General features: G+C 35.8%; 1 protein-coding gene across 1 annotated transcript; it reads left to right on the top strand.

Moving 5' to 3' along the window:
* The first annotated feature begins 27,713 nt into the window (after positions 1-27,713).
* EIF3E (eukaryotic translation initiation factor 3 subunit E) lies at positions 27,714-71,727 on the top strand. The gene is made up of 13 exons (XM_058564790.1): positions 27,714-27,820; positions 32,717-32,831; positions 34,484-34,601; positions 37,096-37,138; positions 38,530-38,634; positions 43,957-44,082; positions 44,771-44,895; positions 55,827-55,953; positions 56,808-56,909; positions 58,242-58,351; positions 69,669-69,771; positions 70,075-70,209; positions 71,542-71,727. The coding sequence occupies exons 1-13, from the start codon at positions 27,731-27,733 to the stop codon at positions 71,578-71,580; spliced, it is 1,338 nt and encodes a 445-aa protein (XP_058420773.1). The 5' UTR covers positions 27,714-27,730; the 3' UTR covers positions 71,581-71,727.
* The last annotated feature ends 362 nt before the right edge of the window (positions 71,728-72,089 follow it).

Raw genomic sequence — 72,089 nt, 5'->3', positions numbered from 1 at the left:
TTTGATTCTCATAGTGTATACTGTTGAGATACTTATTTTACAAAATATACAGGTAATAGTTAAGGGTCTGGTGAGCATTTGTATAGAACACCGCTAACTTTGGGTTAGATTTTAATGAGAAAGGCATATGTTTTAAGTGAGCTGTCTGGAAATATGCTTTTACAAAACACGGAATGGGCTAGGCAAGAGCTATCTAAAATAGATTTACTTTTACTTAAGGGATCCATTAGTGGATGGATATAGTATTATCTAGTCAAATCAAAAGGATTTCCCCTCTTATTTTCTACGTAATTTCTGGAGAGTGTTCTGAAAATGCCACTATTTTGGTAGCAACTGGGTAAATTTAAATTCTCAGTCTTTGTCCTGTGACATGAAAGTGCATAGTCACTGAAGATGGTCACTTCTACTTAAGAGGTCATGTTTTGGGAAAGCTGAAATACCCTAAACAGCAAACTAAAGCTTCACCATACTGCCTGCATGTCATCACCCATACATTCCCATGTGAGATTTGTATTTTAATTTTCTTTCTATAAGCATCTTTAAGAGCTTGGCTTTACATTTATTATTTCGTTTTTACAGATCAGGAAGTTCTTACTTAGAGAAGTTAAATATATGGAACGTCACAGCTTGATTGGGACAGAGATGTACTAGAAACCCTGTCTGCTGACTCTAGAAACATGCTCATAAGGCCTACACTGTATTCCTGAAATAAATAAAAATATTTTTTTTTCCTTAAGGGCAACTCATCTTCTAGGTAGAAAACAAGAATTGCCATGCCAAATCAAGAGGAGGCTAACTCTGTCTGCCATTCTTTCATCTACCCATCCTTAGAAATTCCATGTACTCCAATGACTTCAATCCTCCCATTTATTCATCCTGCAACTCCTACCTTAACTTCTCTTTTGAATCAGATTCCAAACCCACATTGCAAACTTCTGGCTAGATGTCTCCTCTTGAATGTTCCACCATGACAGAGACTCAGTATGATCAAACTGAATGCTCCTTTTTCTGAAATAATTTTCCCTTCTAAACTGTCCCAAAATTACTCTCAATTTTTATTCTTCTCCCACATCCTGTCAGTTACATAATCCCATTAGTTGGTTAATTTATTCAATTCTTAAGTATTTCCTGAGTGCACACTGTGCCCCCAAGCCCAGGCCTGGAAGCTAAGAATATCAAGGTAAGTCCTTGCTCTCTAGGCTCACAGTGAATGGATTTCAGATTCTCATTTAACTTCTTTCACATCCATTACTTTCTTTCCATTCCCACTGCCAATATTTTAATCCAATTTATATTCTTGTCAGGATAAGACCCTTGCCTGAGTTTCCTAGCTGGTGGTCTGTCTGCTTCTATTCTCCCTGTTCATCCCCAGCCTGAGCCCCTATCCCTTATGCTCTATATAACCATGCTATTCGTTACCAACAGAAGAATCTTCCTGAATCCTGCTTTGCAATGTTGCTTCTTTACTCATATGCCTTCAAATGGCTGCTATTGCTAGCAGAATGCTGTTCAAACGTGTTAGTCTGTTTTTCAAGGATTTCTATAACCTGCTTGGCTTGTTCAGCCTTATTTCCTGCCACAAAATTGTTTCTGAAAGCTTGATCTTCAGATTCCCTCAATCAGAATCACATAGGCATCTTATTAGAAATACAGATTTCTTATCTGCCAGTGAATCAGTTTCTTACACTTCATTTGAAAAACTGAAAAGCGGTCCCTAATGTCTGGGAGCTGGCCTGGCACTCACAGTTAGGCCATGGTGTTCTCCTGTTGAACACAAGCAATTTCATAGAACACCAACATCAGACAAGGCCACACAGTGACCATGATGACCAATCTGTAATCAAGTATAAGCACAGAGAAAAACAGGAACATTGTCCAAACCACAAAAACGGCCAAATATCCCCAGTCCTAGATGGTATGATTGATTGCTGCTTCTTTACTAATTACAGTTATAGCATTGCTTGGTTCTTTCTATCTTCTAGGTAAGAATTATTAGGATACCAAATTCTAGAATTACCCCTGCTTCCCGACAGCATCTAATCCAGAGCAAAGCTCTGCTTCCTTGGACCCTCCCCAAAGTCAGTAGTACAAACCCAAATATTATAATAACTCTTTTTAACACTTACTGAGATACCCTATGGTTCTGCATGGTGTGTGGTCTCCCTCTTTGCAATGAATCGACAAACCCAACCTTCTTCAACTACAGGTGTTTTCCTCATGGTCTCTGGCTGGAGGGTATTAACAGATTGCATGAATCCTCATTTTATTGAGCTCCTCAAGAGAATCCAAAGTTGAGGTTGAAAACTACTGCTACAATCAAGCTATTCTCTATGTTTTACTGTAAACAAGTCACTTATCTAAATTCTTTCTATCCTTCAAAGCTAATTTATGTTCCCCTTCACCACTGAGGGCCCCTGACTCTGCTATCGCACATCATTTCCTCCTTCACTGAACTCATACCAGTGACACCCATTTGGAACCAAGTACAAGACACCGCGTTGCTCCTCATCCCTTAGCATTGCATGGCCTTTCTCTCCCTAAAAGATGTAGATATTCAACATCAGACTCTCCAGAGAAAAACCAATTCCAATTGCTCTCAAACAGAAGAATCTTCCTGAACCCTGCTTTGCCATGTTGCTCTCTTGCTCATATACATTTAATGGCTGCTATTGCTGGCAAAATTAAGTTCAAGTATTTCAGCCTGTTATGAATGAATAAGCTGGGGCCGTTCAATATCAGACCCTTCAAAGCAAAAGATAGAAAAGTGAGCAAGTTCCAGGAATGTCAGGTCTCTGCCAGGGCCAAACCTATGAAGAGGCCCTCAGGAAGCCTCCAGAGGCCAAACAGGAGAGGTAGAATCTCACATCACTGAGTATGCAGGAGGAAGGTGAATAAATGAAGAATTAATAAAAAATAATTATTGTGCTCCTAGCAAAATTATTTATCAGCAGAAGTGCTTGAATGGCCCTACATGTTGATTTCATTTCTTTCCAAGTTTTCTCTTTTTAAAGAAATTATATATATGATAACTGGTCTTTTTTTTTTTTTTAATCCTCTTTACCTCCATGTATTTATTCCTTTATTCACTACAAAAATATTTTGGGGGTACTTTCCATGTGTGAGGCGCTGAGTTAGAGACTGGCAGCACAAAATTAATCAAGAAAGACGGGTCCCTGCTCTCATTAAAAGCCCATTATTGGATGGAAATGGACAATTAAATATTAAATTAGTCTATATTATGCTAGATACAGAACAAGGGGGACCGGCCCCATGGCGGAGCGGTTAAGTGTGCGTGCTCTGCTGCCGGTGGCCCCGGTTCGGATCCCGGTGCACACTGACGCACTGCTTCTCAGGCCATGCTGTGGCGGCGTCCCACATAAAGTGAAGGAAGATCCGCATGGATGTTAGCTCAGGGCCGGTCTTCCTCAGCAAAAAGAGGAAGATTGGCAGATGTTAGCTCAGGGCTGATCTTCCTCACAAAAAAATAAATAAATAAATAAGAACAAGGGACTATTGGACTACCTGGGAGGGATTCTTGGAGGAAACAACTTTAAATGGACACCTAACAGATTAAAAGGAGTTAGTAATTTTATAGAATTGTAGTGAATCATTTAATATATGTGTTAAGGTCTTTTTATTTTTATTTTATTTTTGTGAGGAAGATCAGCCCTGAACTAACATCTGATGCCAATCCACTTCTTTTTTTGCTGAGGAAGATCGGCCCTGAGCTAACATCTGTGCCCATCTTCCTCCACTTTATATGGGATGCCTTCATAGCATGGCCTGACAAGCGGTGCGTCAGGTGTGCTCCAGGGATCCGAACCTGCGAACCCCAGGTGGCGGAAGCCGAGCGAGCGCACTTAACCACTTGCAACGCCGGGCGCCCTCCAAGGTCCTTTTAAAATACAGTTTATATCCACTTGCTCAAATGCAAATTTTTAGACACCAAAGTTTAAGAAGTTCTTTTCTTTTTTTTTTTTTTTGTGAAGAAGATTAGCCCTGAGCTAACATCCGATGCCAATCCTTCTCTGTTTTTCTGAGGAAGATTGGCCCTGGGCTAACATCCATGCCCATCTTCCTCCACTTTATATGGGACGCCGCCACAGCATGGCTTGACAAGCGGTGCATCGGTGAGCACCCAGGATCCGAACCTGCGAACCCCGGACCACCAAAGTGGAGTGCGTACACTTACCCACTATGCCACGGGGCCAGCCCCAGAAGTTATTTTCTAAGGCTTTACTTCCCTTCAGTATGCTCTGACAATTACTAGCTGCCTGCTTTTAAGATATATACTTCATTTTTCTGTCTCTCCAACATTTGTGTTCTTTGTATCCTTTTATGTGAGTGCACCTTTCTGTCCTGAAAAGAGTTCTGTGTGGGGAGATCTTATGAAGCCTTCTTTGGTAAGAAATATCACTTGCTGATTAGTGTCAGATCAAAATATGGATCGTCCATTGGGGAATATTATGACACATCACAGGTACTGCCTTCAAATATTCCCAGGAGCTGCTGCAGTTTAAGTGTATTACTGTTCAATTACATTTTTCCTAATATTGTACAGGCTACAACGGTAGCAAATGACAAGAAGGCAGGGTCCATGTCTATCTTATCTATAGCAGTATGTCCTCCCAACACATAGCATATTTCTTGCACCAAATCATAATGCCCATAATATAAAGAAAATGATAACATACCTTTGCAAAAATTGGAAAGAATGTAACTAATAGTATAGACAGGCAGAAGAGAGTAGAAACAAATAACCCAGAGGGCTTTGAATCTCACTAGAATCAAGATGGTGGCAGCTTGAAATGATTCATGTATAGTGATCCAAAATTCTTGTGGTTTCAGAGAAGGTATACAGAAATAAGTCCACATATACTCAGATTTCAAATAAGAAGAACTTTTGGTTAGAGGAGGATTATTGAATGAGACATGAGCTTTTCCTTAAGCAGCCTACAGATTAGCTGAAGAGACAAGGCTAATGAACAAGAAAAAACCTGGTAGCAATTAACTGCTAGGCATGAGGTGCTGAGAGCCTGGGCTATGATGGAGGCAGAGACAATGATGAGGAGAAAGAGGAACATGCATTTAGAATTTAGAGTTACACCCTTTCACATGCTTGTCCATGTCAGTTTGCCCATTGAAAAATACTGATACCTAGAGGGTAGCAACCATGGCTATTTAAGTGACTGGACTATATAACTAGGACAACTTCCACATCAAATGTCTTACAGTCTCCCAATCTGTGAGGTAATTCTAGTTTCTCTGTAGCTGCCTCCATTAAGGTCAAATTCACCTGCATCTTCTACTGACCTTTGGGGTTAGACTCTTAGGGACCAACTTTTCCAAAGAGTATCAATTTTGCTGGCTGTCAGATCCTCCAGCCTTAATATGCTGACTAGCGAGAGTGAGACCTTTGGCATATACTTGCTTCTCTTTGCCTAAACTGACTTACTTAAATGTAATATATTTCTGTCTAGTCCTCTTGCTGAAAGGAATTCCTGGCCCTGCTCTTTGTAGGCTAGACTGCCATCTGATACTCTTGCCCCCTTGTATTAGTTATCTATTGTCGCACAACAAATTACCCCAAAATTTAGTGGATTAAAACAATGAACATTTATTATCTTACACAGTTTCTTAGGATCAGGAATCTGAGAGCAGCTTAGCTGGATGGTTCTGGTTCGGTCTCTCATGAGGCTGCAGTCAAACTGTCAGCTGGGGCTATAGTCACCCAAAGGCTTGAAACGGACTAGAGGATCCACTTTCAAGCTCACTCACATGGCTGTTAAGCAAGAGGCCTCAGTTCCTTGCTACATGAGCCTCACCATAGGGTTGCTCATGACAAGGCCCCTGGCTTCTCCCAGAATGAATGATCTGAGAGAGAGAGAGAGAGAGAGTGAGAGAGACCATACTGCCTTATATGACATAACATCGTTAGTCCCTATTCTGTTCATTAAAAATGAGTCACTGAGTCTGGTCCACACTCAACGGGAAGGGATTACACAAGGATGAGAATACCAAGAGGCAGGGACCAATGGGGGCTGTTACAGAGCCTGCGTACTACACTCCTTTATAAGGTGACTTCTCAGTTCTTCATTTGAAGTAGTTACCTTAGTTTGCTCATATATTTATTAACTCCCTCATGAAGTTAAAGTGAATTCTAATCTGTTTGCCTGTGAAGCTATATGAAGTTAATATTTTGTACTTTAGCCTCAAAATAAGAGTTCCTCTTCCTCCTACTGACAGATTTTACCTTTTTGAGAACAAAAATATACTTGTCTTTTTACCCGATTGTCTTCCACTGAAAACTGTAGGTTACTCTTTCTTGCTTATTTTGATTTGTAAGGTAAGTCTGTCAGGATAACAGCACAAATCACTCCTTAAACTCACAATGTCAAGAAGCAAATGGAGAATTCTTTCTTCTCCTTACTGCCGACTGAAAATTTTCACATCCAAATCCTTTGCCACTCAGTCAACAAGCCAAACCCAATTCACTATAAAAGTGAACATTTGCCAAACGTTTTCTTAGTTTACGTATATCAAATAAATAAAGGACTGTATTAATGTGAGAGCACTGGTTTATTTCATAAATAATTGAAATAATTCAGGGCTTCAGTCTTCAGTGTTTGGAGGAAGCAAAAATTCAGCAACTAAAACATAACCTACTATTACCGTGGCTTGACTCTGGGCAGGATTCTTTGCCAAGTGTAAATTGGAAATTGGAAGTCAAAGTCATGGCTTCTGCCATTCAGGAGTTTACAGTTGGTGAACATGTTAGAGTTTGGTTCCTAAAACCATACCTATTGTCACTAAGAAAGCAAAGACTGGCCTAATAACCCCTTCTTGCCTTTAAGAAGTCAGCAGAGATTTTGTCCTTTACTTTGATGGCACTGAAAGGATTGTCTGAAGAAGGGGTGATGCTAAAATACCCACAATGGCAGATACCTGTTCATGCAGAACACTCTCACATTTATAGATGTGGACATAGATGCTCGGTCAATATCTGAACAGAACAGAGACAGGACTGTGTTTCAGTCTCAGTTCCACCACAGCTGTGTTAGCTTCAGCAGCATCTCTGAGCTTAATTTCCTTAAACGTGAAATGGGAATAATAAATACAGATTTGTGTTGATGAGTAAAGTGTGTTAAAATACTAGTAAAGGGGCTGGCACATAGTAGGCATTCATAAAATGTTGATTCGTTTTCTTTTTGTGTCTCATCAAAATGTGCTGGAAGTAACTCTGCCAGGGAGATTTTCATATCTGTTGCTGTATTTTCTGGCTCTGATGGCAAATCTGGCTGCGGAGGGAAGCTTTTCTACCTTTTCCAAGCAGGACATTATATTGTTAACTGTATTCTGCATATTTAAGAGATAATTGAACTGAATATTTAAGTACTCCCTGAAGTCAATGCACAATTTAGAAAATTATGTATATTAGAATGTTATGCTGCAATATGATACATTGAGTCCCAATGAAGCTGTGGTTCCTAATTCGGACTGTATTCAGTTTCTCTGCTTAAATTTTATTACAGTGTAGATCATCGATATCAAGTGAATCAAGCCAACTATGAAAGCATCACTAATAAGAGAAAAACATTTTAATGTGTCAAGAAATCACTCTATTAAATTTTACACAAAATATACCACTTATTTCAGAGACATTTGCTGGAAAGTTGCTAATGTTGAGATTTATATTAATTTATGTTTACCAAATGCTTTGCTATCACCTTTATTTCCCATCTCCAAAGACTTTTGACAGTGGATCAAATCAAACCACCAACTTGGAGAAGCAATTTTGCTGAGGTAGAAGGCACCATTACACCACACTCCTATTGAAAATTTAGGATAATTTGGTCTACAATATCTTGTAGTACCCCTTCTACTGTCAAGATAGCCAAGCTGTAGTCTTGAATTTTTTCTCAAAAACTCTTTCTGTCTCCCATTAATTGAAAATTATATTATCTCCCAAACTTCTTGCACTTTACCCACAGAGCCGGAAGAAGAGTCAGCACAGTGCACCTTCTACTCCTTCCAAGCCATTCATTGTTCCACTAGAAACTTTCACTCAACTGCTTTTCTTACTAGAACTTAATGTAATCCTCTTCTTGTCATACCATATTGGTTTCTTTGTCTTATCCATGCTTGATATATTTTTAAACCATATTCCAACCATGCTCTGTATTCTTCATCTCACACTACCCACATTCACAAAGGACTGATATGTAAACTATGGTTCAATTTTTAAATTTACAATGATAAATATGACTATGAAGAAAACAATTACTCATGTTGAAAATGAGTCCATTTTATCCTTGTAGACCAATTAATGAGGAAACCTCAGTAGAATCAGAAGACGATTTGGTGAATATGGAAGCAGAGTAGATAAAGTTAATTAGATGATATTCCTAGTTAGTGTCTTGAAGCCATAATTGCCTGATCCCCCTTTTCACTAAAGACTGTGCTGCTAAACAGAGTAGATATTTGACCAATTCATAGGAGACAATGCTTTGTAACTATATTGAAGGCACACAAAACTTCGATAGTACTTTTTGCCTTCCTCTGAATAGGCCCCACGGAGACTTAAAAACATGGGATATATTCTTTAGCTATAGCTTATCTTTTCTTTACTCAAACAAAATATGATTGATTAGACTTAGGTATTCTCACTTGGTAAATCTTGGATATTCCTATACCACCTTAACCATCCATTTACAAGTAACTACATTTATTGAATGTTATGCCATGTTAATTTTTCCAAAATTCATCATGAGAGGGTGTTTAGACACCTCTTACACCCCACCTCACATTCTCTTAATGTACTTCTAGCCCAGGTGTAGCTATGACAAGCAGCTGTGCACAAGTATAACTAATGTGACAGCACTTTGCCCCTACTGCAATTTCTCGCTTTCTGCATCAGGGAATTTTTGCTGTAGTTCCTGTGGAACCCGCTCAGCTATTTTGACTCACACAGAAGCCTAGAAGTATAAGGGAGTTAACACAACATAGGACGAGAATTGGTAGAGGAATTCTCCCCTCTTCCTTCTGTTGAGCGGACAATTCTGAGGTGTGTTCCACACAGCTATTCAGGCTGTTCCCATATGATAAAATCACATTGGTTGATATGCCATATTTCTTAAAAGCAATGTATTGTTTTTTCTCTTGAAAAAGGTAGGACTTAGGGATATTTTTGTTATGCCTGTTTTTACATTGGCAAGTAGACATGCCATCATGACTTTCATAAGTATTTTATCAGCTCCCAAATCAATATGCATATTTTCCAGAATATTTCAACCAACTGAATATATTTGGACAATTTTTAAAATAAACATAGCATGAGAAAAATTTTAATGAGAAAAATAAGTAAATCAAATGTTAAATTGTCTACATGATTCTCTTCTGTTCAATGTTTTAGCATAAAAAAGTGAAAATCTGGAGATGTGCCCTTAGAAATTAAATATTTTTCTCATTTTAATTGGTGGAAATATGTTATGGAAACTAGTCACAAAATAAAATTACTGCATTATAAATATAAAAAATATAAAAGCCCTAGTACATAACATGGTCTTTGAATTTGCCTCAAGATGATTTCCCATTTAATACCTTCCCTAAAATATTTATACAAAATCAGACGTCGGCCAAACATATTGGCAATGCTACATAATAGTTTAAATGCAGCATGCAAACACTTATTTTTGTTTCTAATCTTAATTCAGAGAAGATGGAAAATACAAGTATTCAGTCCCCAAAGAAATATTAACTCCTCAAACTGGGCTGCTCTGGAATAAAAAATCCTACATGTGTGCCCTGTGAACTTAGTTAACATGAGTACTGTAATTTCTGCATTTCCTGATTTGTACTAAAATTGCAAGTATATTAGTTTAATATTTTATAGGGGTTTTGGAAGACTGCTGTTGAAATTTTCAAGGTATAGAGTTGTCATTTCTCTGGAAGGAAAAATCTAGCATCTGACAATAATTCTCTGCAATCTTTTACTTGGAGGAAGGCATTGATTGGTTATAGTCATGGCTTTTCCTCACACACAAATTGAACAATTTCACAAGTAAAGAGGTTTACTTTTTTCTCTTTTGTTCAAAATAACAACAACTATACATCATACCCTCCCTTTGTCTCTGTCCTAGATTCACTAAAGCATTAGGTCTAATCAGCCAGGCACGCTGATTAGTTACCCAGTCACTAAAGTTACTTTTAGAAAGAGGGAGTTGTTATCTGAACGCTCAGATTGTGCTTAATGCTTTGCAACAGTGCCATTAACCTTAAACTTTGTTGCGTCTGCTGATGTTTTTATCTCTCTGTTTTTGTGGCCCTACACATCCACACGGCACTCTGTTATTGACTATTGACAAAAATCTACTCAAATAATAAAGTTTCTCATAATTCCAAATTATTTTGTGGAAATAGGTTTATACTTAGTTGTATAGACCAGCCTACATAAACACTTCCCTCCAAAAAAGTGCATGTAATTTTATTTTCACATGATCAAAAAAACCAGTAAACTTCTTTTTTATTATTTTTCACAGCAACATTCATGGACATCTGAAATTTTGGGTATATAATGACATTACCTGGAAACTTGCTAAAAATAAAAAATTCAAGAAAGGCATATGACTTTATAATTATCAAGGTCTGATTTTAAAAGTAGTACAAAATAATCAGAATAGTTAGCATTTACTGAGCACTTCTTGTTAGGTATCTATGACAAAGAATAATTAGACCTCCTCAATCGTTCCTTCTCTATTGGGTCATTTCCATCAACATACTATAATGTTTGCCTCCTTAAAAAAATCTTTTTTGCTTTTTCCCTCAAGCTACTTCTTTTGTTGTTCTTCTCATTTATAGAAAAATATCCTAAAAGCATGTATACTCATTATCTTCCCTTTCTTTTCTCCTATTTTTAACCCCCTCTAATCAGGCTTTCATTCCTCCAATCCACTGAAAATACACTCTTCAAGGTCACTAATTCTTGCTGAATCCAATGGTCTATCCTCAGTCTTCATCTTACTGTACCTTTTCCAGAGCAGCATTTGACAGTAATTGATCAAACCTATTTCTTGAGAAACTTGCTTCTTTTGGCTTCAGTGGCGTCACACACTTGTTTTCCCTCCTACGTAGCTGGCTATTTCCTTTTTTCTAGATCTCCTTACTCTTCCGGGCCTCTAAATTTTCAAGTGTCCCAAACATTGATCTTTACTGAAATTTTAAGGTTTCTTTGTTACTGCTTGCATAGAACTCTGGGCTCTGTGAGTAGAGATCCCGACTCCCAAAGGGAGAACATTTCTGCTAGGGGACACAGCAAGAGTCCAATTGAACTACAAACTATAGCTGTTTCCTGGGCATGTCTGGCTCCTTGTGTACAGGGACCAGTTAGCAAGATAAAGAGTCATAATATTTGCAGGGGAAATTGACCCTGATCATCAAGAGGTAGGGCTGGTTGGAATATGTGCATTCCGCATGAAATATCGTGATTCACTTGGGTGACCCTTGCTACTCTCTTGCCCAATTCTGATAGTATATTGACAAGTGCAGTAAATCTGCCCAGAGAAGGGCATGGTGCTCAGATATCTCAGAGAGAAGGGTCTGGGTCATGCCACCAGGTAAAACATACAGACCAGCAGAGATGACAGCTGAGGGTGAGGGGATCTAGAATGCATAGTAGAGGAGGGAGATAGCCAGTATTAGTTGTAGCCCTGTGATCAGTGTAGCAGTGGGAACTCCAGGTTGTCCCACTAAACTTTCTTTTCCAAATTTCCCTCAGGAAGAAAGGCTTATGGGGAGCTGCTTGTGGAAACTATGCAAAGATTGAGGGGCACAAGTGGTGGATTATGAAAGAAATTGTGAGTTATTTCCCCAGCTTCTGGGAATGCTGCTGGAAGATGACCCTCAGCTGTCAGCCTTCTATAGGGATTTCTCCGGCTGATGAAAACTGCCTTGTCCAAGGTCATGCCTCCTTTTCAGGACAGCTAGTATCCAATGACCAATCAGCATGGGAGTATAAAAGTCCAATCCCAGTGCCCCAACTCACAACAGCTCTAAAGGACTGTCCTGGCTGCACAGTTACACATGGGGTCAGCTGAAGCTTTGTTGGGACTGCAATGCAGCTCAACTCCTACCCCTGCCCAATCTCACATCATTCTCCTCTCTTCAACAAGTGTTGATCCTGAAAGCACTCCTCAATAAATTTGCTACACCCTAATCTCCTTCTCAAGGTCTGCTTCTGAGGAAACACAATTGGAGACAACAGTATATTTTAATATTTTTGATTGAAGGTGACCACTCTCTTCACAGTGCAAGGGTGGAATTGATATTCTTGTATTATTTGTTCTAGGATCCATTCCTCACCCTTCCCCTACTCTGTTCTGTATAGCAGAAAGGTGGCTCCTGAGACTACATTTCCTTGGCTCCCTTTCCAGTTGACTTCCAGTTAGGTTTGCCAATGGGAGGCAGTGGTGGGAGGTTGGATGGCAGGAAGAAGGGAGTCAGGGTATTTTGACCCCTCTCTCTGCATCTCTGGTGGTCCCTACATGTCCTTTGTTTCCCTGGACAGCCTCTATCTCAGTAGTCACACTCCTACTAGACAACCTCTGCTCTGTTTCTAGCTCCCACTGATTATACCCAACTCCTGAACTCACAACATGATTGTAACCCAGGAATATGACTAATTACAATTCCTGAACACACCAAATGGCTTTGTGTGTGCTTAGTACATATTCTCTCTGCCTAGAATACCCAGCCTGTTTTTATCAGATCAACTCACATTCACCCTCCAAGACTCAGTTCAGGTTTCAGCACCTCCTTTAAGCCTCCTCTAACCCCACTCCCATTCCTCATGTCTTCCTTCAGAAGCTGTGCTTCCCTCTATTGCATTGCTTACTGTATTAATTTGTAATTATATATGTACTTGCCTGAGTGAAACTGAAATGTCCTTAAGGGCAAGATTGGTATGGTCTTTCATCTTTGTATTCTAACGCTAATATAGGGTATCTGTTATTGTAGGCAATCAATAAATGTTTTTTAGATGAATGAATGGCATAGAGATAGGCTTCCGTATGTCAAAGGCAAATGTTTCTGTGACATAGATTGGAAAATACAGATTTTGGAGTCAGAATGTGCTGGAATAGAGACTAAGCTCTATATTTAATAAGAGCTTTGTGAAATGATCTTGAGCAAATTGCTTAACCACTCCAAGCTTCATTTACCTTAGTTATAAAATGGAAATGATGGGGACAGCCCCGGGGCATAGCGGTTAAGTGCGCGCGCTCCACTGCTGCAGCCCGAAGTTCGGATCCCGGGCGCGCACCGACGCAGCGCTTGTCAAGTCTTGCTGTGGCGGCATCCCACATAAAGTGGAGGAAGATGGGCACAGATGTTAGCTCAGGGCCAGTCTTCCTCAGCAGAAAAAGAGGAGGATTGGCAGATGTTAGCACAGGGCTGACCTTCCTCACACACACACACACAAAAAATATATATATATAGGGTACTAATATCCAGAATATATAAATAACTCCTGCAACTCAACAACAAAAAAACCAATTAAAAAATGCACAAAGGACTTGACTAGACATTTCTCCAAAGATGATATACAAATGACCAACAAGCTTATGAAAAGATGCTCAACATTACTAATCATTAGAGAAATGAAAATCAAAACCACAATGCAAATCTCACACCCATTAGAATGTTTACTATCAAAAAAACAAAACAGAAAATAACAAACGTTGGCAAGAATGTGGAGAAACTGGAATCTTTGTGCACCATTGGTGGGAATGTAAAATGATGCAGCTGCCATGGAAGTTCCTCAAAATATTAAAAATAGAATTACTATATGAGCCAGCAGTCCAACTTCTGAATCTATATCCAAAACAAGTGAAAGCAGGATCTCAAAGAGGTATTTGCACAGCCATGTTTATAGCAGCTTTATTCACAATAGCCAAAAGGTGAAAGCAGGCCATATGTAAGTGACAGATGAATGAATAAACAAAATGGGGTACATACATACAATGGAATATTATTTGGCCTTAAAAAAGAGGGAAATCTTCTCATATGCTCTAGCCTGAACAAACTTGAAGACATTACGCTATGTGAAATAAGCCAGCCACAAAAAGACAAACACTGAATGATTCCATTTATATGAGGAAACTAAAGTAGTCAAATTCATAGAAACAGAAAGTAGAATGGTGGCTGCCAAGGGCTGGGGAGAAGAGGAAACGGGGAAATGTTGTCTAATGGGTATAGAGTTCCAATTTTGCTACACAAAAAGTTCTGGAGATCCATGGCACAACAATGTTAACATAGTGAACACTACTGAACTGTACACTTAAAAATAGTTAAGATGGTTAAAAAAAAACTTATCAAATCGTATATTTTAAATATGTGCAGTTTATTGTATATCAATTATACCTTATTAAAGCTGTTTAAAAAGTATATTGGTGGGGCTGGCCCAGTGGCGTAGCAGTTAAGTGCGCACGCTCCACTTTGGTGGCCCGGGGTTTGCAGGTTCCGATCCCAGGTGCGCACTGATGCACCGCTTGTTGAGCCATGCTATGGCAGGGTCCCATATAAAGTAGAGGAAGATGGGCACGGATGTTAGCCCAGGGCCAATCTTCCTCAGCAAAAAGAGGAGGATTGGCAACCAATGTTAGGTCAGGGCTCATATTCCTCACACACACACACACACACAAAGTATATTGGTAAGTGTAATTTTAGCAAGTGACTAAGAATACAGATTCCAAAATCAGACTGCCTGGCCTCAAATCCCAGCTCTGCCACCTACTAGTGGTGTGACCTTGGGCAAGTAATTTAATAACTCTGTTCCTCAGCTTTCTCTTCTGTGAAAGGGTTTATAATAGTACCACCTTATACAATTGTTCTTTGAATTAGTTCAGGTAATATTCATAAAGCAAGGTCTAGTACATTGTGGTAAATAAATGTAGTGACCTGTCAGTCTCACTCTTGATGTATCTCTACATACAAATGTTAACAGATTATTTTGAAGTGGTTGTTTTACCAGAGATTTTAATTGTTTTCTTCTCAGCTTACCTGAATTTTTAAATCTTTTTATTAAATATATGTATGATTTTTATAATAAAAGCACTAAAAGGTTATTTTATGAATACAAAATAAGTCAGATGGTCCATCTGGTGTAGAAGTTTGTCTCTCTTGGTAATATTAAGGAAATCATTTCTGAGCAAACATAGATTATTTATTATATTCCAGAACTCACTTTAATATTTTTAGCACTCTTTATTGTTGAAAAAAGAGAAAGATACTATTATATGTGTATGAGAAAAATAGTGTACAATAAAAGCCTGTAACTGTTCTGAAAATTATGGCTTATAATACCCTACATTTTTATAGTAATATTATTAGATAGTAGAGTAATTTCCTAATTGCATGTAGCTTGGGTGACAATAACACAACTTAAATGCAAGACTGTGGAAGTATTTCATAGCGATGCCTTATTGACCCATTATTTTTGCAACACTGGGAAAAACCCTGGTAGATTTGGTGTTGATCCTGCTTTTTCCCCTGGACAGAGTCAGTTCTGGCCTGCTCTGTCTCTCATTGCTGTGATGACGGCCGTATCCAGATGCTAAATACTCAAGAGACACTCAATACTAGAGTGTTAAAGACTCTGAACACTTCATCCCCAAAGAATGTAGCATTCCAAGAGAAAACAGGCCTCCTTCTGACACTAGTAAAATTGTGAAGGTGTGTGATAAATCAGGCATCAAAATGAGAGGCCACAAATTCTTAAATGTGCTCTGCTCCTCACAGTGAGTCCCTGCTCCTCTTTCCAACACAAAGTCAAATATTTTAAATAATAATAATAAAGCTTGTAAATACACACCAGTAGAAATAACTACAAAATATGTTCAAACATAAAGTGTTACAATAAGCTATTATGCAGTTAAGAAGGACATAAAGTGTTACAATAAGCTATTATGCAGTTAAGAAGGCTCTTCTACATGGGAATCAGAGAATAAATAGTTAGAGATATAACTAAAGATCATAACGTGTGAAATGTCATAAGCTATTTGAAGGGATTTATTCTGAGAGGATGGGCAGGAATATTTTGTCCTCAGGACACTTGTTTTTTCCATTTTCTTTCTTTCTTTCTTTCCTTTCCTTTCTTTTCGTTCTTTCCTTCCTTCCTACAGAAGTTTTCATCTCTTCATATCCACAAAACAAAGACTACGGGTTTTTAAAAGTACCATTTATTTGAAACATCAACTTTCTAAAGAAACACAAAATTTTAAAAATCTAAACTAACGAATTTTATCTATATCAAAGAAAACAAAATGATGGCTTGTTTTTCAAACAAATAAATTTGGCTATAAACTAGAATTGTATTTCCATTAAAAAATTAAGACTATTTTAACCAAAAGTATGTAAAAGGTTGTTTCTAAAATGGCCAGTGCCTAAAGTTGCTAACAAAAATGCAGAATAACTTGCTTCAGAACAGAAATATATAAATTATGATGAGTATTAATGAAAATTTTCTAAATAATAGGTTCATTTATTTTACTAACGCAATGTGTAACTCCTAGTATTTTTTGTTTCTCTTTACTTTTTATTGTGGTGTAACTTACATAAAGTATACAAATTAAGTACACATCTTGATGAATTTTTGCTTATGTTAACAGCCATGATCCACCAACCAGATCAAGATAGAGAACCCTTAAAAGACAATGTTTCCTTCAATTTTAGAAACTCTGTAGAAAAGACAATGTGTAGGTCTTCCCTGAAGATATTGTTAAAAGTGTACATTCCTAGGCCACACTCCCAAGGATTCAATATCAATAGGTCTGGGATAGGGTCCCTGAGACTAAATATTAAATAAGCACCTCCATTTGGAGAAACGCTGCCCTTGAAGGAAGCCTAATTTGACTCATAATTCTAGAAGTTCCATTACTCTCAACTTTAAAGATAAATTTATTGGCAACTCTAGGTGGTTTTCTACTGAAGAAGAATATATATAACATTTGCTGTCTTTGTGTAATTTTAAATTTTAGTGTCGTTTTTCCTTTTTTGGAGCCAGAGTCTCCCAAATGAAGTTCCTACCAGTCCATGGCAAAATGAAAACTTATAAGTCCCTAGTGAGTTTTTCATAAAGTTAAATGTATTTAAAGGATTGTCCTTTATTTTGAGATTATGTTCTTCCTACATTCAGGACTTTGAAATGTCCTTTCTTTTATGAAATAATTCTAACAGTAAAAGAGTAGGTTTCTTTTTTTTAATTTAGAGAAATAAAGAGTTAGAAACTCTGTTCTCTAAATTTCAAAAATCTGTGCTACCAAGCCTTTAGGTTTGCTCCTGAAATTCAAACTGATTGCCACCAGGGGAAGCAGAGTGCCATAACCTGTACAACTTAAAAAGTAGGGGCGTTTTCTCTGCCAGAGCATGTTAAAATTTGACTAAACTTTTTCTACTGCTCCAAAAAATGACATTAGCATCTTTTCTTTCATTATGTAAGCAATATATCATCTCTGTAGAAAACTTTCAAAGAATGGGAAAGCTTGAATCAAAATCACCAAATCATTGTTAATATATTGATTTTTTCTGGTGTTTCTTATGTACAATTTTTTTAACAAGAATATATATATTTATAATTCTGCCATTACCACTTGATATTTTTCTTCTGCATTTTCTGTCATTAAAAATCCTTTCAAAGTAGTTTTGTCTATAGAGTGTTTTATCTCATGAAAGCATCACAATTCATTTTATTACTCTATATTCCAAATTTTAAACATAGAAGTTGTTTCCACTTTAAATAAATGTAAATAACACTACAATGAACATTTTTGTACACATTTAAAAACTTCATTTTAAAATATTTCTTTAAGATAGATGGTTAAGGGGCTGGCCCAGTGGTGCAAGCAGTTAAGTGCACGTGCTCCGCTGCAGCGGCCCGGGGTTCGCCAGTTTGGATCCTGGGCACGCACCAATGCACCACTTGTTAAGCCATGCTGTGGCGGCGTCCCATATAAAGTAGAGGAAGATGGGCACGGATGTTAGCTCAGGGCTGGTCTTCCTCACATACACAAAAAAGATAGATGGTTAAAAGAAAGAAATTGATATGGAGAGTATAAGCATTTTTTTAAGGCTTTTGATATATATTGTGATTCATTTATCTATTGCTGTATAACAAAATCTCCACAATTTAGTGGCTTAAAATAACAAGGATTTATTATTTTTGTACATAGTATTGTCTGGGTTCACTCATGCAGCTGCATTCAGCTGAAAGCTTGACTGAGGCTGGAATGTCTAAGAAGGCTTCACTAATGTGTCTGGCAGCTTAGCTGGAGTAGTTGAAATAGCTGGGGTATGGCTTGGCCTCTCCCTTTCTACACAGTCTCTCCATTCAGTAGTGTAGCCTGAGTTTATTGATATGGCAGCTGGATCCCAGAAGAGTGAAAGTGAAGCTGCAAGTCTTCTTAACACCTATACCTAGAAGCCAAAGCAAGTCATGGCATCAGTCTAGATTTAGGGGGAAGAGAAACAGATTCCACTTTTTAATGGAGGAGTTACAAAATCATATTGCAGAAGGCATGCAGGGTTGGAAGTATTGTTGTGGCCATCTATGGAAACAACAGACCACATATTGCCATATTATTATTTTATAAGGATCAATTTATTATAAAAAGTGTATGCAAAATACACCTCCATCAGATTGGCATGAATTAAAAAGTGTCAGCAAGGATGTGTTGCAACAATGACTCTGATTATTACACTCCTGATGGGAGTGTAATCTTGAATGCTCACTTTAGAAAACAGTTTGGCATTACCTGCCAAAGTTCAAAGGTTATACCCTGAAAAAATAGATGCACAGGTACACCAGGATATATGTATAAGAAGGTTCATAGCAGCATCATTCATAGTTCATTATAGCCCCAAACTGGAAATAATCCTAAAGTTCATTGGCTCTAGAACAGATTTTAAGAAATTGTGGAATATTATAGAGCAATGAAAATGAACAAACTGTACATTCAAGCAACATGGATGAATCCTTCAAATATAAGGTTGAATATAAAACACAAGTCACAAAGTGATGCATGCATTGTGATTTCATTTATGTGAAGTTCAGAAACAAGCAAAACTAAATCATGTTGTTTAGGGATGCACATATATGTAATATAAAGAAGAACAGAGAAATATTTACTATATGAAAGCTAAAGTATGAGTTTGGCCTGGTAAGGGGGAAGGAAGATAGGGTGGAGTATCCAGACATATGAACTAGCATAACTGGGTAATAGGAAGGAGTTGGCTGAATTTGAGGAATTTAAAGAAAGCCAGTGAGCAAAAGGAAGAACAGAAACTGAAGGATTTTCAGACTTCATGCTAAGAACAATGAAAAGCCACAGATTGGTTTTAAACAGAACACAATATGATCAGGTTTTCATTTTCAAAGAGTAATTTTGTCCATCAAATGTAAAACAGATTAGACAAAGTCAAGAGTGGATACAAGAATATGGTTAGAAATCTGTTTTAAATGGCTTCAGGTGAGAGATGATATGGTTTCAACTGGTGCAGTGACAGCGGATAAGAAAAGAAAAAGATGGATCTGAGAGAGGCTTAGAAGGTGGAATCAATAAGACGATGATTGGGGAGTTTAGAAAACAGAATGCGTTAGCATGACTCCTATTTTCTGATATGATCAACAAGGTGTCATTGATCACTAGTGGAGAGCTGGATCTTGATTTTGGATTCCTGGGAGATATGCAAGTGCAGATGTTACCCAAGCAGATGAATAAATGATCTGGAACTCAGAAGAAGTGCCTGAGCTAAAGAGAGAAATTTGATATTTTTTTCTTTTAATGTACCATGGCAGTAAATGAAATAGGGCAGGTAAAACGACTCAGAAAGGATAGGTAGAAGAAGTAGTGAAAATGTTAATATTATCTATGTGCAATGCACTGTACTTGATGCAGGGGCACAAAGGTGAGTAAGACATGGTCCTTAGTTTACTGCCAAGTGGAGGAGACGCTTTATCAGACCATATATATCAAGAAGTACAAGATGCTGTGGAATCCCAGAGGAGGGCAGTTAGGTCTGGAAAGTCAAATAAGAATTAGCCAGCTTGAAAGGTGGGAAAGACATGTGAAGAAGCCATAAGACGCACAAAAGCACTGAGGCTTGAAACAATGCCATATATGTGTGTGCTCACAAGCAGTCCACTAGTATTCATGCACAGGGTTTGAAGGTGACACAACAGGAGGTCAGACAAAAGAGGGAGAAAGGTCCCAGTTATAGAGGGTCTTGCATGCCCTGCCAAGGAGTTCAGGATTTATTCAGAGGGGATAGGGGAATGATATGGTCATATCTGCGTGTTAGAGAGTTTACTTAGACCAAGTATGAAGGGTGAGGGTCAAAGCAGAAGACAGCAGAACTGGTTAGAAAGAAATAAGCTGCTACATGTAAAGGGAGAGGTGATAGGGATAAACAAGGGCAATACATTTGATAAATATTAGGACCGCTCATTAATTCAAAGAGCCGTGTGGAAAGTCATATCTGCTTACTCCTGGGTCTGACCCAGCTTTAAATGCAGTTGATGGAAATTCGAGAGAGAGATGGAGGAAGCCCAGGTTTTAAATTTCCGAATTCCTACAAAACAAAAAAAAGGTAACTGGATTAAAAATAATGTTACTTAGTGTTATTTAGAAATATCTAAGAGAGCTATGAATCAGGAGACATGAGCATTCGAAAAATGTGTCCACTACAGTAGTAGCGATAGGTATTCATTAGAGTATTCCAAAATATGGATGAATTTCTTTCAAGAACACGTAGGTCTGGATATGAAAGCTCTATGCACATTTATTCATTTCTAGAGCATTTATCAAGTACTTGTTATATGTCAGGTACTAAGACAGGAATTGAGACTATAAAGACAGATATTCATAGATATCAAGATGTTTATACTTATACTCAAGATGTTTACAGTCTAACAGGAGGAAACAAACATGTAAAAAAAAAAGTGAGCTACAATGCTATAGGCTCTGAGATAAAAGTATGCTGTGAGAAGAGAGGGGCAGAAGGAGAAAGTGATTACTTCAGATATGCTCTGCTAATGGGAAACACAATAGTGAAGATGATGCTTCATCTGAGTCTTAAAAAGTGAAAAGGTGGTCAACAGGGTTGGAGGGGGCAGAAGGACATTTTAGAAGAAGCTGCTGGAGAGCAAGTAAAAAAATAATAAACTTGGCTTGTTTGAGCAAAGCTTAGTGTGGAAGGAGTGTAGGGTTCTGGAGAGATCAAGTGCTAAAGAACTTTATACTGTGTGCTAAAAAGTTTTGACTTTATACTATATGACATAGGAAGTGCAAAGTGTATTAGTTTTCTAGGGCTGCCATAACAAAGTACCATAGATTGGGTGGCTTAAACAACAGAAAATTATTTTCTTACAATTCTGGAGGCTAGAAGTCCAAGATCAAGGTGTTGGCAGGGTTGATTCTTCGAAGGCCTCTCTCCTTGGCTTGTGGATGGCCATCTTCACCCTGCATCTTCACATGGTCTTTCCTCTGTACATGTCTACGTCCTAAATCTGCTCCTCTTATAAGGACACCAGTCATATTGGATTAGAGCTCACCTAACGACCTCAGTTTAACCTAATTACCTCTTTAAAAACCCTATCTCCAGATACAGTTACATTCTGAGGTACTGGGGATTAGGACTTTAACATACGAATTTGGTGGGGGCCACAATTCAGCCTATAACAGGATTAGATGTGCATTCTGATCACCTAGACAGCAGGGTGGAGGGCACATTAGAGGGGTGCAGGACCAGTGACAGGGAGACCCTTTGGAAGACTAATGCAGTAATCTGTGTGAGAGATGATCAGAGCCTGAATTAGAAAGATAGGGGAGGGTATGGCGAAGGGAGACGTTAAAAGAGTCACCAGGTTGGGCCTGGCCCCATGGTCAAGTGGTTAAAGTTCCACGCACTCTGCTTAGGTGGCCAGGGTTCCCAGGTTCGGATCCCAGGTGTGGACCTGCTCCACTCACCAGCCATGCTGTGGCGGTGTCCCACGTACAAAGTGGAGGAAGACTGGCACAGATGTTAGCTCAGGGCTAATCTTCCTCAAGCAGAAAAATAAATAAATAAATAAATAAATAAATAAATAAATAAATAAATAAATAAATAAAGAGGAAGATTGGCAGCGGATGTTAGCTCCGGGAGAATCTTCCTCAAAAAAAAAGTCACCAGGAAAATTAGCCTGCAGGATAGAATTCAAACTCCTCAGCACAGTCCACAGCGCCCTTGACAATTCAGCCCTGACCCCTCAATGCAGACTCATGTCCCGCCACTCGACATCACACATGCTCCCCCTGGACGCCCAGGAGCACTCTGTGCATAGACACTCACCTTGTGCTATGATTATTTTACATTTTATATGCTTGCCACCCCCACTAAACCGTAAGCTCCTTGCGGGCTGGGATTGGTTTCCTTTCTTTGTTTCCCCAGAGGCTGACAGGGTGATCAGCAAATAGAAAACATTCAATCAATATTTGATGAATGTACGAGAATCAAAGGCTTCACCTGATACCACCTACATACTACCAGGTGAGGCCTTGCCTGTCCGTCCTCTGTAATATCTCTTTTTAACTGAAATACTAGGAAAAGTCTAATGCAAGAAAGTCAGATTTTCCATATTTGGGGCAAAATCTCTCTTATAAAAAGAAATAAGATATTTTCACAAACCAGCAAGGAAAATTCCAGGGGAAAAGCCAGGCAAATCAGCAGAGTTTCCAATCTGTCACCACTTTAATCCATCTTGTAAATCACTTCCAGTTTAATTTTAAAGGACAAAACACCACTGTCTTCATGTCTTTTTTTATTTAAGAACTTAATGAGTGGCTCCCATTGCCTATCTGATCAAATCCAAGTTTCCCAGTCTGGTTTTGAAGACCTTCCACAGCCTGGCTGCATTTCACCTACCCAATCCACTGTCCACACAACTGTCAGAATTACCTTCCTGACACACAGATAGGATTATTTACTCTCATGCTCAAAAATACTTTAAGGATCCTCATGACCTCAGATAAATTTCAAATTCCTCACTTAAGCTTTCTACTATTTGGCCCTGGTCTTCCTTTTCTGGCATATATCCCCCTAGAGTCTTCAATCTTTGGCTAACTTCCCAAGTTGTCTTTCTTAAATATTTCTTACATTTTCCTGTTTTTGTGTCTCTACAGTGTTTGACTTGTTCCTGAACCACCTGCAGTGCTCTCTTCCACATCTGTTGTAAAAGTCAGCAGTCTCAAATCCAATCCACCAGGCTTTCTCCATTTTCTCTACCCTCATTGAGAATCAATCTCTGTTTGGGGCCAGGCTGATTGGGACTCCATGCTCTTTCTATATTCCCTATAGCTTCTCATAACACTCTATCCTTTCAATACAGTTATTTATATAAGTATTCTATCATGTCTATCAGCATTCACACATCTTTTAAAACACTCTCCCTAGACCTCACATCTATCACTCCATTTCACTGCTTCCCTTTCTAGTAAAATTCCTCAAAAGATCTGTATATATATGTTGTTTCATTTTGTCTCCTCTCATCTTCTGAGCTCACACCAGACAGATTTTTATCCCCCATTCACTGAACCTGCTCTTATGAAGGTCATTGATAACCTGCATATTTTCCAAAGCCAAAGGGCAATACTCAGTCCTATCATCTTGAACTAACAGCACCATTTGACATGGTTCATTACTCCTTGCTGCTTTGACTACTCTCCTCCTTTGACGCCTGGGACACCACTTTCTTTTGCTCCTCTTCTCCCTCCACTTAGTGGCCAGGCCTTCTCCACCTTCTTTACTTGATCTGAATTGTCTCAACCTCTACAAGTTGAAGCGTCTAAGATTTAGCCCTCCTCATCTCTTTTCCAGACACACTCACACTCTCATTCAGTCCCATTATTTCAAATTTCATCAATACGTTGACAAGATCTAGTTTTCTATTTTCAGCTCTTAACTTTCTCCTGAATTTCAGATTCTTATGTACCACTGTCTAATCAGTATCTCCACACAGGAGATCAGTCTATGTCTAACAGGCATCCCAAACATAATACGTCCAAAACTAAACTCTTGATTTCTCTCCTCTCTACAACATGCATCTATCGCACCATTCCTCTTCTTACTAAAAAAGACCTCTCACTTCTTCTAGACCTTAGAGTCATCTTTGACCTTTCTCTTTCTCATCCAATCCATTAGCAAATTTTGCTAGCTCTGCATTCAAAATATATTCAGAATTTCACTACTGTCCACAACTCTTTCAATGCTACCACTCTCATCTAAGCCACCATCATCTCTTCCTTGAATTATTTCAATAGTCTCTTGACTGGTCTCTCTGTGTATATGCTCGTCTGCCCAACCTCTCCCAAACCTTCAAAGTGGTCTTTTTAAAGCATATCTCTGATTATGTGACTTCTTGCTCAAAATCCTCCAATAGCTTCCTACCTCATTCAGAATACAACCCCAAGTCCTTACTGTGGCCTACAAAGCATTGTCAACTGGTCCACCACTCCCTCTCTGAACTTATCTTCTGCCATACTTCGTCTTGCTCCATCAGCTCTTGAATTTCTAGTTTTCTTGCTATTCCTCAAGCACACCAAGCACACTTTTGCTTCAGCATCTTTATACTTAATATTCCTTCACCTAGAATTTTCTTCCTCTAGAGAGCCACAAAACTGCCTCACCTCTTTCAGGTCTCTTTTCAAATTCTACCTCGTCAGAGAGGCCTTCCCTGATCACTTCATATAAATTAGCAACCTTTTCCCATCATTCTCTAACTTTTGCCTTGCATATTGTTCTTCATAGCATTTATCACCACCTGACAAAGTATATATTTGTTAATACGCTTTATCTGTCTCCTTCCACTTGAATATAAGCTTCTTTAGATAAGGTAGTTTGTTTTCTTTACTGCTGTATTCCCAGGACCTAGAAAAGTGCTTAGCACAGTGTAAGTATTCAATTCATATTGTATAAATGAATGAATAATTGTCACCTACTTGAAAGCTTCTGTGACCAGGGACTAGCTCTTATTGATCCTATATTCCCATTACACCTAGCTTAGTACTTGGCATATGATAAAAGTTTAAAATGTTGGACAAATTGAATTGCATCTTATTTTTCTCTGCTTCTCAGAAATGCTCTCTGTTCCTCTTTGGCAAGTTTCCATACTGCCACCTGCTTCCTTCCTTCCTCTGCAGCCCATTTCTGCTGGAAGCCTCAGTTCTTGCTATTTGTCTTTTTAACTTCCCCTTTTCCTGTCTATATTCTATTACAACTTTAGTCTCTGGGCTTCCAGGAAACTTCAAATTACGACTATCATTTCTCAACTCTTAGCGGCTACAAAGACTATCCCCCACAATTTAGCAGCCTATACTATCATGTATTCTCTGATTCATGGGAATTCAGCCTTGCTTTCCCAAAAATACTGTAAATGGCACGATGGCAGAGATCATATCATACTCACAAATCCTTGAAAACATCCAGTACAAGGTCACATGCCTGGTAAGTGATTAACAACTATATCAACTGATCCAGAATAGTATCTCTATTTGCATATTAACATCACCACTGGGATATCTAATAGGAATCTTATTCTGTCTGAACCACAGTTCCTGATTTTAGCACCCATACATATTTCTTGGCCATTCTCCCCTCAGAAGTCACCAGTAGGTATCCAGTTTCTTAAGTTCAAAGTCTAGGAATCATTTTTTAAAACAAACTTTTACTCTGAGATAGTATTCACATGCAGATGTAAGAAATAATACAGGCAGATTCCATATACCCTTTACCCAGTTTCCCCCAGTGGTAACATTCTGCAAAGTTACAGTACAGGTTGGCAGTTCCTCAAGGGATTAAATACAGAGTTACCATGCAGCCCAGTAATTCCGCCTCTGGGTATACACACAAGAGAAATGAAAACATGTCCACATAAAAATGTGTACATGAAAGTTTACAGCAGTATTATTCATAGTAGCCAAAAGGTAGAAACAACCCAAATGTCCATCAACAGATGAATGGGTAAACAATTTGTGGTATATCCATATGATGAAATATTATTCCGCCATAAAAAGAAATGAAGTTCTGATACATGCTACAACTTGGATAAACCTGAAAACATTATGCAAAGTGAAAAAAGGCCACATATTATATGATTCCATTCATATGAAAGTTGTGAATAGGGAAATCTATAGAGACAGAAAGTCGATTAGTGGTTGCTTAGGACTGGCGTAGAGTGAGCAAGTGGAGGAAATGAAGATGAGGTCAGAGAGGTAATGAGTCCAGATGATCTAGGACTTTTTAGGCCATTATAAGACTTACATCTTTTACTCTGAGTGAGATAACAAGGCTTGGAGGGTTTTGAGCATAATTTGACTTTTAAAAGTCACTCTGACTGCTGTATGGAGAATAAACCATTGAAGGAAAAGAGGGGGAAGCAAGGTGATTAGTGAAGAGGCTATTCTAAAAATCAAAGCAAGAGATGGTGGTTTGGACTAGGGATTAACTTTGGAGGTGGTGTGAACTGATTGGATCAGGATATGTTTCAAAGGTCAGAACCAAAGGATTTGTTGGTGGATTCAACGTAGAGTGTAAGAGAAAGAGAAAAGTCAGGGATGACTCCAAGGTTTTGGGCCTGAGCAACTGGACAGATGGAGTTGGCATTCACAGAGGTGGAGAAGAGTATGAAAGGAGCAGGTTTTGAACAGCCACTTTGGGGAGTTTGGCTGTGGACATGTTAACGTTGAGATGTTGGACATATGTGAATCTGCAGTTAACTGATAGCCTGTGTTGCGGCTATAATCTGGGAGTTGTCAATGTGTAGATTGCATTTAAAGCCATTAGGCTGAATGATATCACTTAGGGCATTGGCCTAGATAGAGAAGAGGTCCAAGAACAGAAGGAACTATTAAAGAAGACTTCAGAGCACTTCGAATAAGATCCCCATTCCTTACCTTAATCATGACCTGGCCCTTCTCAACGTCTTTAACCTCACTTTCCAATCACACAGGATACTCACTTTTTGAAACATAAGTCTTTTCCTGTCTCATGGACTTTGACTTTGCTGTGCCTTCCACCAGGCATTAAAAAACTTGGTTTTTACCCAGGCTTTAATTGGTCACCTCCTTCTCTTACTACAATTCTCAGCTAAATTTTTAGTTACCCTGAGTTTTCTCTAACCACCCTAATCAAAAAAGCCCAATCCGACCACTCCACCACGTTATGGCTCTTAGTATAATCCGAAATTATTTCACTTGTTTTCTGTCTAGAAACCCATCCCACCTTAATTTAACAAACGCTTACAAAACGATTATTGTATGCCAAATAAAAGCTCATATTTCTCCCTGTATGTAACTTCCTGGAGAGCAGGAGCCTTATTATCTTGTCCTCTGCCGCATCTCAATGCAATCGACATTGCCGCAGCAATCAATTCTGAGTTTTCAATATTTATTAACGGAATGCATAGCACGACACTCATCAACTTGCAAACAGAAGAAAGTGTGCCGACCTCTTCGCCGCGCCCTAGAATTGCTCAGAAGAACGGAAAAGCCGCGCGCATGCGCCATTGTTCTCAGAGCGCTCCAGGCTGAACCCCGCCCCTTTCTCATGGCTAGTTTAACCACTGCACATGCGCAGTACGGGCCCTGTCCGTCTGTCGATTCTACCAATAAAGTTTTAGTGAGAACAAACTACTCTTTTCCTTGGCAAGATGGCGGAGTACGACTTGACTACTCGCATCGCGCACTTTTTGGATCGGCATCTAGTCTTTCCGTTGCTTGAGTTTCTCTCCGTAAAGGAGGTGAGGAGGGCTTTGAGCGCGAGGAAGGCGTGGGAGCGCGTGAGATGCGGGGCAAGGCCGAAAGGCGGTGGCGGTAACCCTAGGCCTGACACACGTGTGAGGCAGCCGCGAGTTTGATCCCAGGTCGGACCAAACTGTAAGGACCTACTGGTAGTTTACTGTCGTCCCGGTTGATTAACACCGCGGAATTCGGCCGGAACAGGGTGAAGGGACAGTATGAAACTTAGGAGAGAAAGAGGTCTTCTTGAGGTGCCAGGACCCGAGGTACTTCCGCGTCTTGTCCTCTGGGAAGTTGACGACTCGCAGGCTTCGCTGTAGTAACGCTTGAGCCTTACTTCAGGCCGGCTTCTAAAAGCAAATTCGAGTGTGAGAGATTTTGGGTTTTATTTCGGGTACTGTGGGCAGGCTGTACTTGGCTTTGTGCTTTTGCTTGCCGGATCGTTTGGATAATTTTCTTACACTTGAATGAAATATTTAACACGTTCATTTCCATAAGGTTGTGAGTTGTTTTCATTGAGTTTTCTTTAGCCACTTCCTAGAAACGTAGCATATTTTGTCGGATGGAGACAAGGACCTCCAAAAAAACACCTCGACAATTTTTAAGCTAAAAGTTTTCCAGTGTATACATATACACATTTCGAGCGATTTGAATTGATTGTGAACGTTCGTTTAGCTACTCAAGTATCTTGAATAAGTATGTGGTTCTGATACCTCATTTTAAAACGTGTCAGTCCTAAAAGTTTTGAAATACTGGGCTTAGTTATACCTTGAGTTTATTGGGAAATGAATGCATTTTAATTAAAGTAATATTACTATGATGAAGGGATTAAGATATCGGCCAGAAAAATGAATGAATACAAGTGTATTTATACTTGGGAGACACATTACAAATTAAAAGTGTAGAAATTAAGTGAAGTTAAGCGTAGACTTAGAACACAAGTCTGCTTAGAGAACTCTAGATTTGAGGAATAGATTTTGTGTGTCCCAGCAACAATAAAACGAAAAAGCCATACAAATAAGCGTTAAATTGTTCTGATAACTTTTTAAGTCTTCCTGGAAGTTATGGTTCATTAGACAAGTATAATCCTCAAATTCATACGAAGCTTTTCTAAAAATTTAGACAACTCTAAACTTGTTGTTAGGGAGTAGCTAAGTTCATTTTCAGTAATCGTTCAAGAATATCTTGCCATATAAAGCTTTATCTTGAAAGGATGTGTTTTTGCCTTGATTTTTCTTTGTATAGGATGTACTTACATGTATATTTTAGAGCTTGAATAAAACAGTCCAGTCTGCATTCTGTTTCCTTTTCTGGATAAGTGAGGATAATTCACCAAAGATCAAGGAATAAAAAAATACCATATTTAGAAATTCTTTGCCACCTACTTGTAGAAATGCTTCTGAACTAGCCAAACTTCATATTTTTGTATTTTGTTCTTTACACTTTCGTTTTTCAAGGCAGACAGACGAAAGGGAGGAATATGTAAGTGTAAATTAGTTTTTCATGGGACAGGACCAAAACTATGAAAGGCAGCTGAGAAGCAGTGGAAAATAACTGTGCCCAATACCTGCCTCCTTAGAGAGAATGTGATAAGATGGCTGTGATATGCCAAGACGAAGACAGATACTAGACTATTTATTTAAAAACTGCTAAGTATAGGGCTACCATGGAATTGTGAGAAATCCAAGATAAAACGCAGACATCTCACCACTAAAAAACTGACCTATTCTTTACAGGAGATAAAAGATTATTATTATAAGGCAGGTAGTAAATGTCAGAGAAGTACTGGCAGAGTGCTGTCAGAATTGAGGGAGATTCTTCATTCAGTGGGCAAAAAATTTTGAGGAGGAGAGGCTTTAAGTTGAGTTGATAGTCAGTGACCATGATACATGAGACTAACAATTTGTTATATTTGTAGTATATTGCAGAATATAAGTTCTATGAGAGCAGGAACTTTGTTCTCTGCTGTGTTCTCAGCACAGAAAATAGAGTCTGGCATAAAGGCTTTTAATGATTTAGTGAGATTGGAAATCATAGATTTATAGAGCTTACGATGCTCATTCTCAGTGAGAAGGCTTGTAGATAAATGTCATTTAGAGATTAATGAGAAGGGTTGCTGATCAGCAGAGAAAAGCACATTTGTGATTGAATAACATTATTGCCTAGTTTTGAGATATTTTATATTGGTCCTAAAACAGAACGTAGGAAAAAGATAACTTTTTTCCAGAGCTAGAGATCGATATTGAATTGTATTTGGTTGAAGAAAATGGATGGAATCAATGCAACTGCTAAAGAGAAAATCTTTGAATAGCTAAAAATGATATCCAAACTAATGTAGAAAGTGACAACCAAAAAGGGTGATATAAAAATGAGAGCAGAGGGTATGGTGAGGCTGAGGAAGCACTTTAATGGTAATGGTGGAAGAGGTGATGAATTTAAGTTGAAAATCTTAGAGATGAAGTACTGGATGAAAGTTGTACTTTGTGGGATAAAGGAATTTTAAGGCTTGAGTTTTTAAAGAATCATCAGTATAGATGTTGGATTTGTGGAGGATGACAGCAGGAAGGGATGTCAAAAGACCTCTTAAAAAGTAGGAGCTGTTTGCAAGAGGTTGATAGACCAGGGGTTGGCAAACTATATAGCTTGTGAACCAAATATAGCCCTCTCTCCCTGTTTTGTGTGGTCTGTATGCTAAAAATAATTTTTAACAGATGAACATTTGGAAACATTTTCAATTAGAGAACACTAACTTTGTACCCCAGTTAAGTGAAATATTTCCTGCCCAAAAAGAATTCCATTCTTTTCATTAGTAATCTATATTACAAAAAATTTTACTCCATTATAATCTTTATATTCTTTATTTAAAAAAGAAAAGAAATTGTGGAAATTTGTTTCTTTCTTATGGTACTTATATATAGTATCCTTGATTTTTGCTCTTTGGCTCACAAAGCCTAAAATATTTACTATCTGCCTTTTATAGAATAAGTGTGCCTATGAGGCAGAATTTAGAGAGGGTGTTATAAGCAGATGTAGATTTAAGAAGAGGCCAATAAAGTGTAATGGCAGAGGAGCAATGCTTTGTATTTACACTTGGGAGGCACATTACAAATTAAAAGCTATTAATGGGGTGCTGAGGGGACGTGGCATGCTAGGAAAAGGATGTTTTCACCTAAAGTTAGGGTTTCTGTAGGGCAACTGAAAGAAAACTTCAATTCTTTTAAGTAAGCTTTTTATCAAGTATAACATTCATGCGGAAAAGTGCATAAGTATAAATGCTTTTTTCAGAGTGAACACACTGTGTGACCACCATCCAGATCAATAAGTAAAACGTTACAAACATTCTAAAAACCTTCCTTCAGACCCCTCTTAGTCATTATTCGCTCTTCCCAAAGGTAAGCACTAGATGATAGATTAGTTTTTAATTTTATATAAAAGAAATTAATCATTCACCATCATATACTGCTTTGTATGACTTCTTTCATTCAACATTGAGTCATCCAAGTTGTTAGGATAGCAGTAGTTCATTGATTTTCAACGCTGAATGTTAAACCATTGTATAGGACAGTTTATCCATTCTAATATTGATAGACTTGGCTATTATGAATAGTGCTGCTATGACCATTCTTGGAAATTTTCTTTGAATATATATACTCATTTCTCTTGAGTACCTAGGAACAGAATTGCTGGGTCAAAAAGTATGTTTAGCTTTCGGAGATAAAAACAGTTTCCCAAAGTGGTTTGACTTCTGCCAGCAGAGTTAAGTGTTCAGTTACTCTACATCTATACCAACACTAGTATTGTCCATTTTTTTAGTTTTTGGTGTGGTTTTCGTTTGCATTTCCTTTGTGATTAATGAAGTTAAGAACCTTTTTGGGTGTTTATTGGCCATTTGGTTATACTACTCTTGTGAAGTGCCTATTAAAATCGTTTGGCCACTTTCAATTGGATTCTCTCTCTTTTCTTACTATTTTATAGGAGTTCTTTTTGTAGTTTGGAACGTCAGTTTTGATCTCATGGCTGTACCATTTGACCACCTTCAGCTTTTCTTTTCATGGGTGGTGAAATGTGGAATCTCCTGCATTTTTCTTTCCTTGGCAAAATTAAGTACAAAAATTTTTTCTTTTGCTGAAGCTTTATCTTGATGACTGATAAAATTTTTTTATTTTGATTATGATCTCTCCCTGAATATTATTGTGTAGAATCCTTACATATTGCTCAATACACTTAACTTCATGTTTATGTGAGTTTGCTTATGTATCTATATGGTACCTCTACTATGGGTTAAATTATATTTCTTGAACTCCCTGCAAAACAAAAACCTGATATGACGTGGTTATCTTACAGAATAGGTGCTAGTTTTGTTTCAGGGGTGTAGATGGGGAAGTATTATAAAAAATCATTAACTAGTGAAAAAATACGTGGGGGTAAAGGAGAGGCCACTTTGAGAAGAGATGAGTAGGCATCGTGTAGATGTAAGAGATACTAAGAAGGTAAAAAATTTGAGTTGATTCCTGATTACCTGGATGTGGAGAAGATACAAGTGTAGTTGCTTACCAGTGGAGTTGGTATGGTTGTGTGTTTATGCACAGCCTTGTTCTAGAAAGGATAAAAGATGGCTTATAGGGACACATAAAAAATGATATAAATCAGGGGTAGATAAGAATGGCTTTGAAGTGTATAATTGCCTTCATTTTTCAATTATTAGGTAAACAAAATATTCTTCTGTCTCTGTAGGCTGATTGCTTGCCTTCTTACAAGAGGGTAAATTAATAGTATATAAGATTATATTAAAAAACAGTATTTCAGAAAGTATATTTCCAGGTAGACTAATCTTACTATTAATCAGTTTATTTGGGGGAACTTCAATATATTTATTAGAAAGTAATTTTCTCTTGCAGATATATAATGAAAAAGAATTATTACAAGGGAAATTGGATCTTCTTAGTGATACCAACATGGTAGACTTTGCTATGGATGTATACAAAAACCTTTATTCTGATGATATTCCTCATGGTAAGTTTTGTCATTAGAACTGAAGCTTGTCTTGTTAACCAAGTTTCTGTGTATTAAAATTTTGTGATTTATAACAGAGCTTTAGTCAGAAGTCTTAATTATTTGAATGATTACATTCATGCGCCACATAACAATGTCTCAGTCAATGACAGACTGAGTATATGACGTTGGTCTCTTAAGATTAGTATTATATAGCCTAGGTGGTAGGCTATACCGTCTAGATTTGTGTAAGTACACTCTCTGATGTTCATACAATGATGAAATTGCCTAACGACGCATTTCTCAGAGCATATCCCGGTCGTTAAGTGACACTTGACTGTAAAAAGTTCTTTGGATGAAAGGTAATATGAAGGTTATAGGTCTTCTAAAGTATATTGTTTTCTCATGGCAAAAGGTGTGAAACCTCTTTAAAACATGGCCATCAAGTACCTTCAGTTCATAGTATGTATGATCAAAGTTGTGCTTATGAATCAGATTGTTTCCTTAGAATTATTCGAGAATGTTGCAGGGTTTGGTTTGCTAACTTTTTCAGTTAGCATCTTGTGTGCCTTAGAGATATCTTTTTCATCTTGAAGCATCTAGGTATAGCCACGATTCTCAAAATTATGGTTCCCAACACCGTCATCATCAGTTCACCTGGGAGAGCTTGTTAGAACTACAAATTCTCCAGCCATACCCTAGATCTGCTTAATGGGAAACTATTGGCTGAGGCCCAGCATTCAAATTGGAGAACTATTGTGGTACAGTGTTTTCCAAATCCTTGTTTTCTATGATAGTAGATGTTCCTTTAAAAAAAAGTGGTCCCATAAGTTTGGAAAATTCTAGTATATCATTTCTTTTATGCATAGAGTATTTTTAAAGATTCTAAGAACTTTTTGAGTAGAGAGATACAATTTACTTTGTTTAAATTGACATTTCTCAGTATTTAGTTACAGATCCCCTCTGTGTTTGAGAAACACTGTACTAGTATATACTTTCTAATGTATAATGCAGAATTTATTACATTGAACATAATCACCTTTTTGATTTATATTACAGTTCCCTACAGTAACAGTAGCTCTTTAAATTTTAGTTTGTGAGGAAAAAGTGAACTATTTCTCAGTGAAACTTTTAAAGCATGCTAGCAGGGTAGGTTATATGCAAGTTTTCCCTATAGAATTGGGTTTGAGAGATTAGAGAACCAAATTTATAGTGAAAAGAGAGATTATTGACTGGATTTAAATTGCATTCAACCTCATTGAAAACCTGTGGTAATAATATGTAAACTCCTCTGAGCCTCTGTTCAGCAACTCTGGGATAATATTCACCTGAGAAAATTCAGTGAAAACACTGAGAATGAAGTCTCTGAAATGTAGAATTAGATAAATGTTTCCTGTACAGCCTGCAGGTCTCCCCCGCCCCCTTCCATCTATATATTCCCCCATTTCCTGTCAGAGCAAGAAGAGGATTCCCTCTTCCTTTCCGTGCCTTTGCGGTGCTAGAAAGAAAAAATTGGATCTGGGGGAGTTACTGAATTGGTGGTTCCTGGCATGTGAAAAATTGGGGGTAAATAAATATTTGCACAATTGAAATAAATTGAAAATTTTCCAGAGACATCTTCACGGTGAGCAGTATAGTTTAACATCATAGTACTCCTTTGCATTTTTAATTAGCTTTGAGAGAAAAAAGAACTACAGTTGTCGCACAACTGAAACAACTTCAGGCAGAAACGGAACCAATTGTGAAGATGTTTGAAGATCCAGAAACTACAAGGCAAATGCAGTCAACCAGGTAACCTCTCTTTAATTTGAGTTCTAAAAATTCTCTTTCCTGGATTAATACAAATGTTAATTCAAACTTTATCTAGTGTCCCCTTGTAGAAGTTTGTGGTTTAAATGATCAATTTATGTGTTTATTTTCATTTGTCTTTATTGTGTAGGGACCAGGAATTCCTTAATAATAAAAGTTAATACTAAATTTTTTTTCAAACTTCTTACCGGTTACCCAAATCTGACTATGCAGGAGCAGTTCCACCCTTTTCCCCCCTTCCCAGGGGACATTCGACAATGTCAGGAGACATTTTTGGTTGTCACAATGGGAGGGGTGCTGCTGGCACCTAGTGAGGAGAGACCAGGAATGCTGCTAAATATCCTACAATGCATCAGACAGTACCCTAGTCCCAAAAAAGAGTTATCCAACCCAAAATGTCAGTAGTACTCAGATTGAGAAACCCGGTACCTTGGCAATACCTGGAGCACATGGGTTGTTTGCTGTAAGGGAAACCTGAGCTCGTTTTATCACTTTGCTACGTTCTCTCGTATCTTTCCAACCTCGATGCCCAGCCCAAGGAGGGTAGTGTAGAGCCGATAAGGTTATTTTATTCCTAACTTCCCCTTAGCTAGAAATAGACTTATTGTTTGGTTTCCAAAGAAAGCATATTGCCTCACTCTGCCTTAATATATATTACTAATTGAAGCCCTTTGGGTTATTAAAGAAATGTTTAAAAATAGAATCTTCTACTAAAATTGAATATTGTCATTTTGATAAATCTTAGCTACCAATATATTTGCTAGAGGAATTGAAGATTTTGCCATGTTGTAACTTTAGTTCTTATGATATGTGATCAAACCAAATTTTTAGAGAAATTAGCTCTAAGTTTTTATTTGTGGTTTGGGTAAGTGTTACTAGATATTTAGAAAAGCGGTATATACTACATGATTACTTCACCATACTGTAATGTACCATACTATGCTACATAAGTGTACACAGATGTATATATACACATGCACACACATAGATAGCTATATCTTTCAAAGCTATCACATATATATCTTATATATAGCTCTGTGTGTGTGTGTGTGTGTGTGTGTGTGTGTGTGTGTATATTTTGCTAGATTACTTGTGTACATTTAGAATATAATGAGTAATTGCAGACCTTCAAATCACATGCCCTTAAAGGGAAAGCTGAAATAATCCAGGTGTTAGGCTACGACAGATTTAGGATTTATATTCTAAATTTAGTCTAGTCACTTAAACACTAGGAAGTAATGGGATTAGGGTATGAATAAGATGAATATAGATTTGTTCACCAAATATTAGAAAGAGAGGACTCCTTGTAGCTTAATAGACACTAAATTGGAGATAAATGAAAGGATAGAATTGTGTATTAAAAACTTATAATCTAATTAAACTACTTGTTTTCAAAGTAATAACCTCTCCCCACCAATTCCCATTTTAAAATTTCATTGAACATGTAGTATTGTACTTCTCATACTTTTCCAGAAATATCCAGTGAGCCAGAGGACAGTGTAAGGACTGTAACACAGTTGTTCACTATGATCCATAGCAAGCATTAAGTTTTGAAGTCTTTTGATGTTAAAATTTCATGCATGTTTCATATTCAGTGTTATACCCATGTTAAGTTTAGTGATAAAATATCCCCTCCCCATTAAATCTTCAAAATGTTGCTCTCGGAGAACATGCCACGACATTTCTTCTTGCAATAAGCATAACAAAATGTTTTCATTTTTGAAAATGCCTAGAAGATGGACACCTGTGCCCATCTTGTTCCTTGGTGTCTTTGTTATCAATTTGTCTTTTACCAGCCTGCCAACCTCTCAAGTTATGCAAAGTTAATTTAAGATAAGTTAAATCGGGTTATTTGACACTTTGGTATGATGATAAGTATATAGGGTGTGTAGCATAGATATCATGTAAGTTAGGCATGATTTATTAATCTTGTGAATTTGCCAAATCACTGTCCTTGTGAAATATATTAATATTGTGGAGGGGGACAAAATTTATATATAGGATTAATTCCTGTTTGTACAGTACATTTATTTCAATCTCATTTTATAATATGAATATATTATCTGTTAGAAATGTTACCTCAAGACTGCAAATACCATTCTCAGTAGGTCACCACCTAAGTAGACTACTGACCTCACTATAAAAATAGTCAGAATGTTCTGGTTTTATCACCTAAAGAACTTCTAAAGGCCTTCCCTTAGATGATGTGGTGAAACAGAACACGTGATTTTCAATTAGGGCTAAAGAAATTTAAAAGTGAAATTTTAAAGTTTGCAATTCTCCTCGAGTTCCTGTTCCTTATGTTCAAAATGTGTAATGTTCTATTTATTTTATTCTAGAAGTCTTATTTTCTTTCTAGTGTTTATTAAGATAAGATTAAAATGGCTTTGTGTGGGTAATAAGTTAGAAGTTGGATATGCTTATTTTGTGTTCTGTGGCCTATAAAATACAGTAATTTTTGTTTTTTATTATTAAGGGATGGTCGGATGCTATTTGACTACCTGGCAGACAAGCATGGTGTAAGTGGTGTTTTAAAAATTCTTTTAATTGTCATGTTATAATAAGGTTAAATAAAGAATAATGCTGTATAGATAGGTTCATAGCTTGACGAGAATATAATTTCCAGATTAACTTCTTAAATGTAATACCTGGTATGTTTTTGAAACTTTAGTTTTTAAAAATTGGTGCTGATAGGGAAGTAACATGCTTATGCTTACTTTTAGATAACAGAAATTCTCAAAAGTTCTGATTTATTTTTCCAGAATAATCATATGATAGTTAACATTTTATATTTCTCATGGGTTAACAAGTGAGTAAAGAAAACTAAATTTAAATTAGAAACGCTTTGAGCAATAGAATTAAGTGATACTTTGACTGCCTTGTGGAATACAGTAGCCCTTGATGTTATCATAGGCCTTCATAAATCCCCAAATAAAGGAATGTGATTATAGGCTTTGCTAGTCATCTCCCAATCTCATTTCCCTTGTGTTAACTCAAAGTGTGAGGCATATGTATATAATTAATTCTTTAGCTTGCATTCAAGTTTTGTCTCTCATTTAACAATTACTGTTAACAAGAGGCATGCTGACCACTGTGCAAATTACTCTTTCTGATTTCCATGTAGATTTTTTCATTTATTTGTTCATGTTCTTGTTTGTAGCCCTTCTCATAGATTTCTTCACTTTCACTTTGCTTGCATCATTAATTCTAAAAGTTGATGTAATTTGGGGGCCAGTTTTCACAGAGAACTGAATTTTATTGTACGTGTTATTTGTACAGCATCACAAAACCTTACAGGGATGCATGTGCTTGATAGTTGTATAAGCTCAGTCACCAGCTAAGGGACTCACATGTCAGACCTTCAGCTTCAATTCGAGTTTGTATTGTAACAAAGTAGATTTCATTACAATTCATAACTCTTAGAGGGCAGGACTGGGAATGTTAAATCCAGTAATTCCTAATGTATATTTTAAGGGTCATGTTGTTTTCTGATCATGGTTTTTATTTTGTTATTGTTGTTTTTTGTGAGGAAGATCAGCCCTGAGCTAACGTCCGATGCCAGTCCTCCTCTTTTTTTTCTTTTTTTGCTGAGGAAGACTGGCCCTGAGCTAACATCTGTGCCTGTCTTCCTCTACTTTATATGGGATGCCGCCACAGCATGGCTTGACAAGTGATGCGGTGATGCGTGCCTGGGATCCAAACCTGCGACCCCTGGCCCGCCGAAGCAGAGCACACGCACCTAACCGCTGTGCCACCGGGCTGGCCCCTGTGTTTTTTTTTTGGTGGCAACTTTTGGGAGGCTTTGGACGAACTGACTTTTGGGGACATCTAAAGGAGTAAATAGTTTGAATTTTAAAACTCAAAATTGAAAAATAGAACTTAAGCTTTTTTTTGTTTATTTGTTTTTCAGTTTAGGCAGGAATATTTAGATACACTCTACAGGTATGCAAAATTCCAGTATGAGTGTGGGAATTACTCTGGAGCAGCAGAATATCTTTACTTCTTTAGAGTGTTGGTAAGTAATTTCTTTTCTTTATCCTCTCCTTTGTAGGATTCCCTTGGTTTCTCAAAACGTATCTGTAGATTTGGGTTTTTCTGTTAAGTTTTCAGCATTCGTTGGCAAAAGGAGAAAAAAATAAAGCAACTTTACCCAACAAAAAACAAGTAGAAACAGGAAACCTTATGTCAGGGCCTCAAAATTTGGAGGGAGATTTACCTTCTCCTTAAAATCCAAAAGTGGGAACCACTAATTTGTTATTTTATGTATAATTGTATGATTTCAGCATTAGCAGAATTCTGTTATGTAATGAATTTGTTATAATATTACTGTACAGCATAGTGAGTGGCACATTGTGAGTACTTAAAAATATTTATTGAATAAATCTATTATTCCGAATTTTAATTCAATATTTTATGCTGTGTATATTGGTTGACCTTGTTCTAAACAACTGTGGAATTCTTATAACACTGGAAAAGATTTTATGCCTTAGTGGTAGCTTTTTTCCATTTACTTCTGCCCTCAGCTATTAGAATATAAAGCTCAGTGGTTTTTTCTTTATGTAGAGGGTAGATGAGTTTAAATGGTACTATTAGAGCAAATTGCTAATCACAAAGGATCCTGTTTATTATCTTCGTCTATTTGACGAGATCTAGATTCAGTGCTTTTGTTAGAGAAGGAGGAGTTGTGTGAAGCCAAAGAAAAAAATCAGGCCTTCACATTGACAGATTTCTTTCTCACTCTGCCTTCTGTTTAGGTAATTCTTTTAATAAATGCCTTCTAGAATTATCAAAATGCCCTTGTTTTACTAGCCTCTCATTTGAGAAATTATAATTGGTTACTCACTTTGGGTTAGTAAGCAAGTACCTAAGTCTGTGATTTCTCTAATTAATCCTAGAAGTTGGGAAATGACCTCTTAAGACAGGTACTTTTTGTCTTTCAACCTTGGAAGAGTCCTTTTTTCTGTCTCTGTTTTCTGGTGCCTTTTTTCTTTTAGCCACACATGCCACAAAGAAAAGCCTTATGACTGCTATCTTTAGTTATTTTCTAGGAAATTAAATTTTCCTTTTTTGGGGTGCGGGAAAGAGTTTGGTGTTACTAATTTAGGTAATTCGTAATTTAAAAACGTACTTAGGCAACTTCATTTTTTAAAACTACCATCCTTCCTTCAAAGAAATACTTTTAGTTTATTTGCAAGTTTGATTTGAAAAAAATTTATTTTTCACTTGCTCCCATTTGTAAATGAATTCTTAACTTACAGATTAGCTGTGGTTAGCTTGCAAGTGCATTGAAGGTAATCAGTGATGCTAAACTTGTAGTGCCTTATCAGAAAATTCCATCAGTTTTACTTTGAATGTTATGAAGGATTTAAGAGAACAAAAGTTGATTACTTTGGAAATGTAAACAGCTTAAACCAGGATTGTAAAATCAGAAGCCTGATATGATTACAGGTACATGAAAAGAGTTGGTTATTCATATCATTTGTTAATGCTGGGAGTGAATTTTGAGAATGAAGATTTAGTGTCATGTTAGAGTTCTAGCACAGTAAATTTATTGTTGCTGGTCAGCGAGTGAATGTGCCATTTTGCTAAGACATGGAAACTTAAGGTAACTGCTGGAAATCCAGATATTGAAACTCTTCTAACATATCCACCCTTGAAAGCAGGTTGGTATGAAGAGCCAACTGTAGTGACATGGACTTGAGCCAGAGTAGTACGCATGAACCTTTTGGGGATTAAAAAACTTGCTGCACTGCTACAAAAAGCTTTTATCCTGACACATATAACATATTCTAGTTTTAATAGTATTATATTTATGTAGTATAGTTTTATATACTACATATATAAAACTAATTTTATATATACTAATTATATATATACTAATTTTATAATTAGACTGAAAATTTCTACAAGTGATACATACTTAAAGGTTTGCAGAGTTTTTGTGTTTACTTTTTTTAAATATGAAGATCCAGTTAGTTCCCTATCTTAAAAAAATTCCAGGTTAGTTTTTAGTTTTCGCATTGCCTCACAAATCTTGTGCTGAAACTCAAATTAACTCAAATGGCATTTGGTTAAGTGATTGAATACCATGATCTGGATACAAAATTAATGTTTTACATTAAGAGCAGTCAAAATATAGTGATTGGATAGTGCTTACAAATTACGTGCAATTTGTTTTTAAGTTTTTGTCCCGTCTTGTGCCACAAAACATTTGAGATAGGTGGGAGCTGGTTACTTCCTCTTGGCATACTGATTGAGGCTTTGGAACCAAGCTAAGTTTAAAAAAATAGATTATTTCACTTCTCTTTTTCTTTTGATTTAGATAGACCCTTCTATAAAATCTATGTATTTGTTTGAAATCTCATTAATAGTAAAGATAAAAATCCTGTTTTGGATTTGGGATGAATCATGTCAGTGTTTTACTTATTAGTTGTTTAATTTTATTTTTTTGTGGTAGCCTTTTTTCATTTCTAAATTCTTTTCTGGTAGTTGATTATTCTTTTAAATCTATGGTTAAGGAAACATAAGCTATGAAAGAACCATTGTAACTATGATCTGAGATTAGAATTTGACTCTCCAAGTGACCTATTGTAGGTCACTGTTGTATAAATTAAAGCTGTGTGACCCTACAGTCTACCTTTATTTTAAAAAGACTTTGGTGGCTTTTAGAATACATCCAGAAGTGTTTAATGCATCCTATTTGGTTGTGAAACTTCTTTGATTTATGCTCTAAGAAATGTATTAATTTGAAATGAAATGGTGGAGCAGATTTGATAGGAATTTTTGAACATTTTGTTTTAAAAGTTATTAACACTGTATTTTAATTATTTTGATGAAATCTGCCCTCATGGTGGCATTTGTCCTGGCTGCAAACTATAACCCCTCCCCTCATCCAGCAGTTGTTTGAAATAAAAGTGATTTTGAAGAGGCTAAGATTGTTGGTGATCCTATTTTTTTGGTGTTTTTTTTCTTTTTCCCCCACTCAGAATTTAAAATTCATCTACTGTAACTACATGCCATTTGATTTAAAGATACTTCTCCTTGACTCGAGAAAGTGTGACTAATGATGACTTTTGGAAGCTTTAGGATCTTGATCAAAGTTTTGGGTCTGATGTACCCTGTTTGATAATGTCAGTGTAAAAGATGTCTATTTCATATTGATTATCAGATACGTAGTTCATCACATTTTAACATCTGAAATTGGGATGTGTCTTGAATTGGTTGTGGTTTTGGTTTTGGGAACATAAAATAATAGTGTATCTTAAAATTGATGGCATCTTAGATTTGTTGAAATATTACTACTCAGATTTCTATGTAAGGATCAAACATCTTATCCTTTACAATATGAACTGTAATTTTATGGATTTTTATAAATCAGTTTTTTAATTTCAGTGAGTTTTGACCAATGGATTTCCTTGTGCAGCTACCACCAAATCAAGATACAGAAAGACCCCTTGTGCCCCTTTGCAGTCATACTTAACCCCTGCTTCATCCATTGATCTGCTTTATATTTCTATAGATTAGTTTTGTCTGTTCTAGAATTTCGTACAAGGGGAATGATATATGTGAGCTTGTGCCTGGCTTATTTGGACCATCAAGTTTTTGAGATTTGTTTGTGTTACTGTGTGTATGCGGAGTTTTATTCTTTTTGTTGCTAAGTAGTAGTCCATTCTATGAATATACGAAAATCAGTTTATCTGTTCATCTGTTGATGAACATTTGGATTACTTCCAGTTTTTGTCTGTTACAAAGAAAGTTGCCATGAATATTCACGTGCAAGTTTTTTTTGCTCACTTGGCAGCATGGAACAAAAATATTCTAATAATAGGAAGAACCAGAGGTTTCATGGGTATGTTTAAAAGTTTAATCTACAAATTTATTCTCTGTTCTTTGCCTGTTCTTAGAGTTTGCTGAATATTCAGTACATTTGAGTTAATTACTACCTTCAAAGGAAGAATCTCAGTATAGGCAGAGTGTGAGTTAGGTATGGTTATGGTCCTCATAGTTTAGACAACCTATAGTACTCTGATATCATTGTTTCCCGTCATTTTGACATCATCATTTTGATATTGACTCACATTTACTGAGTTCTTACTCTGTATCAGATGACATTGTAATCTTTTCGAATGTATTATGTCATTTAAATCATACAGGAACTGAAATAGGTTCTATTACTATCCCCATTTTATAGATGAGGAAGCTAAAGCACAGATGATTCAGCTATTTATAGTAAGTGGTAGAGCCAGAATTATTGGTGATTGGATGTCTAATCCTGCCCATACAATTCTATTTAACTTGTAATTATAATATATACTAACAGTACTTTACAGTTATACTATTATATAAGTGGTTCAATGAAAAGTTAAATTCAGAATTTCAGCTTGGGGTGCAGAAATGTATTCTCCCTCTAATACCCTCACTTACTTCTGCTGCTCTAATACATCTGATAAGTTTGGAGTCATTCTGTTCACTTCCATTGTCTTGTTTTGAGAGTCCTACTTTACTCGTTTTTGTTATTAGCCTAGTCCTTAGTGTTTTGGTGTTTTAGGTTTGTGACCCTCTTCCACCAGTGGCGAGAAGAGGGAGGATAGCCCTTAGTTCTCCTTTTTGGTAGATTAAGACTGTGGCAGAAAATTTACAGCTTTCATGATTAGAAGTGTGATTTTGGGCAAATTATGCTCTCCATACATCAGTTCCCCCTCTTTAAAATGGAGATAAAAAATATTTACCTTATGGGGTTTTTGTTAGGATTATACGAGTAAATGAACTTTTATTACTCACTACATACTTCTTGATAATTATTAATTGTTATTAACCACTAGATGTGCTTTTTTTATTTTTCTCTCCATAAGCCCTTCCATTTCTGTCATAGTTTGGAATTTTGTTTTGTTCTGGAAATAATTTCTCTAAATTGTAAATGACACCCACAAGTCTTGATTTCCCACATCTTCATTCCAGTGATTTTAGCAACAAATTGCTTCTGAATCTAACTTGATTTCCAAAGTTTTAGGTGCCTAAAATTTGATTAGTTGTATATGTTATTATATATTAATAGTATAAATTATCTGAAATGGGTTACACTAAGACACGGGTGCTATTTCCTAGTTTTCTGATCTAGACTGAATATCAAAGATTGAGTATTTTTAGTAAATTAAGTTAAATGAAAGCTGTTTGAATCAGTTTAACCAGTATGATCCAATAGGGACTAGGATAACTGGAGTTTTGGGTAGAGAGCTTCAGGTCTTTTAGTAGGCTAGATGGATATGTAGAGTATAAAATATTATTCTTTTTTCCTCCTGAGTATTCAGAATATGATTAATTATGATTTCTTAAACAGGTTCCAGCAACAGATAGAAATGCTTTGAGTTCACTCTGGGGAAAACTGGCCTCTGAAATCTTAATGCAGAATTGGGATGCAGCCATGGAAGACCTTACACGGTTAAAAGAGACCATAGATAATAATGTGAGTTCCACTTTTTCAGGGTGATTCTCTGAAATTTCTGTGTATCCTTCATACTTTCTAAGAAGGAAAACACTGTGTATTTTATTAAAAGAGAAGGAAGAAAAAGAAACTAAACTAAAATGTTCATGTTAGATTTTGTTGACCTGACATAAAAATCACAGAGGGTTAGTGGGTTGACTGGTTTTACTGAATCTCCTTGAAGGAACCTGTCAAATTTCTTTTGGGTCTTAGAGAAGAGAACTCAGTTTTCATTTCTATTACAGCTTCTGTGCCTTTTTTATCTGTACCAGTGAAAAATGACACAATGCCTTTAGTGCCACCTGTTATTAAAAGACCTATGCAGAAGATGACAGTTTTCATCTACATTTAATGTTTCATAAAACCACTTATTATGGAGTGTTTAGTTCATTCATTGCTTTTAAAATATTTTCTGAAATGAGTATTATTTACAGCTTCTGTAAAAATGGCATAGTGGACATCATTGAATCTATCTCTGCGAACAGGACAATTTCGAATGTCGAGGATCGTGCAGAGTAGAGGGTATAGGAGATTGGACTTTGGTTGTAAAGACTCTAGTACATGGCTTAGAAGGTTCTCATTTTTAAAATTCTGAGATCAGCAATGTTTATTCTCTTGCCTCTTTCTCATATATTAATATTTCCTCTGTATGCGTTTTTTAACCCTTTAGTCTGTGAGTTCCCCTCTCCAGTCTCTTCAGCAGCGAACATGGCTCATTCACTGGTCTCTCTTTGTTTTCTTCAACCACCCCAAAGGGCGTGATAACATTATTGATCTCTTCCTTTACCAGCCGCAGTAAGTTATTTCACTATAATTTTGGCTTTAATTATATGAAATTATATAGATTTTCTTAAATGTAAAAATGTACTTTTCTCTAACATTTCAGTTTGTTGTAACACATTTTTCCCCCTCTTCATGTGATAGATTTGCTTGTTAATTGAAAAAGCATATATGTAACTCTTAAGTAAATTATTGGATAAAAGTGTACTCTAATCCCTTTAAAGTGCTATTTAAGTGTGGTCCTTGGGCCAGTAGCATAGGTATCATGTAGAATCTCCGACCTTATCCCAGAGAAACTAAATCAGACTGCATTTTAACAGGATCCCAGGTAGTTCATGTATACATTAAAGTTTTAGAATTAAGGCTCTAGGCTATATTATTTGGAAGGAGTATATACATCCCAGGAGCATTCCTTTTACTTCATCTTTGCTTGATCATCCAGCTTTTGGTGATAAGAAATTTACTGCTTTATGAACTAGATATTTCTATTGATAGCTAGAAATCATTTTAAAAAATTTATTCCTCCAATTGAGTCAATGCCTCTGAATCTTCTGCCCATTATTTCATATTTGGTTGGAACGACAGAAAACAAGACTACTTTATGAAAACACTTCAGGTATTTGAAGGTAATTTTTCCTTCTCTCTCCTTCCTTCAGGCTAAATATTTCTGCTTTTATCAAGTAATGTAGTTTTTCAGATTCTTTAGTATTTTAGTTGCTGTCCTTAGACAATCACCAGTTTATCCATAGCCTTCTTAAAGTCTGGATCTTTAAAACTGAAATTTTAGGGGCTGGCCCCATGGCGTAGCAGTTAAGTGTGCGTGCTCCACTGCTGGCGGCCTGGGTTCGGATCCCGGGCACGTACTGATGCACCGCTTGTCAGGCCATGCTGTGGCTGCGTCCCACATAAAGTGGAGGAAGATGGGCACGGAATGTTAGCTCAGGGCCAGTCTTCCTCAGCAAAAAGAGGAGGATTGGCATGGATGTCAGCTCAGGGCTGATCTTTCTCCCAAAAAAAAAAAAATCCAAATTTTATTCTAGGATTGTTATCTAAGCCTTATAGTTTACAGTGGCAATATTAGCTCCTATGACCGGTACATATGCTTATATTATAGCCCAAGATTTCAGTAACATAGTTTAGCAGTTGCTTCATGTTATAGTTTATATTGACTAATAGTATTTAGCTAAATTTCATGTAAACACTTTGAGCCATATTTTTGTTATTTGTTAACCCAAATGAAGATATAGTTCTATTATATTTCACTTGATTTCTGATTATTGTTGTCTGTCAAATTAAGGTAACATTTTGTCTAAAATGTATATTTAATTTATAAAAGTATAGCTTATGAATATCCTTTTGATATAAAACATCTATAAGATTGAACAACTTGTTTTTAGGTTGGTTTTGTAATTTTCAAAGACTTGAAAATAAGAGAATACTCTATAGTGATATTTTTGCATAAGTTGATGAGATATGATTATCTAAACTGAGTCATGTTAATAAACATGTTCTTTGCTCACTTTAGTAAGATTTTTAAGACTGTAAAATATTTGATCTCTAAAGTAAAGTTGTTAACATAACCAACAGGACTTTGAATTTAAGAGAAATTAAGTTATTGGTGGTAATACAGATGAAAAATATTTGGCCAACCAAGAAGTGCCAGTAATTTTTTTCATGTAGAAATGGGGACCCATTTTTAAATGGTGTATATTATGTTCTCTGCATTAAATGCTACATGTTCCCCTGACTCTGGTAAATAAAAGCACTTTTAACAGAAATATGCCTGGTTTATTTTTCATATTAACATTGCAGCTTAAGTTCAGTATTAATGTATTTAGTCAGTATTTGCTAAACATGCTGGTTCAGTATGTTAAAACTGAACATGGGCAGAGGAGTTTTTGTAACAGGAAATTATTTTTTTCTTTCCTTGAAAAAACAAAAAACAAAAACTCCGTGGCATTAAGTGAGATAGAAGACAATGTATGATCTTTGCCTACGTTCCAGCCTTAAATTTTAAATGTAAATAACAGATAAAATTTTATAATTTACATAGCATTATAGTTATTTTTTTGTTAGAGATATTTTATAGCATTCAAGTATGCCTCTAGAGTCACATTATTCACTAATGTGTACATAACAGCTTCATGCTGTCTGAGCTGTTATTCCTCCTTAAAGAAATTGTTTGTGGGAAATTCACTATTAAAATTGTATATGTATAATTTTTAAAATTATGTATACAATTTATTGCTTGCTGGATTCTATGATAGGTTGTTTGTAATCTGGGAAGTTATATAAATCCTCGTCCATATGTTGAATTAAGTAAAAAGCTAGTAAAAAAGGTTAAGAAAAAGCCACTGTCCACTAAAATAAGATCCTACAAGGGTGGTGTTACTCTTTTTTGCCTTTGGCATAGTAACCTCACAGCTTTATTTGGCAGTATACTAGGGGTGGGTTTGTGAAGAACAAAGCTGAACCAACCTTAAAAAAGACTGATATATAAAACCAGAATGTCATCAGTAATTTATGATGAGAAGTGTAAGTGCTAAGAGGACTAACTACATGAAACATTGGGCCAGTGTGTTCTGACCCTGTAGATTTATTACATAGGAAACCATATAATAAACAGAAAGTTTCTTTATGAGTACTTTGAATCAGAATAGAAAATTAATTTATGTGATTGGAATGTTTAATGGCTCCATCAGGTTAAGCTAGCCTAACGTATCCATTTTCATAATAGGAATATTCTTGCCACTAGGACCAGATTATGAACATTTTTTGGCATGTATGACACCCTAAACATTTGGATGGGCATTTCCAAGATTTGCTTTTTACTTCTCTTTTCATGATTCCATTTCAGATCAGTACCTATCACTGTGCTTCTATCTTGCTCCTCCCCCCATATTGATTTAAATATGTTAGTATCTTTTATCATTTTCTTCTCAAGTCTTCCTGATCTGGTAGCTTTTTCTTGCTAAACTGATTAATCTCTTTTCTGCTCTGGTGCATTGTTTATTTAATCCTCTGAGGGCAGTCTTATTTCTCTTGTACTCTGATTCTTAAGAAGTACCTTTTTCCTGTACCCTTTGTGCAACCATTATATTTTAGAAGAGGCTTTTTTATTTGTGATACTGACAGTTACAATCTCATGCAGACATATCAGTGTTGGATGAATCTGGAGTATCCAGAAAAATGATTGGTAAATCATTGCAAGAAATTTGGGAATGTTGGTGAGTGAGTAAATAGCTACATACCTGTCTTTAGTGTTAAAATATCCATGCATCTTATGAAGAAAGATGTTTTGTGAGAATTTCAAGCTCAAGAATTAAGGATGTATTTCTCAGTAATTATGGAGATGAATCAAACATGCATTCAAATGAGAAGAGATTAAAAATAACACTAACATGTCATATTTTGCCTCCCTCCTGGATAATAAGAGTTGATTAGGAGTTGATTGATATCCCCAAAATCGGATGAGAGGATGAGCCAACTCTGAATGAGCAAATTTGACCCAAACATTGAAGCCTGTAATAGCTGGCTCTAATCTTGACACCTACTGGATGGGTTCAGGATAAGGACAGCTCTTCCTGAACTCAGCCATGAGAATCACTAGGAATTGACTTCCATGCTACTACTTACTAGTAGACCCACTCTTCTTTGTTTTTTGCAGTTGTGTATATATTCAGAAAGGAACATTAAATTCAGTTGACTTTTTGAATGTTTTCAAATAATGAAAGGAAACATGCAAACAAGAAAAATAAAAATATTCAAACCCACTGTGAAAATTCTATTATACAAATAAGGGGGAAACAATTTGGGTTAATTTCTGACAGCCTTATGGCTTATATGAAATTAAAACAATATATTTAATTCATTAGTTGAACCATTTGTTACAGATATTAGAAATAGAAAGGTAGTTCAATTGAAATTGCAGAAAGGTTTTTTAAGATAAAAGTCAAACTTTTACAAAAGGAAAACAAGGCAAAATGTAGACTTTTTTTATTTTAAAGTAAGATAAAGGTTCACAGTCATAGAAATATAATTAAATAACAACTTAGAATTAAGTTAAGACTTATTAAATTATCAAGCTGTATTCTACAAGTAGGTTTAATGCCTTCATTTGTATTTCCATGGTTCATATACAAAAAAGACAATACCTTATACCATTTAAAATCTCTCAGTGAATTCAAAAAAATAGAAATTTTATATTGTAGTTTTTGAACAGAATACAGTAAAACTAGAAAAATAACAGTGACTAATAGTATAGTATGATGCCACTACCTTGATTCATGTGCTAAGGTACCAGAAAATTTCATTTGTTTGTTTAAAATTCAGTGATTTTTAGTAACTTTACCAGGTGGTGCAACCATCACCACAAATCTGGTTTTTGAATATTTTCATCCACCCAATAAGAACTCTCATGCCTGTGGAACCATTTTTTAACAGAAACAGCCTGTTAGCAAAATGTGGAAAAGAAAACTGCGCAGTACTATTACAGCTTTCAGTTTTCACCAAAATACTGTCCTTAGTGTTTTCACTGCTGTAGGATCAGATTACCATCATATTTTCTCCCTCATTAGTAATGTCTTCATGGCTTATTTTGATTTTTGCTTAATTCCATCTTTTTTCATATGGGAATACACCCAGTTGGTTTCACAGATCATTGTTTCACTCATTTTCCTGGATTGCATATTCTTTGAGTAGAATAGCTACTAGTAAGTAGCATGTAATTTGTATTTGTATGTCTGGAATCAGTATATGTTTTTCAGTTGTCTCTGATAGGTAGTGGAAATTAATGGAGAAAGTATCATATTCTTCCTGTTTTTAATTTCTAATAGCACAGTAATACAATATAATGTGGTTCATTGAGTGTATGTTAAATTGATAGTTGATAGAGCTTGTGATTTCAGGCGTTTTTTAAAATATAAAAATACTTTGGAGATAATTTATACTTTTGTCCTGGAAGCGAAAGTTTAGATGCCAGCGCAGGTTATAGTCTCTTATGTCATATATATTACCATTTCTGCAATAATTTATTCTGAATCTAAAATGGAGATTATTTACACATTTCAAAAATGTTGAACTTATAAATGTAACATAATATATAAGATAAGGTATCAAGTGTAAGATAGGGCTGTCAGAGATGAGGCTTTGCCACCAAATGTAGATGCTATTAGGGAAAAGAAAGCATTTGTAATAGAATGCCCTAGTTACTCTCCAGTTGTGAAAAGAAAGATTCAAAGTTCAGTTAGCAGAAGAGTGTTTAATTTGTTTTCTAAATGAAATAACATAAATTTCCTATGAAATTTCAAGTTTTACTAATAACAGTCAACGAGATGGTGTCCAGAATTTCTCCTGACTGGCCTTTCTGCCATTATTTTTCCTATATTTCCTAATTGTTCCTGATAAGAAAACTCTTTTTCATGCAGATATTTTACCTGCTCTACTTCAGGATGACCTCTAAGATCCCCATCTAAAAATCCATCCTCTGAAGTTCTACTAATGTCTTGCCTTTTTTGTTTTTTTTAGCCAGTCTTTCCGGAAATGCCCTTCTCTTCTTTTTTGTACCTATCCAAAGCCTGCCTATTTTTTAAGCTCCAGCTTAGGTTTACTTCTTTCATGAAGTCCTATATACTGTGTTTTACCTTATATTTGGTATTTAACTATTTAATTCCTTTAAAATAAATAAACTTATAATTGCATTATCTCCCCAGCTAGATTATAAGTGTATTTGAGGGCAAAATTTCTATTCTTAATATTCTTATAGCATCCTGTAGATAATAGATTCTTAAATATTTTTTATTTGAGGGCATATCATGTCTTATCCTTTGATTACTAAATATTCTGGCTTGCAATTAGAAAACACTGTAGAAAAAACTTCCAGAAAATTGTACAATTGGAGGAGGGTTGTGCTAGAGAAAAAATAAACTAAAACAGTTTTACTTATCTATTAAGAAATTACATTTCAGAACACAATAAATACTGAGGCTCATATAAAAGAAAAAATAATTAATAAAGTTAGATTTCCCAAATAGGGGAGATATAGCTTCCGTTCTTAAATAACACAAGAAGTAGCTTGGGGGAATATTTAACTAATTACAGATGTATTGTGTGTGCTAAACACACTGTAGGTATAACAGCTATCACTGAGACCTGGAGAAGTTAGAAGAGGCTAGTGAAGATGAAAATTGATCTGACTCTGAAATTTCAATTGACAAAAAAGAAAGGAGATGATAAGAAAGAGAAATAGAACAAAAGAGCACAACAGTCATGTGTAGGCTGTTAACCACATCTGTGGTTTTGCTTGTATTTGAATTAAACATATAATTACTGATGGTATAAGAATGTGGACTAAGATAACTTCACAAGAATCACCTTTAATCCCCACTCCCCTCCTTTATGTATAGATCTTTATAGATACATACATAAGGATAACTTCACAAGAATCACCTTTAATCCCCACTCCCCTCCTTTATGTATAGATCTTTATAGATACATACATAAGAAGGATCACTTCTGCCCTAGAAAGTAGAGAGTCCCTGCTGTCTTTAGAAGTCAGGAGTTATGGTAATGCTGTATACCAGGGGTCTGCAAACTATGGACCGTGGGTTAAATCTGGCCCATACCTTTTTCCTTAAGGCCTGCGATCTAAGAATGGCTTTTACTTTTTTGTGTGTGTGAGGAAGATCAGCCCTGAGCTAACATCCATGCTAATCCTCCTCTTTTTGCTGAGGAAGACCGGCTCTGAGCTAACATCTATTGCCAATCCTCCTCCTTTTTTCCCCCCAAAGCCCCAGTAGATAGTTGTATGTCGTAGTTGCACATCCTTCTAGTTGCTGTATGTGGGACGCAGCCTCAGCATGGCCGGAGAAGCGGTGGGTCGGTGCGCGCCTGGGATCCGAACCCGGGCCGCCAGTAGTGGAGCGCATGCACTTAACCACTAAGCCACGAGGCCAGCCCTTACGTTTTAAACTGAAAAAAAAAATGAAAAGAAGATTTTGTGATGTGACAATTTCATGAAATTGCAGTTTGAATGTTGGTCAATTTTTGTTGGAACACCGCCACGCTCATTGATGTATATATTATCTTTGTTTACTTTTGAACTGTAATGGCAGAGTTGAATTGTTGTAACAGAGATCATACATTGTTGCCTCACGTGCTACTTGGTGCCTATGAATCACAGTGATGCTGCAGTTATACCTGGACAGTGTTTCAAGTGCCTTGTTTATCACCATAATGCAACATTTACTTCTTTTATTACCAGTGCATACTTACCATTTCAAAACAAGAAGAGAAAAGTGGACTTCAGATTTGCTTTTAAGGCACAGTGGAGTGAGGGGATTATTTTGTGTGAAATTAGAGAGCAAAGCATTGAACTGATGCTATAGGTATACTAAAAGAATGCAGCACACATCCACATTATGAGACTGTAAGCACTCATTACAATGCTCTAAACCGACAGCAAAGCAACTGTCAGAAAAATTAGGATATTTAAAACAGAGTATCTCATTCAGCAGAATTTCCTTATAAAAATGAATGAAAATGAGGCTTCAATTAAAGTTTCTGAGTGACTCTTTTGTTAGCCAAGTAAGGAAAGCCATTTACCAATGGTGATTCTGTTAAGTCCCATTCAATTGCAGCAGCCAAAAAAATATGTCCAGAAAAAATAAACTTGTTTAAAATTATTAGCCTTTTGGTGAGAACAGTTACTCAGAGTTGAAGATACTGGGAGCACCATCAGCATAATCAGTTAATAAACAAGGCACATGATTTTTAGTGATTTTCCTTGGCTCTTGATGAGTCGACAGATGTTACCGATATGGCTTAGTTGTTACTGATTTGAGGATTCAGTGTTGGATTTGAAGTGACTGAAGAATGTGTCTCTGAATAATCTGTGTGGAACAACTATAGGTGAAAATAGTTTCAAAGTTGAGAAAACACTAATTTATTACAACCTGAAGTGGAATCTACTAAGATGTGTTAAAACTTTTGGTGGTAAATATTTGTGAAGGAGAAAAAGGCTTAGTTGGACAAATTTACAAAGCTTGTGAAAATATGAGGTTACTCATTGCATTATTTGTCACCAGAGTACTTTGTGGAAAATACTTGACTGTGGTGTATTATTGAATCATTAGTGTCAACAGTCAACTTCATTTGCTCTCTTGGACTTAAGTGTTGTCAGTCCGTGAATTTTTGTTAGAAATAGGATATCTTGTTTCAACTCTTGGATGGCTCAGCAGTCACCAAGTTTTATTGTGACTTTTTTTTTTTTTTTTTTTTTGGTAAGGAAGACTGGCCCTGAGCTAACATCTGTTGCCAATCTTCCTCTTTTTGCTGAGGAAGATTGTCCTTGAGCAAACATCTGTGCCCGTCTTCCTCTAGTTTGTAAGTGGGATGCTGCCACAGCATGGCTTGATGAGCACTGTGTAGGTCCACGCCTGGGATCTGAACCTGCGAACCCTGGGCCACTGAAGCAGAGCGTGTGAACTTAACCACTTCGCCACTCGGCTGGCCCCTACTGTGACTTTTTTGAGCTTGGGGCGAGATTGAAATTTTTCTGAATGAGAAAATTGGCCCTCAACCACTATTGTTAAGCCCTGAATGGCTCTGGAAATTAACTTTTGCTATAGACTTGATAATATTTCTTAATTAATTCAACCTAAAATTACAAGGTGAAACAGTGCTTACATGCAAACCTTATACTGTTGTAATCATTTTGACGACAACTAACATAGTGTGAATCACAAGTAATGTCTACTGTTTTATACATTTTCCATTCTTTCAAATGTTAAAACATGAAGTGAGACCTTCATTCCCACACAAATTTGCAGCAGATATATTTTTTTTAGCTCAAATTACAAATCCAGAAAGTTTTAGACTTCATTGTAAGTACAAAGGAAATTTCCATATTTCAAAATTTATTTAAGGTGTGTAGTTGAATTGGAAGTGATTTATCTGCAATGTGATGATATGCAAAAAGGCACTGTCAAAGAAAGAGTTTTGCAGAATTCTGTAAATGCCTTCCAAGTGATAAATATACCAAATTAAAATTATATGCTTGTCAGTTGATATCAGTATTTGGTAATAACCTCTGTGCATGAAAAAACATTTTCAAAAACTAAACATGTAAAATCTCATTAAAGATAAGCATTAACAAACATTTGCAATAAATTTTAGTAATAGGGATCTCTCACTTTGAACCCAGTTAAACAAAGTTATCCCCAATAAAGGAATTCTGTAGACCTGTATTACAAAAAATTGTACTGAACTATTATATTTTGAGTTTTGTCAATAAAATATGTTGGAATTGTTTTTTCTTTGTATATAAGTACCTGTATAATATTCTCAGTGTTGCCTTTTGGCTTGTAAAACCTAAAATAATCATTATCTGGCCCTTTACAAAAATTTTGCTAACTCCTGCCATATACACTCACAGAAAGAGAGAAGTGGTTTCCCAAGGAAGTCATCCTCCAGTAAATACAATGAAGATATATGTGATGCAATGATATCAAGTTAGGATAAGTAAAAATAAATATATTTAACATCATATACAGTAAACTTAGAGTTTTTATCCTATATGGATAAATTTATGAATGAGTTCCATAAGTGCCTACTAAAATTACCTCCTTCAAAACTGATATTAAGGAGAACAGTCACACTCTTCTGTGCTTGTACGTGAGATCTCTGGTAAGAATATTGAGACAAACAATTGTTCTGAATGAACATTGCAATTTAAAAATTTCTGCCTGAAACGCAGGCTTAATTTTTCAGATGATGAAGCTTTTAGCTGATTTGTTTAGTTTTCTTTTCCTAGAAATTGTTTTATTCTTGAGTGAGTATTGATTTTGTTTTGCCTTGCCTTGCTTAGAGGGGATTTAAGAGGGGCTAAGTGGGACTAGATATTGTTGTTAGGTTATTATCAGATTCTAGGTTGCCTAAAGAGTTCAAACAACATTTTATGGGGAATCTACAATATGATAAAATACAAAGATTGATGAATATCATATTCTGGGAGATCTGGATATTTGAGCTGGACCTTCAAGGATGGCTAGAATTTACATTTTCAGAGGAGTGTGTTTAGGGGCACAATCTATGTGGAGTGAGCTTTAAGAAGTAAGGAAAGCAGGAAGCAGTCAATGGTGGTGTGGTGGAAGATGGAGCTAGATGGGTACTTTGAGGCTTGAATATTCAGTTGAGAGAAATGGACTTTCTTCACAAATATTTCCAAGCTTGGCATAATGCCTGGTACTCAGAGGTACTCATTGGATAAAAATTGGGGATTTTAAGGAAGCTGAGCAGAAACACATGTTAAACACTGGGTGAAAGAGGGTGGCCAGCTGCTGATCGTCAGAATAGCGGGATTTGCCAAATATTAGCCAAGGCCCCGTTGCCATTTGTCTAGCATCTAGTCCTTCTTTTCTAATTCCCAGTGCTACCAATTTAACTGAAGCCCAGTAATACTGTAATAGATTCCTTCTCTCTATAGTTTCCAGTCTTTCATCCCCTGAATTCTTTAATTTGTGAGTGCCTGATTTTCTTATTACGGTGAGTGATTTGCACATAGAAGGTTTTCACACATTTGTTCTGATAAGTGAATGACTAAAAGTCATAGCTTAGCAGTCTTTTGGAACAGACTGACAGCATGTATAAGAAACTCCCAAAATCATTTTACTCAACAATGATAATAGGATTATTTACCTCTTATGTTTGTCTCCCATCTCACTCCAAATTGGGGAATACCAGCTGGCATTCCTATCATTTAGACTTCTGTTTCTTTATTTCCTTTAAGGAGATGGCTCTTAAAATATTCATTCTTAAGGGTTTGCAATCTTACTGAAATTTTGCAATCTAATGGGCTGTTTAAGTATTTTCTTTAAATCACCTGTGATTATAGATCTAGAAAAACTGGGTAAGTTATTAGTATTAAATAACTTATATTTTTACCGTAGGTATCTTAATGCAATTCAGACGATGTGTCCACATATTCTCCGCTATTTGACTACAGCAGTTATAACAAACAAAGATGTTCGAAAACGCCGGCAGGTGCTCAAAGATCTGGTCAAAGTTATACAGCAGGTAAAAACTAAAATTTTTATTGGTTTTTTTTTTTTTTTTTTTTAAACGTGCCTAAACTTTAGGTCTAACCTCTTTTTCTGAAGTAGCACTCTTAGGTCTTAAGGTAAAAATGTTTTAAAAATAGGAAAGTGTACATGAAGTATACATGGAGAAAGAGGAGCCCAAGAGCCCCACATTGGGCATTTACTATCTTTAAATCAAAGATATACTTAATGTTAGATGCGGTATGAATGAATACTGCTCTCTGCTAGGTGGATACTTAATATACATTGTATATTAGTGTTCTTACTGCAAATAGTGAAAGATCTGGAGCTTGGACCTGTTTGTTGGGAAGTCAGTATCTACCTAATTCCTGAGTAGTGACCTTTACCTTTACATAGAATAATGTTAATAGTCCCCAAGTTGTGCAAAAGCTGCAGCCCCACTGGATGATTTTTAGTGTGTTTCTCAGTAATAACTGTGGGTTAGAAAAAGAACTTAAATATTTATTTGATCTAAGAATACTGTAAATTAAATACAAAAAGACAATTTCATTGAGTAGGATATGAATACCCTTATACTTGGGGAATTTCATCACTGTTTATTGACTAACGGAGACTTTTGGCAGTAGAAGAATTTGAGTGTTTGATATGGTTCTAGGATAAGAATTTAGAGAACTTGGTCTGGAAGGCATTATAAGCTTAAGGTGTGGCCTGGAATCAGGATACGAGCAATCACTTTGAGAAGATGATACTAGGTAATTTGCTAGAAATTAATGGTAGAGGAGGAGAAAATAGGAAGACTGGGATATTTATGGGCAGTCTACTAAACAATGTTGAATCAGATCCAGCTTGACCTTTGACTTAATTTTACAGGAGTCTTACACATATAAAGACCCAATTACAGAGTTTGTTGAATGCTTATACGTTAACTTTGACTTTGATGGGGCTCAGAAAAAGCTGAGGGAATGTGAATCAGTAAGTATGAATTTTTACTTATAAATTAATAACATTTAAAATTTTTGCATATTGTAAGAGTTACCTTTTCAATGTTTTATTAAAGTAATTTTATCAGAAATGTTTATTAATCTTAAAATGGCAGATTATTTAGAAATGTGCTAGGGTGAAGACATTTTTAATATTGTTGCCATGTGTGCATCCCTTTTGTTAGGACAGTTTGTTGAAACATTGGGGGCATTATAAATTCACACATACACCCATAGTTCCATGTCTTATCCTGAATGAGTAAGTATGTGAAATATTTCATATGTGTGGGCAAGGTTGTATGGAATTGCGTGTCACAACTGTGATTCTCAGTTTGTTTCATGAGTGGGCCTATCTTTAGAATTTTTCATATGATTGTATTTAACATTTGCTATAAACCAGTCAAGCTAAAAGTGTGAATTTTATAACTACAGTGTCTTCTGTTGGTTGGTAGAAACTAAAGTACCTTCAGAGCAGCTGAAAGAGTTAGATTTATAGTTTTTTTTTAGTAAGTTAGTTTGCAGGTTTTAAGAAACTAAACTGAGAACTTACCTGTTAAATGCATTTACCAAATCCACAAATTATTAGCTGTTGACTTCGTTTTAGAACCCAAATGTTGTCACAAAAATGGGCAGAGTTTGTTGAAGGACTAAGATCTTATTTCTGTAAGGAAAAAAAAAAAATTATCATGTAAATATACCTTCAGAAGTGATTTTCAAACATTGGACAAAATATAAAATTAGAATCCAGTGTGATAATTTGTCTTCATGTAGTCATATGTGACATTATTAAATATCAGTATATATTTATGTCAAGTATCTAGACTCTGCTGAGGCAGAGGGGTACTTAGTTCCTATTCTTGAAGTTAAAATAGTCTCTTAAAATTATGATACTATCTGTGGAGTAGGATCTACCCCTTGAATTTTTTTCCTTTGTAGGTTTCCAAGTCTACTTACTATCACAGAAATATGCATATCTATAGTCCATTCATAGCTATTTTAAATAGCTGGAAAAGATATGGTATCTATGTAACATTTATGTAGGATAATGGACAGGACAAAGCTACAAGGTTGCTCACATCTCAACAGAACAAGGAAACATTGCAGTTCTTTGGTCTATTTATTACATAATATTGTTTACTTGTTTAAATTAAGAGGCTTGAACATAGTGTTCTAGAAAGTGCTGTGGTGTATAACTCGTGATATTAGATGAGAGCATTGTAGTGAATGAAGCAATGAGTAAAGCACACAGAAAGTATTTGAGTCAAATTTTAAAAATTGCTTGTCAGTGCCATTAATTTTTTTCTTTTATATTTTACACACATAGGTGCTTGTGAATGACTTCTTCTTGGTGGCTTGTCTTGAAGATTTCATTGAAAATGCCCGTCTCTTCATATTTGAGACTTTCTGTCGCATCCACCAGTGTATCAGCATTAAGTAAGAACCTGATTTGATTTGTATTTTCCATTTATTGTAAAGTTACACTTAGTAGGATTCCAGTTAATCAGATTTTTATTTTATTTACTTTTGCTTTAGAAGGAAAAGGGAACAATCTGATAGTGATTTATTAAAAATCCTAACTTTTGTGAATTCTAGGATGCTGCATACTCAGCAATATCTTCTTTAGCTTTCACGAGTGTGGCACAGCATGATTTTTGAAAATGGTGACTTCAAGGGAGTATTGTGATTGTCAGCTATCTTTTTAAAGAGTGATATTATACCATTTGGTAGGGAGAAAAGAGAAGTAACCATTATTAGAATGATTTTTAGCAGGAGTTCAAATAAGAAGTTAGCCCTTAGTAAATCAGAAATACTGTTAAAAGACCACATTTGGTAATCATTTCAGTTAATTAAGTGTGTTTTATTTAATGATATATTTGACATCTCATATAGTAAACTCCTGTGACATCCTAAAATGTTGAAATATGGAAAAATTATGGTGAATTTCACTTGAAATTTTCTCTGTTGTGTGAGAAAATTATTGGGAAGAAATTGTGAAGCTTATATAACCTATTAGAAACTAATTTTACACCAGTACCCTGTGGCCACAGATGAAGTCGAACAGTAAACGCTCCATAAATATTTAAAAACTTACTACTTTGATGTTTGCCTGTTAGGAATTGTGTGTAGACCCAAGTTTTCCTTTTGTGCCGTTTGTTTTTGCTTAGGCATCCATACTTGCTTTCCTAATTTTAGTAGGTTGTCATTGAAGTGGTTATCCAGAGTTAGAAGTATAGTGTGATCATGGGGCTTTTCCTATGGGCATTGAAGCCCTGATTTCAGTTTTATCAGTACTTGACTATAGCTAGCAGAAATATAATTTTAAAAATCTGATTCTCTTAAAGAATACATGCAAATTCCTAATACATTGTTGATGGTGAAATAAAGAGAGAGCTGTATCTATGTGGAACTCTGGTGGATAGTAGATAACTGAATTACATTGCTTTTATTTTTTTTTTAAGATTTATAATTTGGACTTGTGAATGAGGGATGCTAGTATTTTGGTTTCGCTTGTGGACTTTCCACGATTTCTCCTTAGAATCTGGTCACTTGGATGTTTTTTGGTCCAGAACTTATTTAACTATCCCTGTTGTGAGCCTTTTGAAAGCAGACTTTACTTTTTATATCTTGAGCACCTGGTATACTAACTTTACAGTATCAATGCTGAATAAATACTTGTTAAATGAATAAATTTCTTTCCTTTGTATTGGTGTCCATGATAATTCTTTTTCACCTTGGTGTTTGTTTCTGAGGTACCATGAGTAAGAAGGTTTGTTCCAGTTCTAGCTCTTTCCCTCTATTAACTCTGGGATATTATATTCATTATTTTGCTTCTTGGGATTCAGTTTACTATCCTTAACAGTGAAATAGATAAAGTATTTGTCCTGTCTACTCAAGAGAGATGTGCAGCTCAAAGAAGGTAATAGAGTGGGAGTGCTTCTATAGACTTTTATGTGATTATCATTGCTCAAGAATTTTTTTAAACATATATGAGTATAGTTTTTGATTGTTTTCTTTGCTGTAATTCTTTGATTCCTGTAGGTTTTGGTCGTTTTAGACAAAATCTAAAGCGTTTTCAGACTTAAGTTCCAGTGGCTTTGTAAAGTCTAGAAATCTTTTTTCTTTTCCAGTGATAGTATTTCCTTTTTACTTAGGTTGTTTAAATGTTTTTGGCTACCTATGGAATGTTTTCCTAACTTAGATGATTTCAGATACATAAATTAATGCATTTTCTTAAAATATTAGGGGAGAAATTTAGAGCTAGAAGAAATCTTAGGGAGCTTCTAATCCAACAGCATACAGTTATTGAATCATTGACAGTAGAACTTTTCAGTAGAACTTTCTGCAATGATGGAATTGTTTTATATCTGCAGTGTTCAGTGTGGTAGCCAATAACCATATGCGGCTTTTGAGCGCTTTAAATGTGGCTCAGGTTTCAAGTTCTAGAACCATGGTTTTTGAACCATGGTTTTTAAGTTGTGTGTGTGTATGTGTCTGTATAGGACTTGTTTTCAAATGCAGTATTATATATATGAGTATATATATTTATGGATGTATATAAGTAGATACAAATCAGAGCCCCTTCACCCTGTTTAGCCTATAGCTCTATTTCAACTTCCCTCCTGACTGCTAAGGCACCTCAATGAAACCCTAAGACTTTTGGAAGCACGGTTTTACAAAACACTGATTCGGTACAATTCCTTTGTTTTGTAGCAGTTTTGAGCTCCTTATCTGTAGCTGGGAAACTTAAGGCTCAGAGACATTAAGCTGCAGAGGCCTTATTTAATGACAGAGTCTGGGCGATAGGTCTTTGACATTCATTGTATTGTACCTCACTATAAATTCTTTCTTTTTCATTGTGAACAATTGATATTTTTAGAAATATCAGATTTAGATTAATTTGTCGTTAGTGTTTCACTTGAACCAGAGGATAAAGATGGAAACCATAAGTCAGTGTTTAATTTATGTCTCAGAATCTCTGTAGGGTTTTGTTCTGTTTTATTTTACAAATACAGATTCCCTGAAGCCACCCCAAACTTTCTGGATCAGATTTTCTGAGTATGCTATGCTATGATGTGTAATAGATCTACTATGCTGTACCTTAAGGGCAGTTATTCCAAAGCACATCCAGGATTGAGAACCACTACATCAGGTCACCAATTTTTTTTAGGTGTGTAATTACAGCCTGCTAGAGTAATAGAGTGAAAAATCAGTGATTTAATAGCTTTACTATATAGTGAATTAAGAATATAGGGGCAGAGCAGAAAGTGTAGCTTCATGAAAAAAATATTCTTCTTAGAGCAACAGTGAGATCTTGGTGGTGGTCGTGGGTGCATCTAGTAGGATTCAGTCCAGGGGGAAGGCTTCTTCATATTTTTAAAGCTATTTTAGTGGGTTAGGAATATGGCTGAAAATAATGTTAAGCATTTAAGTTGGGCTTTTATAAATGTAGCAAACATCTTAATTCAGACTCCAAGGACTTGAAATCCATGATAATGACCAACAGAGCTAATGTTTACCTTTAAGCAATACATAGAAAAAAAAATCATTGTTCTCTAATCCAGAGGTTTTTAAACCTAACTGTACATCAGATTCATCTGGAGAACTTAAAAAAGCAACAACAACTTGAACTTAAAAAGAATAGATTTTCTGACCTCACCCCAGACCTTCTGAATCAGAATCTCTGAGATCAAGGCTTGAGAATCTGGGTTTAAAGCTTCCCTGGTGATTGTTTTGCAGTCAGCCTTGGAGAATCATTACTCTAAATTAGTGATTTATAGTCTTAACTGCACATTAGATCAAGTGGGAAACTTTAAAAGGAAATAAACAAAAATAATGGATGACTGTGCCCAGCCCCGTAAAAGCTAAAACATTCTCTGAGGGGAGAACTTGGCATCTATATTTTTTTAAAGCTCCTCTAAGTAATTCTGATGCAAAACGTCTTCTTTTAAATTAAACTTTTTATTTTGAGATGATTATAGATTTACATGCAGTTGTGAAAAATAATTATGAGATTCCCTGTGTCCTTTGCAGTTTCCCCTATGGTAACGTCTTACAAACCATAGTAAAATATCACAGCCAGCATATTGATATGGATACATTTAGATAGAGAATGTTTCTGTCACCACAAGGATCACTCAGGTTGCTCTTCTATAGCCATACCCACTTTCCTCCCACCTCTCCTTAACCGCTGGCAACCGCTCGTCTGTTCTCCATTTGTCACTTCAAGAATGTGCAAAAACTTTTTAAGAAAATAGTGTTCAACTTTCTAAAGAGGATAAATGCACTTTGTGTCATGATTATGATATAATTAGTTAATAGCAGTATAACTAGTATAGTTGTTCAAAGAAGAAAATATTATAAATGTGAATGAGTGCCTCTTCTGATCAGGCATGGGGTAGACAGTAGGGAGCACACCCTTATAGCTTAAAAATCCAGACGAAGAAACAGATATTAAATAAAGATAAAATTGCAAATTATTATAGGTGTTTTGAAGAAAAATACAGAGTAAATAGAATGACATGGACATAATTTGAGTATTGAAAAATCAGACAGGTAATTTAGATTGAAGGTTCAGTAAGCCTTGATAACTCTCTAAATGGAGTATCTTTAAGGTCCAAAGTAGACTGTCTTCCACTGTATACTAATTATGACAAATTATTGCATTTACTAATTTATGCTGGCCTATCTCTGCCTCTAATTAAAGTTTTTTGATATTTCATCTTTTTTGGGAGAAGAAGGGGAAGGATTTATCTCTGGCCTCCTTTCTTTCTCCCAAGGGACACATTTCAAATGCTGAATCGAATAGTTTTATAAAACCTATGGTTGTTTATTAAACAACTCTTTCCATTTGTGACTTGGAACATTCTCTGTTGATAATTGTCTTGACCAAATGGCTGTAAGCACATTTGATAGTCATATCTTTGTAAAAATGCATATTAAGAATGTTTTTATCGGTTTATATACAACCCTATAGATTTGTAGGATAAGTTACGAATCTGTTTACTGTAAAGTATGCAACATCTGTCAAAAAAGATTACTGTGGTGGGATTTAATCTCGTATAGCTGAATAGTTTATCAGATATGGTGTGTGTCTGAAATTTAAAAGCTGTTCTAGAATAATTCTTGGACCAGTTTTCAATTGTAGGTAAAAACAAAGTATGGAAGTAATATTTTGAATTTGTATGATAAACATGTTGGAGCATACATTAATATAATTGTCCTATAGGGGGTTTGTTTTGGCTTTTCACAAGAGATGATATTTGCCAACTATTCTTGCATTTCTTTAAGTTATAAGTCATTCTACTTTGCTTATTAACATTTTAAATCTTAATATTTTTCTTAAAATTCTTATTACCACATAGCAATTTATATTCATGGTTATACTTCCTGATATTAGAAAGGTGTATTTCCAGTTGGAAATAAAATAGTTTCAAAAGCTATTATCATTGCATTTTTATGTTAACTATAGAGTAATATACTCTTCTTTTTGACTAATGAGATGTTGGAAAATCCAGTGAGAATTTTCATTTGTCACCCAGCATTTAGCATTTCTCAGTTTTTTCCTGTTTTCTGTCTCCTCTTTCCTCCTTATCTTACAGTTAAACAGTCTACACTTAACACTTACTCTTTAATTAGTTCTCATAGCATAGCATACCCCTATAAAAGACTGGAGTATGCTTTGAATATGCTAAATAGTTGGCCTCAGTCTTCAGTGAAAAGCAGGCCAGAGGTTCCCATAGTTTAATGCTTAAGTCAATAGTATTCGAAATAAATTGTACTTATCAAATAAAATTTGGAAAGCCAGGTTACTTGAAGAAATAGTTAATAAGCATATGAAATGCTGGACCCCATATCCTTATTTGTTAAGATATGTCAGGGTGAGGGCTATGGGAAGGTTCAGAAAAGGGAGATTATATAAAAGATTAGTGATTGAAAACCTGATAGAACATCAACCTAGAGTTGGTGAAACCCTACTTAGTTCTCTAGATTTAAATTTATGTAGATTTAAATTTACATATCTTATTAAGTGGGACCACTGTTCTTAATTACTGCCCCAAAACAGAAAAGTATCTGGTTTTATGCTAGGGGCGTGAACACATTCAATTAATGAAATTGAACCCCGGGTGAAATACTCATTTTTTAATATGTCTTTTGAAATAGCTATTAGGATTCTATGTATTTCTTTTTTTTTTTGCCCTGAAGGAATGATTTACATTTTTCTGTAAAGTTATTAATCTTTTCCTTTATGGTACTGGATTTTATATTTCATTTGAAAGTTCTTTCTCACAGTAGGTTTATATGCTATTTATCTATGTTTTCTTCTAGGACCTTTATGGCTTTATTTCTTCTGTTTAAATCTATCTACGATTTACTTGGGAGTAGAGAGTGAGGAAGACATCTACCTTTTGTTCCTAAATGCCTAGCCAACATGATTTATTGAAAAACTATCTATTGCCCCAGAAGTGCCACCCATATCACATTTTAAATTCTCATTTGTATGTGGGACTTTTTCTGAACTCTTTAATCTGTTATAATTGTTGATTCCTGAACCAGTACCAAATGGTTTGAAATAAGGTTGATTTGTAATGTGTTTTAGTATTCAGTATTTGTTTTCCGTGGAGTTAATAATTGCTACTTTTTTCCCCATTTGCTTAGTTGTTTTTCTTAATGTCTTTATCCTTAATTCCACTTCAGACTCTTTGCCAGTTTATAAATCCCTTCTCAAGATTTATTATTGTCAGTTTTATCTTCCTAAAAAAATCTGCACTTGTTGCTCTCTCTGCCTGGTGCGTATTTATCTCCCCTTGTCATTTGTCCTGGGGATTCCCTTAGCCTGTCTCCTGTGATAGAGCTCTAGTTTCCTGGACTTTGTGTCATCCTTTTTCTTGATTTATCACCATATTTTGGTAAAGCGTATCCTTCAATAGCTTCATAAGGAAGGGTGCTTGGAGGTAAGTTTTTTCACATCTAAAAATGTCTGTTTTACTCTTTATACTTGAATAATGGTATTACTAGGCATGGTACTCTAGGTGGAAAACTACTTTACTCCAGAATTTTGAAAACATTGTTCTATTGCTTTCTAGTTTCTTGTTGGAGAAGTCAGAAGCCATTTTTATCCCTGATCTTTTATATAGGTCTTCTGTTTTCCTCTTTAGAAATTGGGAGGATTTTTTTTCTTTGTCCCTGTTGCTCTGTATTTTCACAATGATATGCCTTAGTATAGTTTTATTTTAATTCTTCATACTGGACCCTTTTAATTTGGAAAATTCTCCAGTTCTGGGAAGTTTTCTTGAATTATTTCTTTAATGATTTATTCTCTTCTGTTTACTGTTTATTTTTTCTAGAACTTCTATTATTTGGGTATTAGACTTCCTGGACCCAGGCTTCTAATTTTCTTATCTTTTCTTTCCTATTTTCTTTCTTTTTTTTAATTGCGGTAACATTGGTTTATAACGTTATATAAATTTTGGGTATACGTCATTATATTTTGATTTCTGTGAAGACGACATCATGTTCACCATGCAAAGACTAAATTACCACCTGTCACCGTCGCATGTACCCTTTCACTCCTTTTGCCCTACTCTCTACCCGCTTATATGAGTGGGTTTGTTTCTGGGCTCCTCATTCTGTTCCATTGATCTATGTGTCTGTTTTTATGCCCATACCATACTGTTTTGATTACTAGAGCTTTGTAATATAATTTGAAATCAGGAAGTGTGATGCCTCCAGCTTTGTTGTTCTTTCTCAAGATTGCTTTGGGTATTTGAGGTCTTTTTTGGTTCAATATATATTTCTTATTTAACACATTCAGTATCATATTGTTGTGTCACTTGAGCAGGAGAGGTAGTCAACTTAAAGATGTGTATAAGGTATTTACACAAAATATTTAAATGTCTACTTCAAGCTGCCTATAGACGAGGTTGGGATTTTTAGTGTAATCGGAATAATCTGGAAGTTATTTTTGTTTTTAAAATCTAGATTGAATTTTTTTTTTTCAGACATTTTGCATTTTAATACATTGTCTTTTTGTTTATTGATAAACTAAATTATTTTAAGTAACACAAGATAAGCATGATATAGGATAGCTTAAGGCAACTTTTTGTTTTTTAAGCTTTAATAGAATACGTTTTTATTTTTAAATCTTTGCTATTTTTGCATAAAATCAGTAGAATATAAGAGACTTGTAGACTGTGAGGATTTCTTTCTATTAATCACTTAATTTCTTTAACGGTGTACACTTTCCTGTTACTTAAAAGAAACTGGATTATTGCCACAGACTTTAATTCATTCTCATAGTGATTGGTAGTCTAGGTAACTTGAGATGCCATCAATAATTTACTAATACTTAGACCTTATTTCAAGTGTTTCTTTGACTTGATTTAATAAGTAGAGGATCAGCAGGCACAATGCAAAACACTAAATCACCAAAGTGAGATTATGGGTCAGAATATGCAGACACATATGGGTCTTGATGCATGTTGCCAAATTGCCCCAGCCATGTTGGAATTTGAGACTTAGAGTATGGCTGTAAAGAAAGAGGAAGGCTGGAGAATTCTAGGTAGAGTTATTATACAGAATAGAATTTTCTTTCTTTTATCTTAAAATCAGACCTTAAATATTTCCTTAGATAAGCTGTCCCCAAACCTCTAGACTAGAACTGGTAAACCTTTTTGCATCTCACATAGCTCCTTCTACTTTTTCATCATTACACTTATAATAGTTTATATATTTTGGGGATTGGGTGATTGTCCCCTACTCCCCAACTCCTTGGCTTAAACTTTATAAAGTTAGGGAACAGACTGTATTTTGTCACCAGCAGGAAACCCAGTTCATGTTTTGTTGAATGAATGATGAAGAAAGAAGAGGTTTGGTTTCGCTAGCATGTGGTATTCATGAGGGAGAATAATAGGACATTGGAAAGTTAGAGTGTAGCTAAATTGTAGAGAACCATGAATGAGAAACTTAGAAGTTTGAATTTTATTGTTTTGGTATAAGGGCTCTATTAAAGTTTTGAAAGGAATCTGGGAATAAACTTGTTAGTTGGGTTTTGGGACTAACCTGGCAACTATATAAAATAGATTAAGGAGAGACTTGAGAGGTAGATTAGTTAGGATACTAGGAAATAGTAATGGAGCCTGAAGTAGGGTAGTGACTAGGATAGGAATGAGACGGTATACGTATATTAATTGCCTCCTGTGTACTAGGCATTGTGATAATTGCTGGATATATAGCAGTGAATAAGAAAGCTGTGGTTCATGCTCTTGGGTTACATATATAGTCTATCATGAAAGCAGATATTTAACAAAACAACTACAGCTATTATGAATGCTATGAAAAATATTGGGGGCTATGAAAGCATCAAACAGATATGTCATGGTTGGGAGAGGTGTCTTGAAAGGCTTATGAGGGTGCTGTTTTAGCTGAGACTCGTGTAACGGATAGCTAAGTGAAGTAAAAGGTGGATGAGCCTTTTAAGAAGAAGGCATGACATGTGCAAGGGCCTTGAAGTGGTTAAAGACATGATATGTTTAAGGAACAGAGAGGTTTAGTATGGCTGGTGAAGAGGAGAGTCTTTCAAGATGAGAATAGATTGGTAAGGAATTTAGATAAGGAGGCAATGGTTAAAGAGATAATTATTAGGATTTCTCAGTTGGATATGGGCAGCAAGAAGAAGAGGAATCTGATAACCTAGGCTTCAAGACTGAATGTTCCATTATAATTTTTGTTACTTAGAGATCCTTCATAAACAAGTTTTATATTATAATTTAAAAAAAATCTTTATGATACCAACTATACATAGTAGCTTACTGGGAATAATGTTTCTGCTTTTTAAAAGCAGAATATAGAGATCTTGAAGATTCGAGTTTTAATATATTTAGTACAAATGGTTTCATTTGTGCTTTTCAGAGTAAAATGGCCTTGGCCTCACTTTAAAGAATTATATTTTTGGGGATGCAGAAGTCATACAAAAGACAAATTGGTATAGGAGTGATAAAATAATGAGTAAATTTTGGAAAATCTTTTCATTACCTTTAGACAGTAGCAGCTTCAGGTACAAGTATCAGACATTTGCTTACTTGAGCGGTGTAGAAGAGAATGAAATTTCCTCATCTCTAAAATAAGTCAAACACCAGCAGGAAACAAGGAGTTTAGTGGGAACCCACAGGAAACACCAGCTGCAGGAATTTTTCCTAGTCAGAAAAATGTCTGCTTGTTTAAGTAAAATGACATACTTTCCTATTTTTAGTAGCTTAAATAAAATGAGGTTTAGTTAAAGAACAGTGATAAAGAGAATAAAATGAAATCTGTCCATGAAATTGAAGTAATAGTCATGGATTAATTGTTCTTTATGTTTGCTGAGAATGTATGCTTATAGCAAAACTGATCATAAAAACACAGAGAACAAAATTTTGACACATAGATCTAGGGATTTTTATGGTTGAGTTGGTTCATACTCATCATCATGATGTCTTTAACTCCAAACATATTCTAAGGATAGATTTGAAATGATCATGTTTTCATAGATTTACTTTGTAATTTAGTTTGTGATAATTTTATTGATATCCTAACTTAATTTTTATATTTTGAATAAAATTCTAACTCTTTGTCGTTAAACATATAAAATAGGGGTAGCACATATTATATTCCGAAAAAGGTAGTTTTATTAACTGGATTGGGAGCTCTGGAATTATATAATTATACAATCGCCAGTGTCTTGAATATTTATATTTTAAAATTGGAAATCCTATCAGACCAGGAACTTTAGTTTCTAATATTCTAAGGAATGATTTTGTTATTGGTATTCTAGTTCTTTTCATCAAACGGGTGATAACATTAGAAAGCCTGGCAAGTATGTAATATCTTCAGTGAAGACAGGTGAAAGAGGGACAGTTAATGTTTGTGTTTGAACACCCATATATGCATATATATACTCTTAAATACTATACATGTGTAATATAGATACTCTTCCATCAGCTGACTGACTGATTTACCTACTACCAATGCTGGTGCTCGTGTTAGTCCTGATAAATTAAGTCCTGCAATGACCTCTTTTTCAACCTGATCATAAATTGGAAAAATAAAATGCAGATTGATTGATGTCCAAAACTTTAGATCAGGGTCTTGGTATCTGTCATCTCCCTCCCTCCCTCCCTGCTTTCTCCTTCTATCTCTCTCCCTACCCGCTTTCTCTCTCTCTCTCTCTCTCTCTCTCATTTACTCTGTGAGTATATATGTGTCTGTCTCTTTTCTCTTAAATTCAGTGGCCATTTAGGTTATACCGTGAACAATTTCAGGGAATACCCTCAGTTTATAGCACAAACATACACAGCAGCCTGTGTTTTAGTTATGTTTTTCATTATATTATACTTATTTCTGTTGTAAACTTGTAGTAAGTTTAATTTGTATAATCATTATACATCATAAAACATTTTTCTCTCTTAGATCTTTACTAGTTGAGCACCTGCTAAGTGTAAAGTACTTTTACAGAAGCTGGAAGGATTTCTGTAAATGCAGAATATGATGCCCCTCCCTCAAGGATCTTATAATCTGATTGGTGAAATGGGATAGGTCAGGCACAGTGCAAGATAATAGCACAAACGTGAACAATGCAGTTATTAAGAGTCAGAGTATTTAAGAGAAAGTGACCTGTAAATACCTAAAAGTCTCTATGCAGAGTGTGGGTCAAAGACTATGTACATAAAACTAAGTTTTTAGACTCAGTTAACATCATTTTTACTTTTTTCATTAGCATGTTGGCAGATAAATTGAACATGACTCCAGAAGAAGCTGAAAGGTGGATTGTAAATTTGATTAGAAATGCCAGACTGGATGCCAAGATTGATTCTAAATTAGTGAGTATTATGTTAGCTATGCTATATACTAGGTATCAGTTGCTAATTATTTTATACTCTTTTGGAAATTTTTCACGAGGACATTTTATTCTATTAAGAATGTTTTGTTTCATTTTAATGTATAATAGTTCTTTGAAGGCAACAGCAACCTCCTGTTTTTTGTTGCTGGATGAATATTGTCATCTCTCTACAGTGCATAAAAATATGTGCAAGTCATGTAGTGTGCTGATGTCATGCTCATGACTTACCTGGGAAACTCGATCATTCACGTTATAGGATCAATTTCCTTCTGTCTCATTTTAGGGTCATGTGGTTATGGGTAACAATGCAGTATCGCCCTATCAGCAAGTGATTGAAAAGACCAAAAGCCTTTCATTTAGAAGCCAGATGTTGGCCATGAATATTGAGAAGAAGCTTAATCAGAATAGTAGGTCTGAGGTAAGAACCACACATTTTCTCTTTTGTCTGGAATTTAGCAATAATGTAACAGAATTGTTACGTGGACTTCATTTGAGAACATAGTAATAAGGGTTGGGTTGTATCTGATTTTGTATTTCTGTTTGTTGGGGGTTTGAACATTTTGTTTAAGAAATGACTAAACTGAAAAGAACTTTTCTTAGATGTATTATATGCATTAGTTATGGAAACGAAAAAAATTAAGGGTTCCTAGTTTATTATAACTGTTTTTCTTTTCTTTTTACTTTTCCTGTGTGACTTCATTAACTCATTTCCTCAGAGTTTTCAACACATCATTTTGATACTGGAAGATGATAACTTACATGTGTGGACCTCTTTCAAGTGCTTGAAATTTGTGTTCTTTTTAAATCTAAAGAAATACTTCTGGGGGCCAGCCTAGTTGCATAGTGGTTAAGCTCACACACTCTGCTTTGGCAGCCTGGGGTTTGTGGGTTCAGATCCTGGGCGTGGACCTACACACTGCTCATCAAGCCATGCTGTGGTGGCATCCCACATACAAAATAGAGAAAGATTGGCACAGGTGTTAGCTCAGGGACAGTCTTCCTCAAGCCTTTAAAAAGAGGAAGATTGGCAACAGATGTTAGCTCAGGGCCAGTCTTCCTCACCAGAAAAAAAAAAAACACTTCTGTAAAAATGTTGATTTTATTATATCTATCAGTGTTGAACTTATAAAATTTGATTTTATCTAATATTCATATTTATGTCAAAAAAATACATTCCCCTTTTTGGTAGAGATCCTACGTAGTAGATATTAAAGGAACTTGAATGGCCTTGTAATTTTGGAATCCCAAACCACCTTTAATAGTCTGTAGCCATTAAGATTATGTGTAACTGTAGGGTATGAAATTTTTAGGAAGCAGTTGTGGACGCATTCAAGGAGCTCATTTGATTGAAGTTTTAGCACCAGGTTTGTGTCCTTAGAATAGTCCCTCAGTTTTAAAAGAGAAGGAAGAATTAGGAAATTATTGTCCATGCGTATTCCAACCAAGTTGAGAATAACTGAGCCTGAAATAACTTTGGTATACTCAGTTTGTATTGATTTGTTATAATATTGGTGATTTTTTCGTTTTTATACTTTATAATTGGTCAAAAACTGTATCAGATGGTATTTTGATGTGTTTGTTTTGTTCTAAGAGGGATATGACGTATGGTAATTTCAGAGGTTGTTAAAATCTTAGTGAATAGTTTGGCAGGAGTAGTGCTAAAAGGAAATGCTAGTATCACCTTTTTCAAGTTAGCTTTTTGAGAAAGTACTCTCTTTTCACCCTGTTGATTTCTCTTTGTATGTTTTAGGCTCCTAACTGGGCAACTCAAGACTCTGGCTTCTACTGAAGAACTGTAAAGAAAAGATGAAAAAACTATAAAAAAAAAGATGAAATAATAAAACCATTATATAAAGGGTGACAGATTTTAGAAACAATTAACATATTGAGTATAAATTTTGGAGAATTTGAATAAAATTGGCTATGTTTCATTTTATCTTGTGAATTTCCTTGTGTATACAAATGTGTGATCTTTTAACTTTTTATTTTGGAATAATTATAGACTTACAGGAAATTGCAAAAATAGTACAGAGAAGTCCCATGGAGCCTAAACCTAGTTTCCCCCAATTTTTTCATCTTATGTGACCATAAAACAATATCAAAACCAGGGTGTTGACCTTGGTACAATGTGTGTGAATACCTCTGTGCCCCTTTATCACGTGTGTAGATTTGTGTAACCATCACTGCAATTGAGATACAGAACTATCATCATCATGAAGATCTCCCTCCTGCTACCCCTTTATAGTCACACCTGTCCACACCACCCCCACCAGCCCTAACCCCTGGCAACCACTAATC

Source organism: Diceros bicornis, chromosome 21, assembly GCF_020826845.1.
Source record: "Diceros bicornis minor isolate mBicDic1 chromosome 21, mDicBic1.mat.cur, whole genome shotgun sequence".
NCBI classification, from domain to species: domain Eukaryota; kingdom Metazoa; phylum Chordata; class Mammalia; order Perissodactyla; family Rhinocerotidae; genus Diceros; species Diceros bicornis.
The sequence above is the reverse complement of the archived record's forward strand: the minus strand, read 5'-3'. Positions and strand labels throughout refer to the sequence as shown.

What these genes read in the sequence shown, in the direction of transcription:
- EIF3E (XM_058564790.1), top strand. Translation starts at nt 27,731, where the DNA reads ATGGCGGAGTACGACTTGACTACTCGCATCGCGCACTTTTTGGATCGG. An exon ending in AGGCAAATGCAGTCAACCAG is followed by an intron (nt 34,602 to 37,095) that starts GTAACCTCTCTT and finishes TTTATTATTAAG; the next exon opens with GGATGGTCGGATGCTATTTG. An exon ending in TTTACTTCTTTAGAGTGTTG is followed by an intron (nt 38,635 to 43,956) that starts GTAAGTAATTTC and finishes TTTCTTAAACAG; the next exon opens with GTTCCAGCAACAGATAGAAA.